General features: G+C 42.2%; 3 protein-coding genes and 1 pseudogene across 8 annotated transcripts in view; 2 read left to right on the top strand and 2 right to left on the bottom strand.

The window, feature by feature from the left end:
- The window catches only part of lpin1a (lipin 1a), a 55,800-nt gene extending 54,243 nt beyond the window's left edge, over nt 1–1,557 (top strand). For all 4 annotated transcript variants that reach the window (XM_080768384.1, XM_080768383.1, XM_080768385.1 and 1 more), the window contains one exon: nt 1–1,557. This exon is cut by the window's left edge and continues 2,624 nt beyond it. The gene's annotated coding sequence lies outside the window, so the exon portion shown is untranslated.
- Nucleotides 1,558–6,019: 4,462 nt separating this feature from the next.
- On the bottom strand, nt 6,020–12,773 carry LOC308321073 (plexin domain-containing protein 1-like; annotated as a pseudogene). Its single transcript has 15 exons — nt 12,761–12,773; nt 10,764–10,932; nt 10,303–10,459; nt 9,320–9,386; nt 9,164–9,208; nt 7,989–8,069; nt 7,767–7,885; nt 7,543–7,642; nt 7,362–7,457; nt 7,149–7,224; nt 6,891–6,951; nt 6,662–6,788; nt 6,523–6,558; nt 6,268–6,425; nt 6,020–6,146 (listed from the first exon to the last, which is right to left on the bottom strand). The product of its transcript is annotated as a plexin domain-containing protein 1-like (transcript).
- A 4,735-nt stretch (nt 12,774–17,508) lies between these two features.
- Nucleotides 17,509–26,427, bottom strand: LOC308321064 (aromatase-like; the record flags this gene model as incomplete). The annotated part of the gene is made up of 9 exons (XM_080771851.1): nt 17,509–17,763; nt 19,293–19,532; nt 20,183–20,341; nt 20,801–20,900; nt 21,228–21,342; nt 21,915–22,094; nt 24,422–24,576; nt 25,037–25,187; nt 26,334–26,427. The coding sequence occupies 9 exons, from the start codon at nt 26,425–26,427 to the stop codon at nt 17,509–17,511; spliced, it is 1,449 nt and encodes a 482-aa protein (XP_080627977.1).
- Nucleotides 26,428–32,410: 5,983 nt separating this feature from the next.
- Nucleotides 32,411–42,800, top strand: psma4 (proteasome 20S subunit alpha 4). Of its 2 annotated transcripts, none has more exons than XM_080764909.1 (9): nt 32,411–32,450; nt 32,877–32,905; nt 33,737–33,779; nt 34,700–34,862; nt 37,608–37,685; nt 37,926–38,014; nt 38,181–38,311; nt 39,549–39,672; nt 42,133–42,800. In XM_080764909.1, the coding sequence occupies exons 2-9, from the start codon at nt 32,903–32,905 to the stop codon at nt 42,285–42,287; spliced, it is 786 nt and encodes a 261-aa protein (XP_080621035.1). In that variant the 5' UTR covers nt 32,411–32,450; nt 32,877–32,902; the 3' UTR covers nt 42,288–42,800. The 2 variants fall into 2 exon arrangements, with proteins under 2 accessions (XP_080621035.1, XP_080621034.1); XM_080764908.1 differs by having other exon boundaries at nt 32,418–32,471.
- The last annotated feature ends 22,569 nt before the right edge of the window (nt 42,801–65,369 follow it).

Here is a 65,369-nt window from a genome sequence, read left to right as displayed (position 1 = left end):
CAAAATGGCCGCTGTCCTATACTCAACGTTGTTGTGTTAGCTTTCGGTGGCTATAACGATACAATCGGATCAAAACATGGATTAAAGAATGTATAAACCCTGGAACACGAGAGTCTCGTGTTTGGCGGGCTATAGGGTGCTAATTTAAGCTTCCGTGTTCCTCGTTTCTGGCGGGCTCCGTGTTTTAATCGAATGTCCCTATACCGTGATTTCTTATCAAAACTTTAACTCCGTTGGTGGCGTGTTGTCGTGCCCTTATATGGTCTGTGAGAGCCCATGTAACAGCTCCATACAGTACGTGACTGCACTGTTACGGGTCCATTTGTACACACTGTCAAAAGTGAGATTACGGTAATAACCACTTAAACGACCTATACTGTACATTGATTGTTGACTGGGGCCCACCAGGGCTCTATACTATAGGTCTATAGGCCTTTTTCTCACTGCCAAAGCTCTTCGGGCGAAAATAGCCGACTACCTATAGCTCACGACGCGACACGTCGCGAGCTTGTATAGATCTCCTATTGTCACCAAATGTTATAGTGAATAGATTTATGTGGATGACGGCAAACTGGTTTTTTTTGTATACACTTTAGTGCCCATTATGCTGCACAAGAGGGCCCACATAAATCCTCCTTTAATCGTCTGTGTCTCTCCCTTATGTATTTGAGATTGACATTTTCCTGCCCTGCTGAAAAGGAAAAGGAAAACACATGAACCCCTTTTGGTGTTAGCGTTATGTTATGCTTTAGCTATTGGAAATACGAGTGGCGCGCTACGAGCTCGTAGGTCTGCTATTTTTGAAAAATCGAAGAACCACTGACATAGAAACATAGCTTTTTTCAGAAGAACTGTCAGGATGTAGACGACATTTTTAGAATCTGATCTCAGGTCAGAATGGGTTAATACATTGTAATTTCTTAGAGGTTTGGTGTATGGATGATCTGCTCTCTAACGGTGTCTTTCCAGATTACGTTGACTTTCTTCTGGATCTGTAAATCTGTGAACATCCAGTAATACTGTGTGTGACATCTTGTGAACATTGGCATGGCAATGCCAGATGCTATTTATTAACGTAACACGGGCATTGCACTGATTATTGTTGTTACTGTGTTTTCTGCTTATGAAGAGATCATGGCCCAATGTTAGCACAAAGAAACAATAATAATAGATTATATACTGTGATATCGAATGAAATGTATTATACAGAGATGATTTATATTTGCTGGCACTGTGGAAATGTTAAATTGGAGATCGGTCTAAACAAGCTACCTGTTGTTATATCGCCATGATGAACAAACCATGTTGACTGTCGTTGATCTTATTCTTTCTATGAAAGATGCATCGAAGAGCATTGTTAATTTCAGCGATGCTCTCCTGACATGGACGCTAATACATTGAGTATGAATGTATATATGTACTTACTGCATGTATGCAAGTATGTACAGTATGTAGAATTGTGTTTTTGAAATCTTGCCGCCGCCTCCAACGCAGTATGCACTGCGAGCCATTAACTTTATTTGAACAAATTAAAAAAAAAAACTCTTTAAAGTCAAAGTTGATTGACATTCTTTTCTTTTTTTTTAAATGTCACGTATTGTATTCTGGGTTCCCACACATTTTCAAACTTTCAACTTTAGTTTTTTTCAACCAAGGTTCATGTTTTAGGTTCATTAGAGAAAGTAAAAGGTGAGTGTTAATTCTTTTTCATTTGCTGCTTTCTTTTGTTTTAGGGATTTTAGCTCTTTTTGACAGGGGGGCGGGGGCATTCGAGCATGGGGCTAAATATGTATTTTTTTACCAATATTTTGTAAAAAAATACATATTTAGCCCCATGCTCGAATGCCCCCGCCCCCCTGTCAAAAACGGCTAAAATGCCTAAAGCAACAATAAATCATAGAATTAGTGTTGTTTTCGTCGACTAAAGATTTTCTTCGACTACCTTTTTTCCACTGACAAAAACTAAGCTATGATGACTAAAACAAAGACTAAATATACTGACAATTTCGTCAACAAATAAAAACTAGACTAAAATGTATAGGAAGGGTCTAGTAGTGGACAAGAGATCCAGTAGAAGTAAAAGACACAATTAAGTCATCTCTCCATTTTACACTTGGTCGCATGCTGAAAATAGCCCCTGTCACGGCCCCTTGGCCTGGCCTGCAGGGCCCCTATGCATTATGGTGTACTGCCCTGTAGGGCTGTATTTTGCGTGTCTTAAGTACCAGGTCTTATTACCTAACTTGAGTAAACTAAAGACCTGGAGGCGTGATCAATGCCATTTGGCTATTCTGAGTGGCCAAAGAGCATTGATCACGCCTCCAGGTCTTTAGTTTACTCAAGTTAGGTAATAAGACCTGGTACTTAAGACACGCAAAATACAGCCCACATATGTGTGTGTTTCTCCCACAGATCATGTGGGCGTCGGCCCACTTGAGACTCCTCATTAGGTGCATTAGGAGCACCTGATCAGTGCTCCTGAAATCCTATAAAGAGGGCTTGCCAGCCGTTCTCGGTGTCCCACTCCAGATGACAGCGCCTTTCTGTTTGTTGCTCCTTACTGTTTGATTTGCACACTAAAACACAACACACCTTCACCAAGTTGCAACGCGTTGTGAGCTTGTAGATCAGCTATTTTCAGCAAGTGTAAAAATGCCATCAAGGCCTGCCAAAAAATATTTTAGTTGACTAAATCACCTGTACATTTAGTCGACTAAAATCATATGACTAACACTAGGACATTCCAGGTGACTAAAATGTGACTGAAACTATTCAAGAGACTAAAAATAAGACTAAAGACTAATAAGACTAAACTAAAACAAAAATGTGCTGCCAAAAACAACACTGCATACTGCATAGAATGCCATCATTCCAAAATTCCTGCCAAATGTTTTGCTATAGCCTACACCTATCCTAGGGCTGCAGCACGTTGTGAGCTTGTAGATCTGTTTTTGTCATGTACTGGTATACACGTTAGGTTGCAGTCATGCAACTAACCATTTGGCAAATAACGTGTTATTGTTGTGTGTTACATATTGTGTAATGTAATGTTTAGAAAGTTTACCAAAATCGATAGGCAAAAAACAATGCATGGCCACTATTATTCCGCAGGACCCTTGATAAATTCCAAACCTTTTCCAGGACTGGAATGTCTTCCAATTTAAAAAGAAATCCAGGAATTTCATGACCGCAGAAACCATACAGGGTTCTTGCGGTCTATATCGCAATATTTCTTTGGTGGAATGCAGGAAGTTGATCTTAAGGTTCCAAACATTGATTAAAAAAATATATATATATATATATATATATATATATATATATATATATATATATATACTGTATATTGCAGTTTATAAACGGATTAAGTGGTTAAGATTAATGTGACAACATTAACTACTTTTGCTGGGGACCCACTGGAAACAGACAGACACTTTTGTCTCCATTTTCTGCTTCTATACACCTGACTGCCATTGTACGTGTTTGTATTGTATATGAGGCTTAGTGATGTTTATCAGGCTACTGCAATGAGTCAAGAAGGTGCAAAAATAATGTAGCTACATGTACATATAATGAAATGTACAATTGGATGCCCTCTGCTGGCACATGTGTCACAATGTAGTTACGAGTTGCACTCAACACTCAAGTTTTATTGGGTCTCTACAGTAAAAATGCACACCGCACTTTAAAATATATAGTGCACCTTAATGATATGATTACTGTGTTGCTTATGTAGTTCCTTTGATGAGACAGTTTCTGTGACTTAATTAATTGGCCACTGCACTTGCACAATTAACCTGTCTTCAAGACCTGATACAGGAGCAGATAAAGCGTGGGCCTGCAATTAACCTCAGGTGAGGCTCCAGGTGCGCGTCACAGAAAGAATCAAGCCAGGCATACCTGGAAAAAGACGCAAGAGCCTTGTCCTTCCTCACAGGACAGACGTCACAAAGAATATCATGAGCCGATTGGTCTTGCTCTCATGCTCTTTTTTATTGTGGAGACTCTTTTATTTGTTGAATCACTACAATACATTCCACTCAACAACTAGAAGTGTCAATTTGCACGGAGCACGCACACAGAAGGATATTCAACCTGACACAAGTAGTCATACCATTGACCTCCACTGATATACACACAGTGATGACTGGCAGCATCTGGCTGACCGCTCTCCCACTGCGTGTACCTCACACTGGAGCCATCGGACCACATCCACCCGCCCTCCACAAAGTTGTCATTCAGTCCGATCCAGGTGGGTCCCTGTGGCGCCGACAGGGTTTCACTCCTCTGGACCAGGCTCAGGATGAAGTTGTGCTCCTCCAGGCTGTGGACGGACGCCAGGTTGCAGCTAAACTCCGGGTGGCTCCAGGTCTCGTAGCAGTTCATCTGCGCCTTGTTCCAGCTCAGGGGCATGGGTATGTACTTGTAGCAGAGGCCGCTGAAGCTGGCCCAGAATATTGGACAGCTGGTCCCTTGATCCAGCTTCACCTCCTCCTCCTCGGCCAAGGGGATGGCGTGCACGGTGCCTACGCATGCACGCACGCACGCACGCACGCACACGCACGCACACACATGTGACGGGGGTCAAGTGTTCTTTTTCTTTCTTTTTTTGTGGTTGCATGATGGCCTTATTTATCTGTTAATGCAATGTTGTTCTCCCTTTTTGTATTACTGTCTTAATGTGATGTTGTGTGTTACAATGGTTGTGTTCTTGAACGTCCCCTTTAAGCCACTGATTATCTGCTCAGTGCCAGCCCTGTCAATGAATGGGTGGAGCTCCACTGGCTATAAATGGGGCCAGAGGATTCGTTTCAGAGAGACTGCAAAGAGGACAGATACATACACAGACAGAGCCGGACTAACAATGGAACTAGGTGGAGCTTAAGCGCCAGGGCCCGAAGCTTGCAGGGCCTGGTACGAGACTATAGGTACAGATGTTGCTTCTTTCGAAAAATATAACGCAACATAGGAATCCCCGCTAGTGTTTTTGGTCTTCGTCTGACAGTTTCTGTTTCTGTAGCAGTTTTCTGGAGGGGGGGGGGGGCAGTCGGTTTGGGGGGTGTTCCCGACGGGCCACAGGGCCCCCTTCCTTCCATTTGTACACTATCCGGGCTTCCATTTAGTTAAATGTCTACATACTGTAACTGTAACACACTCTGACACCCAAATCATAATATGATCTTTATCTATTTTTCTTTTTTGCCAAGTTCGCCCTGTGTCTTACTTGAGATCCTAGCTATAGATGTATTTGGTTCGGGCGACACCTGCTGCCAGATGATGAGAACTACAACTGTGTGTTCCGTTTTGTAAAGGGCTCTCGTCCGAGTAGTCCAGTATTCCTCTCGTCTACTTGACGTTTGTCACATTTACGCATTTACAAACTACATAATAGTTTTCATCATGGCTAATCATTTTTTAAGGGTCTGAACTTCCTCGTTCACTCGCCCATTGAACTGAACACCAGATCACAAGTTGCATCATCATAACTGCCTCAACGTAGGCCCCCTTTTCTCCCTCAGGTCTGCATGGTGAAGCCAACCTGGTAACCCAGACGTTTTTATTTACCCCAAATGTAACTATAGTCGACTACAACCCATACTAGTACAAGTCCTTCTCTATTTTGCAATAGACCGGTTGAGCACAGTAAAAGATAACAGCCAGCATGTAAAAACAGATTTGAAAATATGAATGTTCAATGTTTAATGGCTTTTGGGAATGTCAATATTAAAGCCATATTATCCATATTATTCCCTCAGGTCTGCATGGTGGTCATGCCATTAACCTGGTGGTCACCCCAAATTTAACTAGCCTATAGTCTACATACAACAACCCATACTAGTACAATTCCTTCTCTATTTTGCAACTTTGAGCAAAGTAAAAGATAACAGCCAGAATGTAAAAACAGATTTGAAAATATGAATGTTTAATGGCTTTTGGGAACGTCCATAATAAAGTATTCAGTTCAAACATAATTTCTTTCATATCCCAGTATTTTTCTTTCCTCTGTAGCCTACATCTCTTCAAATCATTCAGCAAGGCCCAGCTTCAACAATGCTCTCCTTCTCAGTCGTCTCTCTCTCCACCTCTGTGTAACTGTTTTGGAATCCTTGCTTTCTGAACTTCAAGGATGGCCAGTAGCTCTTCCTTCCCTAAAAAAAAAAGACAAAGAGAGAATGTCTGTTAGATGAAATTTGGAGGTAATGGACAGATTCAAGCAATAGCTTTGTTATTTTTATTGACTCAGGGGGAATGAAAATATGCAGCGTTCACCTGGAGGAGGTAAAGAGGCGATGCAGTAGCAGGGTGGGAGTTAATGTAAAGAGCCAAGAGAACCAGAGCCAAGAGCAACACGAGAGCCACCACTATACCAGCTATGACAGCAGTATTAGCTGAACCGTCCCTCTGCTTGGGAGAACTTGTCTTCAGATCTGAGTGGGACAAAGGTACAAGAGACGTCCAGAATATTTACATGACTGAAAAAATATTCATGAAACAATGTTGATATCCATGAACACCTCAACTCACCATTACCATTCAAGAGGATGTGATGTTTGGTTTCATCTGGAGGCAGACAAACAATTACAATTAAATTAAATCATGTAAAGCAGCATACTCTGTAACTAACTAACTGCCAGGTAACACACAAGTGACGGCCTTGACTCACCATCAGTCTTACAGCCATTTTGTAGGGGACTCGAGGGGGTTGTGGCCTTAGAGTCAGGAGTCACAGAGGGACCAAAGGAACTGCCAGAACTTCCCCTGGAGTAATCTTCACATGTAATGTCTTTAATCTGTACACATATAATTATGTCAATAAACTAAATTGTGAGAAACATTTCAATCATTTCACAATTAATTCTGTAATTTCATAATAATTAATAATTTCCAACTACCTCCTCTGAACAGCCATAATCCAACCATTCTTGCCTGTGCCTGTCCATGCCATCTGAGCATCTGAACACACAATATACACAGCATATTCAAATAAAGCTTTAACAGTATAGGTGGGAGTTGTCCAGAGCAACTTGCAAAGTCCAATATACAGTATGTATAATACAGTATACAATAGATGGATAGATAGATAGATACTGTAGAATAGATTATACATGTGGATATGGATCTACAGACTCTGCAGTCCTACTCCTACTCACCTCTGGAGTACATTACACCAGCTACAGCTGGAGGTCTGGTTCACACACAGCTCACAGGTGTCATATTGCAGACAAGCTATCCCAGGAAGCCAAGGGAACAGAATGAGAGAAGCAAGAACATAGAGATTATTTTTTTAGAGGTGAATGAGGCCAATATTCATACACCCCTTTGCTCATCCCTCCGTGGATACAATTTAGAAAGACACCACTTACTAGGCAGAGAAGAGAATTCAAAAGCAGTGTTGTTGGTAATTTTGGTAGCATCTATCTCAACCCGATGGTATTCATAAACTGTCCTTCGTTGGCCATCTATATGAGAGAGATCTCGTTAGACATTTCGTCAAATTGATTATTTCCAAAGAAGAGGGCGTGAATTAGCACAAGGATTGCTGACCTGGTGATTCCGGAGAAGGTAAGCGTACCATGAAGGCGTCAGACAAACCTGCCTTCACTGGATGCTGAGCTGAACCAATCACCTCCATTGGCAGAGGTATCTGATTATGAGAGGCACAGAAAGAAGTTAAATAGATGCATTTTGAATTAGGCTACGAGAAACACATGTTAATACCAGTAGATGTAATGTACATAGTGGATGTGGGCTTGTGGGGTGAGACTCACATCTCGGTAGCTGAATGTGATGGTTCCTGTTCTGTACAGAGCAGCCTGAAAGGTGAAGGCCCCTTCTGCCTCTCTCCCATGGAGTCTGACCTTCTCCCACTGTACCACAAACGTATCACCTGTGGGAAGTACCGGTCAAGGAAGAGTCACAAACAAATAATCATGCAATTGATGGAACAAGATGCTTCGCAAAACAGCAACCACAAGATACCAACACCGTACCGTTGTCCAGGTACTGCACAGTGGATTCTTTTGAGTAGCTGGAGTCAAAGTTTGCCATTAGAGGGGCTATGTACTGTGTGGCTGTCAGCATACTTACTTACTTACGCCTATTACCCCTTCTGGGGTTTAGGCCGTCGACAAGAGTTCGCCAAGCATCCCGGTCCTCAGCCAACACTTCCAGCTGTCCCCAAGTGTGGCCCATAGCTTTTGCATCTGCCTCCGAGTCTCTGCGCCAGGTGTTCCGTGGCCGACCTCTCTTTCTTTTCCCTTGGGGATTCCACTTGAGGGACTGCCTTGTGGTGTTTGAGGCTGGTTTTCGGAGAGTATGGCCTATCCATCTCCAGCGCCTTTTGAGGATCTCTTCCTCTGAGGGCATTTGGTTGGTGCGTTGCCACAGCTCCTTGTTGCTGATGGTGTTTGGCCAGCGGATCTGGAGGATTCGTCGCAGACAGGTGTTGATGATCCTTTCCTTTTTTGTTCTGAAAGACGCTGCTATTGTTCTAGGCCCATGAGCCTCCCATCCCATGAGTGCTCTCTGTGCATAAATGCAACTCCCTGGGTATGGTGTGCGTTGTCCTCCTCATGGCCTGAGTACAGCAGCAGCTCTCCTGAGGCAAGCCTCTTCTGTCCGGAACCCGTCCATCTTGATTCGCTGATTCCGAGGATGGCAAGGTTGTACTTTTTCATCTCGGCGGCAACTTGTGCTGTCTTCCCAGCTTCGAACATGGTTCTTACGTTCCATGTGCCGAAGGTGGTGATAGCCCTGGTTGAAAGAATGGTATTCGGCAGAGTGGTTTCCAGATGCTTCCGGCTTTCACCACCCTGCGTCATAGTTCCTTCTGGTGGAGGACCATCTTCTCCTAGGGCCGTGATGTCTTGGTTTTCTCTTCTTGACGTATCTGTAACATGTGATTTTTTTACGGGGTGGGGTTGTTAGCCCCACGCCCAACCCCCAACCTGGAGGGCCAGGTGTTGCCTTTCGTCTGTCCTCTACCCTAAAACCTGCCCGGCTTGGTAGAACCTGCCAGGGGTATGACCCCTGCCGGTATAGCCCTCAGGGTCATGGAGGAACACAAGCCTCCCCACCACGGCAAGGTAGCAACACAGGGAAGAGGGGCTGTCAGCATACCATTTGCCCATATTCAGGATTCATTTTCATGGGGGACATTACTCACCGGCTGTCAGCATACGGTGAGTAATGTCCCCCATGAAAATGAGTCCTGAATATGGGCAAATGGGAGGAATGTTTCAAAACTAGCACAAATAGCATTACTTAGATTTAAAAAATAGAAAAGGTCAATGTAATCTTTCTGACAAATTAATACATGTACCTCCTGTTGCTATAATCTGCCTCAGGTAATGTCCATAGAATGGAAAGCCAAATGACAGGGCAACCCTCTGGAGTGGAAGAAGAAAGATCGACAGAGAGAGACATGCTTTTATTTATACACATGCCTGTTGCAATGTGCAGAATTAAAATATCTTATTTTTCAAAAGCAGTATAGATTATTAATGAACACATTTCTTGTTTTTGACATAATAGAGGGGACACCCGGATTTGAACCAGGGACCTCTTGATCTGCAGTCAAATGCTCTACCACTGAGCTATATCCCCATATGAAACAGGGGTCAATTCCATTCAAAGGATCTTTATTGGCATGAGAAAACGTACGTTTACATTGCCAAAGGAAGTGTCAAAATATAATAAAAATCGTTGAAAATGGGGAAAGTATATACAGTTGGAGGGGGTACAGCATTTTGTAAACAGCTATGTCACATTGTGTCGTTATATACATGTTATACAGGGTCGTTATATACATATAATATTTATACCTGTATAATAAAAAGCTGTCAGTGTACAGCAAGTTCCTTTGCTGAAGACTGTGTCAACAACAATAGCCTTTCACTCTGCCTTACACTATTTGCATATAAGTGTGTGTGTGTGTGTGTGTGTGTGTGTGTGTGTGTGTGTGTGTGTGTGTGTGTATTGGACAGAATGCTGTGCATTCTAACTTATATGATTTTGACATAATAGAGGGGACACCCGGATTTGAACCAGGGACCTCTTGATCTGCAGTCAAATGCTCTACCACTGAGCTATATCCCCATATGATACAGCAGACAGACTACACAACACATCTATGTTCCTTTGCTAAAGTATGTGTCAACAGTAAGTTCATTTCGTTTTATTTGCACACGGTATGTTTGTGCATGATAGGTGCATGCGTGCATATGGTATGTGCGTGCATATGTACATGCGTGCATATGGTATGTGCATACGACATGCGTGCATATGCGCATGAATATGACTTACCGCAGCCTGTCTGTGTGTATTGGACAGAATGCCGTGCATTCTGACTTGTCCATGCTGGAGGTCACTCATGTCTACCCAGAGTTCACGTGTGCGTACTGCGTATGTCCTCTGAGCCAAAACTACGCCATGTGTAATACTAATACCTGCCAGAATCCTCCTAGAAAACATAAAATAGAGAAATAGAGCGTCTATTTTTAGGGTTAAGTCTCTATATAAACTAATATATTTATCTAACAGACACAGTGAACTCTGAGAAAGAAGTTACATTCATGCACCCTCAGTGGGCAAAGTTAAATTGAGTATATTTCTTACTTCCAGCAGAGGGCAGTGCTTAATAAAGAACCTCGTCAAGGGTGTCAAGAAAAACTAATTGTTACTGGTATACTGTACTGTAACTTTATCTCTCTGACCAGAGACTACAGTCTGTCTCTGAACATTGCTGGGCATGTTACCTCCCTCACCACTAAGTGTGTCATGTTGTCTGGAAGAGTGTCAATGGTCATGTCAGTGCTCCTCCCTGGACCTCCCTGCTCATCCTAGCATGGCCTGAAGATGACCTCTGGGCTCTGTGGACAAGACGGTTGGCTCTAGAGCCGTCCTTATGTTGTGACCCCAAGCTGTACCAATTATCTGGAGAAAATACATGAATAAACATTAGGATTAGTATATTTTGCTCTGTAACACATAGTGTAGTATTATGCAAGCAAGATGGTATTGTTTGCAACAATGGTGAGCATTATACAGTCAGATTTCATTTATGCATTGTGCACAATTTTGAACATACATAGAAAACAACAAACACAATAGACTAATGTGAGAAAACTAGGGGCAAACTGTCAGTTAAAATTATTATTCAGATGAATGCGATTATGCTTTGCTTAATGTGGCTCAGTGTTATTTTAACGATATGGTTTTACATTTAATTAAATTTGATCACTCTATTACAATTAAGCAAGTTTCACATTTATTTTATTCAATCAATTCTACATTTTGTGAAATTTAGCAGTGAAATGTAGAAATGTCTTGTTCTCGGAAACCTGTATGTGAAAAATAACAATCATCATTCATAACAGTATTGTGAAAGTGACAAGTTTGGTATTCATCAGACTGATCTCACTGATTCGTATGTAAGATAAGTCCAATAGAAAGGCCAAAGTCAACAAAGTCTGTCCTAGCCTCCCACCTCCCACCCCATGGGGAAAACATGATGACCACTCCAATGACCACTGGATACATCAAAATGACTAATGTCTTTATTCGTAAACCTTCTCAACTGTAACAAACAGTCACTCTTCCACCCTACAGCTACACTTCCGTGGTCACTTTCTGCACTGTCCAGTGTCCAGTATTAAAATGCACCAGATTTTCTTTTCTTTTGGCTCTTCAAAGCCAACTTTTTAAAAATATCTTTATACTGATCTCAGAATAGCTTTCTGAATCTATTCTGAAGTGTGTTGTAGATGTAGTCTTTCATATTTGCCAGTGGTATTTTGTATTTTAAAAGGTGTACCTTCGTCAAAATGTACTGTAGTTAAAACTATTTTCTGATTAGAAATATAAATGCATTTGTTTTCGTGAAAATGTAACAGCTATAGCTACATTTTAAGTATTGTAGCCTATTGCATAATTATAAACACACACATGCTATGACTTTAGGATGATAATAAAAACACGTCCAAATTAATGCCAGATCATTCTCGCAAAAACCCCTTGTCATCATGTTTGCAGATTAAGTTGTCCTTGATTAATTTATTTTGCAGCCCTTTTAGAAATATTACGGGAGGAGGTGTTGACCAGTTGACGTCATGCCTCTAGCCTTTATAAAGTCTGGAGCCTCGCCCACTCCTGCACACGGGGTGTTCTTTCTAACCCTAAATGTGGTCTGGTTCCTGTACTTTTAAAGTTTACTGTTTTTATCTCTCGCTTTTCAGTAAACCACAGGAGCTTTTCGAATGGCAACCGAGTTATTGCAACAACAAAAAAAGCGTAGAGAATCACCCCGGAACCTCAATTTTCTCGTTAGAAACACCACTATGGCGTGGACAGCCTGGCTGCTGCGAAGAGTTTGTCTCTGTTCCTGGTGTCTTCTGCGCGATTGTCTCATTGAGCAGATTAAATTGAGCAGGGTACTCTGACTGATCTTCTCTATGATCTAGTCCGAAAGCCCACGCTCAAACATTTCAATTTACATGATCCATTACCAGTGTTTGCTGTTTTTTAATGTGTGGGCTGCTACTAGCTAGCCCTACAAAGTACGCATTACAACGCAGGGCAGCCCTATATTTGTTTGTTTTCTGATGGTGGGCGGCTCGCCACGCTGTATTGTTAAAAGTACGCATTATAACGCAGGGCAGCCCTATAATTTGTCTGTTTGCTGATGGTGCGCGGCTCGCCACGCTGTATTGTTAAAAGCGTGTAGTTACGTAGTACATCCAAGTTTTGATAGTTTGCGGCTCACCTGCCACATGCATTCGTCCAACGCTGTTGCAGGATTCAAATAGAAAACATTGCTTTAGTAATTGGATGGTTTCCTGTCATTAATTAAACCAGACCAGTGCATAACGGAATGCTGCATGTCAAACCATCGCAGCGGCCGGGATAACCCCGGCCGTGTGTGTGAGTACTGTTTAAGCAGCGTTCTGTAGATATACTATCCCTGTGCACTATAGCTGCCGTGGGCTTCTGTACAGAGATACTGGCGGCTCTGTTTTGTGTACTTGCAGATCCATGGGTGGATGGATTTCGATGATTTAGGACTGGATTGGGGTTGCTTCCTCTGCCCATGCCTGGCTATACCTTGTTGTTAGACTGACTTGCACACTGCGTAATTTGCACATTTTGTACTGGACAGTTTTTAAGAGTTGATATTGATGGCAAAGTTTTAGGATTGTTGGTAGAATAAAGTAATTGCATATTTTTAGCTTAGTATGATATTTTGTTTCATTGGCAATTAGAGGCCTTCATTTATTATATTTTAAACCTATTCTTTGTAATAAATATTGTAAGTTATATCTCCCTGATAGATGGCCTCCGCCTCAGTCTTTTTCCTGGGTTTCTTTATGCTGTATTGCTCTTTTACCTGGGTAAAACATGAACCTGAGTGTCCTTTGAAATTTAAGAATATAATTGAGGACTTGCACCTCCCCAAAGCAAGTGGCGTAGTGGGCTATATAAGACATTATTGGGTCTCACAGTATACATGCACACACACTTTAAACAGTGCACTTTAAATATATATTACTGTGTTGCTCATGATGTTATATTGATTGTTTCTTGTGACTTAATCGGCCACCGGTCACACACACACACACACACACACGACGTCAGATGAAAACTCATAAGTCCAAAACTGTTTCTTTTCACCATTAAGATTCTAATTCAGCAAAATTGCAGATCTGCAGTGTGACGCGCTTGCAGCTTGTATATATCTGCTATATCTTGTGTGACCGTGAAATATGATCAAGTATAGGGTGTTAAGTTATGGGAAAATATGGAGATATGATGAGGATTCTGTCCAACAGCAACGGGCAGATCCTCATTTGACCCACCTTTACACACACACACACATGCGCACACGCACGCACACAAGCGCACGCACACGTGCAAATAAAGGTGCCAAATTAGAATGATATGCCATCAAGAACAAATTGTTTCCAGAAATAATAATTGTCAGGTAAAAGTTCTCTAAAGAACCTTTTATTTTAATGGTTCTATATAGCGAGCCAATAGGGGTCTCTCTAGTGATTTGATTCAGAGATGAAAGCCTTAAATGTATGTCAAACTGGGGGTCCTTAAAACCATTATGGAAGCATTATGAAACAATAAAAGAACAATTACCTAGTGCCATGGTCGGGCCCAGCAAGCACAGGAGTTGAGGACTCAGCAACATGATCAGCCTGAATTGGTCTCAGCTGTGTCCGTGGAGATTGGTGGTCGGGGTCTTCTACAAGGTCTTTTTATGTGCTCCACACGAGGGTGTTTAGACGGCCGGCATCATTTCATTGGTCAAGATTCATGATGATACAGTAGCAGCCGGGGTGTTCACACACAGTTTAAAAAGCAGGTGGCATGCGCACATCCAGTTCCTGGCTGGTACTGGACTAAGGTAAATACAGTGAAGATAAGAAAGTATAGTCCGCACACAGGCTTGCTCCAAAAGGTGTTTTATTTTATTTAAAACACCATAAGTTTTAAGACACAACGTTTCGGCCGCGAACGGCCTTAGCACACCCTGGATAAGTGTTATGGCAACACATACCAGACGCCTACAAATCCACCTGCAGGCCTGCCCTGGGGAAGTCCCATACACCTATACTGCCACGCTACAGGGCTAAACTGAGACGGGAAAAAACTGGCTATTATCGTGACACCCCTCACGAACTGATTGACACCGTTTACATCCTATCTGTTGTTTAAAGTAAAATCATGCGAACTAAATCTGTCAAAAAATATTCCCTATAATAACAACTGTTAGCTAGCCTTTCCTGTATTAAGCTCAACTCGGCACCATGGGCCTGATGGGCTTAGAGTGTTGAAAGAAAATGTTCATGAACTTGTGTTGATGCTATTCCAGTATTTGCTTTTGTTTGACTCTCTAACAATGCCCAACTTATGGAAAATAAGTTCAGTGCCTCTCGAGCCACTGAACTAAAATAATTCAGGCCCATTGCTCTTACTTCCATTTTGGGAAAACAACGTTTTGAAAGAGTTATAAGCAGACAAACCACAGCGATGGTTTCTATAACAGCTTAGATCATCTCCAATGTGCTTATGAAAGTCAGAGAGGAACTGATGATGCAACTATCAGCCTGTTCATAGTTATAACAGTAATAGTACACGCAAATTGAAACCTGTTCAGTAACTGTTTCTGGCTCTGGAACTGAATGCTGATGTCGATGTGAATCTCAATCAGTGTGTACAGTATGTTGTGTTGAATCTGCCGTTGAAGGTGTGAGTTGTAACAGGGAACAGTATGTGTAGGCTACATGTATGTATGTGGCTCCTCTTGATCACTTCAATAATCCTATGAGTGAATTTGCTATTTCCTTTTGGTTCGAGCTAGAGGTTTTGGGCTTTATAACAGCCATCAAGTCCAAATGTTAATTTTCAATTGAAGAATGACTAGACCTGTACGTGCCTGTCGGCCACCGGCCTACTTGAGAACGATGCAACTTGGGATAATAAGCCCAAATTGTCAACTTGTCATAGCACCCGTTTTAACTTAACTATCTGTCTTTGTCCCACATGGAGATCTCTGTATCTGCCTGTGTCTGAAGAGTGCAAACTGACGTGAAAAGTGGAGTGGTTAAGTAATCAATTTGCAGGTGTGCGGGGAGGTTGCAGATCCTCATTTGACCCACCTTTACACACACACGCACGCACGCGCACACACGCACACACACACACACACACACACACACACACACACACACACACACACACACACACACACACACACACACACACACAATAATCTACAAGCACCCAATGCTTGTAGGAACATAATAACTCTATGAGACAGTGTTGTGTTCTGATGGAAATATCACAGACTACTTCTTAATGTCAACAGATGATTTTATTACAGACATTTATTTCACACAATGTCAAACATAGCTACGATTTAAAATAAAGAATTATGCTAAACGAGAAAAATCAGCAATGGTTTTCAGTGGAGTGCTAGACCCAAACTCCTGCAGTAGTGTGTGTGTGTGTGTGTGTGTGTGTGTGTGTGTGTGTGTGTGTGTGTGTGTGTGTGTGTATGTATGTGCACAAACTTTGTCCTATACACGAATATTAAATTCCCATTGACAATGAATGGAGAATTTAATGTCATAGTGTCTGAGCAAATAGACGACATGGTGTCTATTAAACGTCATGAACATGATGATGTACGATGATAAGAGCGCCCATCACTTCACAACGTATCCATCCAATGTAGTTATTATTATTCATATAATCACAACAATGTATCCAATGTCTTCTGTTTTCTGCCTCCATCTCACCCTTTCGTCTGCCTCTTCTTCTCTGCACACCAACTAACTTCATGTCCTCTTTCACTACATCCATAAATCTACTCTTTGGTCTTCCTCGTCTAGGCCTACTGTCTGATATACTCCACTATCCCTCCTCTGACGTACTTGTTCCTGATCCTATCCATCCTCCCCCAGAGAGAACCTCAACATTTTAGTCTCTGCTAACCTCCAGCTCTGCTTCCCATGTCTTTTCCTCAGTGCGACTGTCTCTAAACCACCATACAACATGGCTGTCTGTCTCTAAACCACCATACAACATGGCTGTCTGTCTCTAAACCACCATACAACATGGCTGTCTGTCTCTAAACCACCATACAACATAGCTGTCTGTCTCTAAACCACCATACAACATGGCTGTCTGTATCTAAACCACCATACAACATAGCTGTCTGTCTCTAAACCACCATACAACATAGCTGTCTGTCTCTAAACCACCATACAACATGGCTGTCTGTCTCTAAACCACCATACAACATGGCTGTCTCTCTCTAAACCACCATACAACATAGCTGTCTGTCTCTAAACCACCATACAACATGGCTGTCTGTATCTAAACCACCATACAACATAGCTGGTCTCACCACCGTCCTGCACACCTTCCCTTAAAAGTACTTGAAAGTCCTCCACCGTCTTTTCCCTGTAACCTCACTGTTCCCTCTTGGGCTCCTCTCATTCACAACACCTTATTCATAATCACAACAATTTATCCAATGTAGTTATTATTATTCATAATCACGACCTCTTGCTAGTAGTATTTAATCAAGTGTACTATATACTCTCGCAATTTTCAAACGCTTCCGTCATACAGTCTGGACTCAGCAATGGAAGCTATAAAGCGGAAGTGCCTCCCCACTTCCGTTTCGTCTTTACATTCCCGCACATAATATAAATAGAAAACATCCAAGCATTGTAAACTTGTTGCTTAGCAGAAAAGGAAATTAAAAAAAGAAAATGTACAGATACTTTAAAATATATTTCCGTTAACGGAAATGGCAGCTTCCTTACTCGGATTTCGGGAGGTGTAGTTCCAGAGAACCAGACTCTATACTGTAGCATTCGGAGATTGTGGAATAGTTGTCTGGCTATATACACCAGACTACTTTCCGCCACTGGATTTACAGTAGAAGGCATTTTGTAGTATCGACCTTCAAGGCCTTAATGGGTTAATTCGTTTTTACTCCTGGGTGCGTTGAGTGTTGACCTTTGGCCTGGGGTGAAAGGTCATGGTCAGGGCCCGTTGGCGGCTGTCGGGTTGCACGGTCATGTCGTGCGTGCGATTGATGCTGTTCATTGTGCAGCCGTCGGGGGGCGCCATCGTGTAGCGGTCCAGCATGGTGACCAGGATGGCCTTCATCATCACCATGGCGATGTGTTTACCGACGCACCCGCGAGGACCACACCCAAACGGCTGGAAGAACCGCTTGGGGACCTGGGAAATATGAAATATATTTATAAATATAAGAGAACCGACTGGGTGAGAGAGAGAGAGAGAGAGAGAGGGACCACTGGTCTATGGTGTATGGTCTATGCCGGCCTACGCAGACAAAAAAATAATAACTGAGTGGTGCAACTCCGTGTGGGGGTCCTCGGGTGGGTCCCCCGGAACTTCCAGAGCCACAGGAACACACCCCAGGGTGCCAGCCCGGTTCCGGCGAGCCGCCCCGCGTCCAAAACGGTCGAGAAATGACAGAGTTACTGTGAATTAGCAGACACCTCTCTCTCTCTCTCTCTTTCTCTCTCTGTAATTAGCAACAGTGCAACACTATCTCTCTCTCTCTCTCTCTCTCTGTTTCTAGCACAACAGCGCCACTTTTGCTCCTACTGGTCCTCTAAACATAGGGACACGCGTATACGTGAACATAGGGACATTGCTATTCCTTGGAATGGCTACACCGCTCAAAAAAGACCCAGGCAGGTTTAGGTCATGTATGCAGTATAGTGAGGAACCAACCAGATTTGTCTGACATGCAGGCTAGAGCCAATCACGTCCCAGTATGCAAATATGGAGCGGGCTTAATCACATCATGTGATGAATGTTGCAAGAATGGGCTGCGCTTACTCTGATTGGTTGTAGCCAGGTCTTATAGTGTTGTTCAAGTTACTTTTAAAAAGTAATGAGTTATAGTTATAAGTTACTAGTCTGAAAAAGTAACTAATTACTTTACTAGTTACTATATTATGAAAGTAACTATAGTTACTTTACTTTACTTTATAAAAAGAATTAAGGTTTTAAAATAATAGGCTATAAGATTTTCCAATTCAGACACATTGTTTTCAAGGAAAAAATATGTCACTGGTCCAGTTGTGGTGTGTTTTAAGCTCTACTCTTGTACACAATAGTACAATATCCAAAATCACAGACAATATCGAGTCTAATACTGATGCCCTTCCCATGCACGGTTCTTTTGGATTACATTACGCAACGTGGGTAACTACTAAGGGCCGATTCATACTCCTATTTTAGAGCCGGATAAAAGTCGGTTCGGCTCTGTAGAGCCTACAATGTGACGTCGTTTGAGGTTCGGGGGGGGGGGGCGGGTATCGTCCTAAAGTCGTCTCTTCGGTGCTACTCAAAATTTCTGACGAGCCGAAATCATTTCGGCGCTACAGCGCCGAAACAGCGGTAAAATAGGAGTATGAACCGGCCCTAACTCACCCATTGAAAACACAGTAACTATACTAACGTTACTGAATGGGAAAATGTAAAGAGTTACATTACAAGTTACAGCAAAGAGTAGTTTCGTTATGTAAAGTAACTTAATGCAAGGGCGTTAGTTCCAACACTGGACCGTCTCACCAATAGTGTCTTTGTTTGAATCTTTTTTTAAACCATTCCTTGGGAGAAATCCTAACACTGAGAAGGACGAGACTATAATATCCACACGGTGATATATTACCTGGCTATATAATATACGCAAGGCTAAACACATAAGAGTGACAACAGTTTAACAGACGTACGGTTTTGTCAAAGTTGTCCAGGCTGAACTGGTCCGGTTTGGGGAAGACGGACTCGGTCTGGTGCATCAGGCCGATGTTCAGGATGACGTTGGTCCCGCGGGCCACCGCGGTGCCGTCCACGACGTCGTCCTCCAGCGCCCGGCGCATGGTGAAGTCCACCACGGGGTGGAAGCGCAGGCACTCGTTGATGAACCTCTCCAGAACCGGGAGGTTCTTGTAGTCGACCCGGCTTTCCGCCGTCTGCTCACCCGCCGCTGTCACACAGTCACAGACTTTTGTCATTCATTGTACAGGTCTAGGTCTTGTATTTCTATGTATTGTTCCCTGGTCTAGTTTTCTTGGTTCTTGGTTTGTTTGCTCCAGCTGTGCCTCATTTTGTAATCAACCCTCATGTGTATATCAGTCTTGTTCCCCCAGTCAGTCCTTGTTGAGTCATTGTATCCTGTCACTTGTTTCAGTTTGTTTTAAGTTGTTCATGTTCACCTGTCTTCTGAATTAAAACACCAATTCATGGTTTTGAACACTACATGCCTGGCTGTCCTTGGGTCCTTACCTCACCTACACGTGACAGCCGCTATGACCACAAGATAAGTCCCGACATGAGATGGTTATAGATCTGCGGTTTTCAAGGCGTGCTATGAGCTTGTAGGTCTGCTATTTTTTATTTATTTTTGAAAATGTGGCACAAATCTTTGAATATAATGATATTCTTTCAGAAGACTTTATTTATTTCGACGTCAGGCCTATATAGGGGTCCATTTGGTTATACCAACTCCTAGCTGCATGGTGATGGGGACCACCTGTGACCTGGAAACCCCTCAAGGATAGTTTGCGTGTGATTGAGTGCAGAACAATAGGACGGTGGTGTCACAAAATAAGTCACCTGTCACGATATGGTCAATCTCCGCCAGGACTTTCTGCTCCACGTCGGGGTTCTGGTGGAGCAGCATGAGCATGAAGTACAGCGAGACGGACAGAGTGTCTGGAGCGGCGATGATCATCTCCAACACACACTGTCTGACGTCGTCCGCGCTCAGTTCACCATGACTCTGTTAATATAAAACACTATATCATCAGTATAATGCCATGATGATTCTGTCATTATAACAGACCACAAATAATTATGATCATCTCGAACACATGATGTTGTCTACAATCGGTTCACCGTGACTCTGTAATCTGTGTACACACGCACACACAGTCACACACACACACACACACACACACACACACACACACACACACACACACACACACACACACACACACACACACACACACACACACACACACACACACAATCAGCTTCGTTGCAGAATGCCCTATGCCTACATATGTAGTGAGTTGCATCATGATCCAAGGAATCCAGGGGGGACTCTTGGAAAAATGACCTACGGTTCTAGTTATAAACCCAAAATACTGTCACTGTACTGTACTGTACTGTAAGTAGCCTTGGGATCATAATTTACAAGTACACGCCCTGGATATGATGTACTGTACAAGTGGACCTGGGCTAAGATGAGTTCCGATGCAAAGTCCAGATCAGTTTTATCGATCATCTGCCTTTTCTTCTGGACCAGGCTCTCCATGGCGTCCTGGAGCTGTTGGCTGACCACGCACACAAGCAGAACATTCACAACATGGACATGGTGAGCCCATGCTGGCTTTAATGTCCAATGTAGGCGTTTAGCAGACGCTCTTTATTCAGTGACTTACAAAATGAAATACAAAAAAGTTAAACACATACATAGAATGCAGAGAGAGACAGTATAGTGCCTCAGTAAACTAGGATCACATGTAAACTATATAGAACCAATATAAAAAAATATCTGTAAATTGAAACTATAGATGGATCCACCGAGAGGAAATCCTAACTGGTGGAAAAGGGGCCTCAGTGTCCAGTTAAGTGTGTTGTTGTTGTTGTGTTGTTCTTACACTGCTGCCTGCTGCTTCCAGTAGAACCATCCCACCTTGAAGAACACGCCAGGTTTGATCAGAACGCTCTGCCAGGCGTCAAAGTAGTTCTGTATCTTCACCAGCAGGTCCTTCTCTGTGGTATATTATGGAGTAAAAAATGTGACTAAAACTAAATGAAAACTATTCAAGAGACTATGACTAAAACTAAAATCCAAAATGTGCTGCCAAAAACAACACTGCTGATTGGTCCAGACCAATCTCTTTTTTCCTGTGGTAGATTCGTCTGGTACTTTACTTCAGTATTTCCAATTTGCAATACTTTTATTTATTTAAAAATAACTATTCCGTTACATCTAAAAAAGAAAACCTTATAGTTACTTTGGTGATTTGGATGATTATTACAAAACAACATACATTAACGGTGATTAACCACTTCAGAGCTATTTGAAAATAGCCGAAATACACTACAAGCACACAATGCGTCGCTGTTTTCTGCTGTTTTCAAATGATTTTTAGACATTTTAGAAAACATGAAAGGAGACATTCTGACTAAACAGTACTTTCTACTTCTACTTTTGAATTCCGGACTTTTACTTGTAACGTAACGAGTATAGTTCTATAATGCAGTATTTTATTTATAAGTAAAACATTGAGTACTTTTTCCCCCCGTGCACTGGTCTGGTCTGGTCTGGTCATAGTACTGACCGTTGAAAGGCACCCGGAGGTACAGCCTGTTGGACACGTCCACCACGATGCAGCGCAGCAGCTTCACCACCTCCACGCGACCCCCGGGGTCGGCCCACTCGGACTGCAGGAGGTCCAGCTGTCTGCGGGTGCAGCTCACACACAGCTCCTTGGAGCGCTCCAGGCTGGGTCCTGAGAGGGCTATACGCATGCACGCACACACACGCGCACACGCACACGCACACACACGCACACGCACACACACACACACACACACACACACACACACACACACACACACACCGACCGACCGAGACAACAACAACCGGTCAAGACACCTGCACACACACACAGCAGTTTGTCATTGTAACATGCGGTTAAGGATATTTGGCTCTTCAAATTTAATTGTCACAGTCCCACGCAGCTAGGGCTGTGTTTTTCTTGTCTGTCTCTGTCTTGTCAGTGTCAGTGCTATATATGTGTGGGCGTGTGTGTGGGCATAGGCTTGGCTCCATTTACCTCTTGGCTCACCTGTTTCCAGTCCCATAATCATTCTCTCCAATCTACGCTCCTGCCTGCCAATCAGCTCATCACCTCCAGAGCCTATAAAGCCCCGGCCTTCCCACGTCACCGATCGCCAGATTGTTGAATCAACCCACAGTGGTAGTAGACACTTCTAGCCAGTACCAGTGTTTGAACTTCAGTTTCCTCATGCTTTCTCGTGATTCAGTTTGCATTCTGCCTGTACTCACCGCTCTCCTCTCCTCCTCCTCAGACCACACCTGCCTGCCTGCCAGCCCATGCACTGACCAGCCTGTTTGCACCTTGCTCTGCTCTGCCTGCCTGCTCAGTTTGTTTAAATAAACACCCTTGAACTTTCGAACTTTTGTCTGTGTCTGCATTTGGGTCCGCCAGTTCTTGGTACCGCGACACAAAGTAAGTGTCTATACGCGAGATAAAACCTTGGCAGTACGCTATCGAGGGATTAATTAATGCTCCATGGCGGAAATTGGGTGCTTTAAGTAGCATGTAACATGTCAAACTATATAGGGGGTTAACTTTTCATGATCCATTCCAAGCATTAGTTTTGCACAACCTTGAACCTTTTTGGGGGGTAAGCAGTGAAGATATAGGGATGACCCGCCAATGATGTCACTGGTAGGCAGGTTTCTGAACTGTCCACATCACTCCTCTGAGACACAGAGTGACATATTATAATGACTGCATTAGTGAGGAACAGTTATATGAACATTGGTTGAAAGTGCTCTCTAATCTGTTCTTTTCTAAAGGCCTTTCCACACAGGAAGCGACTTAGCTGACTCGCCTTGGTAAATACATTTTCGATGAGAGGCGCGCGGCTATTTTGGACGCACAAAGTTGAGGGGTGTTGTACTAGCCTGAGCAGCATTCCATTTCGGGTTTATGATCCGGTCGGGAGCAGGACGGTAACTTTCGTCATGTTGTAGTCAATGATTTGTAGGCCTATAGTCACCTGGCAGGAATCAGAATGATTGGGTACTTTCTTAGCTGCCTTGTGGTTTCCTGCCTGATGACTACAAATCAGTGACTACAACATGACGTAAATTATACCATCCACTCCAGACCGGTTCACACGGCGAATTTGGAACACAGACCAGGCTTTCCTCCGAGGTGGAAAGGCTGGTGACGCGAGGTTAGGCGTTGCGGTCCTGTGAGTATTGTCGCGCGCATGCTCGTTTCATGCACACGCCCGCCGTGGGAAACTAGACCTGGATTGTGATCAGCTTTTCTTTTTTAAGTCTCAGACGCGTACATTAGCTCAGTGGATCCCAAACTTTTTCGTGTCAAGGCCCCCCAAATCAGCATTTATTAGGCCATGGACCCCCCATTTGAAAACCAGTGACCCCGATAAGGGCTCTAGCAGTGATTCCGAAACATATTCATTTCATGGACCCCCAAATTCATACGCATTATGCTACGGACCCCCGATTTAATGGCATTTCTATATCTCTGCAGGTACCCCAATTAATATTGTAAAAACCACTGTTTAATTTAACTCAGAGAGTGTACAAATGGAACCAAATGGACCCGTACACTCTCTGAGTTTCAGACCCATATTAAGGGTCCATTTGGTTCCTTATATCTCTAATTGAGCTATTACCCCCTGGAACTCCCTCAAGTATCCCTAGGGGTCCCCGGCCCGGACCCCATGGAAAGGAGGTACTATGTTTACCCAGGGTAACTGGACTAAGCTCGAGAACTTGTTTACAGCCAGGCCCTGCTCATAGAACATTTCATGGTAGGGGTTCAATGCCTTGTCCAAGGGCACTTCAGCGGTGGTAATTTTAACGTGCCGGTCCAGAGATACGAACTATAGCGACCTTCCGATATCAAGACCGCTCCGCAAACCGTTTCGGCCACCGCTGCCCCTGTCCCATGCACTTTGGGAACCCCGTGCATTATAGCTGATCCAGGTCGAGAACGCCTGTGTCACTCGCCTCCCGTCTGAAACCTTTAGCACAGGAGGAGGATAGAGGGGTTTTCCCCACCATTGGCGAAATATGTCCTGACTTTGCTCCACAGCGGGTGGTCACTGTTGAAGATGACTCCTCTGTTGTGCATCCCCAGAAGCTTCAGGCCGGGTTCACTGCCAAAGCGGGCCGTGTAGTTCTCGCTCCTCAGTATGTGATAGACTGCAGCAGCCCTATATGCAAACAAACATTAGAAGTAAGACGCGCAAACGCAGCTCGTAAATTGCAATAACAATTAGAATAAATTACTTACTTTTTAAGTTTTTGTGTACGTTTTCTTTTTTTAATTGTCCTTATTTTATTTTTTTTAAGTTATGTTTTTTTTTAAAGTTACGGTTTTTTTAAGTTAAGTTTTGTGTGTGTGTGTGTGTGTGTGTGTGTGTGTGATGAAATAAACAGTAATGTAGTGACATCACTTTATCAGCCACTCCCCTAACCCCTCCCCCTTTATCATACAACTACAGCTGTGTGTGTGGCTTCAGTTCAGGTGGATCACCACCCACCAGGCAAACCAGGCATACTTACTGGTTGGCGTGCCCATGCCCACATAAAAACGACATTTTAACAAATACTGTACACTTCTTATATAACAACAAGACCTGATGATCATGTATCATCTTTAACGGGACTTACTTGCTGAAAATGATGGTCTCCTCGCCGTTGATCCACACGCGCACCACGCTTCCATATCTGTGGTTGTAGTAGCTGCACGCCGTTCCGATCCCGGTGAACAGGAACCTGGCGTACGAGAGGAGAGGGCCAATGCCTGCGTAGAACCCAGGCCCTGGGGGAGGAGCCATTTAGAACACTTCCTCTTAAGGATGTAATGCCGTGATTATTATTTGACTTTTTCTGTTTTTGTACATGTCTATGGAGTTAAAGGACCACTTCACCACTTTTCAACCTATCTTCATATACTAGGTCCTCACTAATAATCATGATAAAAAAAGTTCTACTCAGTCTGTGTCTCATATACAGAGCTGTGGGCAGTTCAGAAACCCGTCCACCAGTGACATCATCGATGGGCAATCCAAGCTAATATAGAAACGGCAGGCTTTCTAGTCCTGAAAAGTTGCACTGAGAAAATGGAAGCCATCGTTCTCACAATAAGAAACATTTTTGTAAAAAAAATATTGTTTATAAAAAATCTGCCTAACGATATGTCACTGGTGGACGGGTTTCTGAACTGCCCACAGCCCTCCTATGAGACACAGACAGAGTATAAAACATTGTACCATTTTATTACGATTATTAGTGAGGATCGACCTAGTACCTGTATATGAAGATAGGTTGAAAAGTGGTGACGTGGTCGTCCTTTAACATTACTTTAATAGACCCCCAGGTATGGTTATAAATAATATTCAAATATGTCTACCCTGTGTATTTTTGGTTTCTTCCTGAAAGCTTTGAGCCTTTGAGTCAAAAGGCCCAAATGAAATACACCACTTTAGTGACATCATAACCCTAATAGTGGTTAGAGTTAGTGGTGCTAAGGTGAAAACCAGGGAAGCTTAATGAACTGGTGGGTGTGGCCACATACAAACATATTTGAATATTTTCTGTACACTTTTTAGAAAAATATCTATAGTATAATCATAGTAGGCCTACCTGATGATCATGGCACAGTCCATGACTTGGCACAACTTGTTCACTTCTCAATTGTTGAATTGTAATAATAGATACATTTTTTGTAAGTAAAGTTTTTATATGTCAGGATTTAGAATCAGCCTCAGGTCTAAATGGGTAAAGATAAAGAACAAACGGAGCGAGGCAACATTGCAGGCAAACAGAACACAACACAATAAAGCAATACATAACAGTAGCCTACAGCAGGCAGAACACAGTGAGAGGCACAAAGCGAGAGGGATAATGTGAAGGCAACGCACGTGTGTGTGCGTGTGTTTGTGTGCGTGCGTGCGTCTTTCTTTACCTACTAGCTGCCTCCTGTTGGCGGGGCGACCGAGGATGATGAGCAGACACAGCAGTAACAGCACGGTGGCTGATGCTCCATACATTACATCCATGACTATTGACTATAGTGGAGAACAGATCCAGTAAAACTACAAGACATATTTACATCCATGACTGTTGACTAGTGGAGAACAGATCCAGTACAACTACAAGACATATTTACATCCATGACTATTGACTATAGTGGAGAACAGATCCAGTACAACTACAAGACATATTTACATCCATGACTGTTGACTAGTGGAGAACAGATCCAGTACAACTACAAGACATATTTACATCCATGACTATTGCCTATAGTGGAGAACAGATCCAGTAAAACTACAAGACATATTTACATCCATGACTATTGACTATAGTGGAGAACAGATCCAGTAAAACTACAAGACATATATATTTACATCCATGACTATTGACTATAGTGGAGAACAGATCCAGTACAACTACAAGACATATTTACATCCATGACTATTGACTAGTGGAGAACAGATCCAGTACAACTACAAGACATATTTACATCCATGACTATTGACTAGTGGAGAACAGATCCGCATGTAGAACTAAAAGGCATATTTACATCCATGACTATTGACTAGTGGAGAGAATATCCATGTAGAACTAAAATACATATTTACAACTATTGACTAGTGGAGAACAGATCCATGTAGAACTAAAAGTCATTTTGTTTGGTTGTGCTCGGGTGTTGCACTCTGAAAATAGCACATCTATACAAGCTCACAACGCGTCATATTTTGGCGAGTCATCAAGAAAATCAACTGCAGATTTAGTCGACTCAAATCTTATGATCTTTAGTCGACTGCACAACAGCCTCTACCCGGGCTCACCCCTATATCTCCATATGGAGCTGGCCTGTTCTGACATCACAACACTTCATGTTTGGGCATGCCTGACACAGAAGAGACGGATACAGCCATCTCCATATATGGGCATAAAAGGGACACAGACACATGGGTTGAACGGGTACAAGGGGCATTACATAGGGGGCATGGATCTCCAACTTCCATCGTTACTGACTCGGTGCTCTACAGCCGGGCACCGGCCTAGTTTCTACTAGCAAAGGATCACATTCACATGCTTACTGTCCTTTATTTTTTCTTTGTTTATTGATGACGTTTTTGCATAGTATTGTATAATCTGTCTATCATTAAATGTTTCGATGAATTCAGTACGAATGGACCCCAATGGAAACACAACATATAATATACCTATACACCTATACACCATAACCTATACACTGTATATAATAGGCACAATCAATCAATCAATCAATCAATCAATGATACTTACATTGCTGCTCTGGCCCTGACCTGTCCTGTCCTGTCCTGTGAGAGAGTCGCCGTTTCTCAGAGATCTGCTGCCTCACCACTCACTTATAAAGATGATGTGCTTCTTTTACTCAGTCCATCACAGTCCATTCTCCTCTTGTTGCTCTCAGTCTCATGGTTGCTCTGGAAACCCCTCATTCAAATACTGGCAAAATGGGAGCACGTTATAATGCAACAGGACATCTTGAAAGAAAATCCAATTAGTTTTGTGATTGAATGTAGAATGTAGTGGTTTGAAGAGGCGTGCGTGTGTGTGTGTGTGTGTGTGTGTGTGTGTGTGTGTGTGTGTGTGTGTGTGTGTGTGTGTGTGTGTGTGTGTGTGTGCGTGTGCGTGCGCGCGTGCGTGTATGCGTGCGTGCGCGTGATAGAGGTTGCTCCAGTTCAGCTGAGTCATTCTTTTAATCCAGGTCGTCATAGAAACGAAGTCTTGACATTCTTATCGTTTGATATGAGTACAAACTGTTCACATGTGAATTGAACCCCCGACTATAGGGATTGAGCTCGAAGCCCAATTCATTTACAAACTCGCTATAACAAATGTATTGAGAGTTTGAGACCCGGTAACAATAAGCTTTGGGCTTGTCGAGCCTGTTATCGGGCAGAGCGGCCCATGATGTCATGTCTAAACAACACAGACAAGAGGCCATCAAGAATTTCTTGAGCTATTTCTTGACAAGAAATAGGCTACATCTAATCACCAAAGGTGGCACTTAAACATGTCGGTCCAAAAGTGTATTGACAACTGCCAACCAGCGCTGCCTGGGGAAACAAAGTTATGCTTTTTAACACACATTAACCAGTTTACAGTTTGTTCGATATTATTTTCCCAACGTGAAAAGGTCACTTACTTGCCTTGCCTGCCAAAGATATTTGGTATGTATTTGCTTATATTCCTTATATTCCTTTATAAAGAGCTGAAGAAACATGAATATATATGTTATAGTAATTATTACAGTACTATTCATAATATAAATCCATTCAAAATGTATTGAACATCAATCAATCAATTCATGGTTGTTTTAATGACACAAATATCACTCACAACTGCAGGCCAATAAAAAAAGACATGGGTTGAAACCTTGTAAAAAACAGAGCCAACGAATCCAACACATTCATATTTAATCACAACCTCTTGTTGACACTTTTCATTGGTTCAATATTCATCAAACTTACAGACACGCTTAACCACTTTAGCCCATTCTGGGCGGGAACCCCTTTTGGTGTTTTAAGCATTATGTTAGTTTAGCTATTGAAAAATATACAAGCTCATAGCGCAGCACCGAGTGTCACGCTACGAGCCTACCTGTCTAAATACTTCCTTAATGTTAACGAAGTCCACACCAGAGGGAGTGCAACCCAGATTCGGCACAAACAAGGGACTAATTTATTTTCGTTCCTATGCCACCAAAATGTGGAACGCCCTACCAACAGTCATTAAGACATGCAAATCCCTTGACTCCTTCAAAACCTCTCTCAAAGGGCACCTACGGACGGCTGCAATTCGAAACTGGCCCCCGTGAAATCTGATCCATTTAGTATGGGAATAGAAAGTTTCTGCAGAGTAATATAGTAAGTGAGTACTAGCTCCCATTGTAACAAAGGAATGCGGAAGTGCTCATTCTATCTCAATGGGATAGTTCCAAAGTTTGGAACTATAGGCACCCGCTTTGCAGCGAGATCAAAGCATGTCGCCACTCTTATTATTCTTTTCTGGAGAACTTTAATAATTACTGAAATATGTCACATACAGGGTCAGGCCATATGAGAAGGGACCCTCATCAACTCAGACCACTAGTGGGGGTGGGTTTTGTAAATAGTAGACAGCAAAAATAATTTGTACAGTAGGTGGCGGTATGACACCCAAAAGGTGGAAATCTGCCATTAAACCGAGTGAGGAAGAAGACTCCTCCTAGACGCTAGGGGGCACTGTGGAGTGGTTGTAGTCTGTGTGTGTGTTTAACAGTGGTGGTGAAGTATACAGGCAGCCAGTGTTGCCATGTCCGCTTATTATAAGCGAATTTGTACTTCTTTTTCTGTAAAGTTGCCTTCTAAAGTCTAAAATGTAAGTGTAATCAATCAGTGATGCTCACACATTTCCACACCAAGAACCCCCAGCCTAGATGAATGCATTTTGTCCAAGCAGTCAAGGACCCTACAAATATTGTGTGCCTGCTGCAGTGTTGTTTTTGGCAGCAATTATTTATTTTTGTTTTAGTCACAGTCTCTTCAATAGTTTTCATTTAGTTTCAGTCACATTTTAGTCACCTGGAATTTATGTTTTAGTTTTAGTCTATTATTATTATACGTTTTAGTAACCCATTTTTCACAGTCTAGTTTTAGTCGAGTAAATATCATAATATTTTAGTCGACTATTTTCTATACAGTTGATTCAGTCGACTAAAATTTATTTTGGCGGGCCTTGATGCCTGGCTGATTTTACACACGCGCTGTGACGCATTGTGAGCTTGTAGATCGGCTATTTTCAGCATGCAACCATTGAAGTGTAAAATGAGTTATACTGATCTCTTGTCCACTAGTTGACAAAATTGTCAGTATATTTAGTCTTAGTTTTAGTCATCATAGCTTAGTTTTTATTTAGTTTACATGTAGTTTTCGTCAGTGAAAAAAGGTAGTCGAAGATCATTTTTCGTCACAGTTTTAGTCGATGAAAACAACACTGGCCTGCTGTGCCTTGGTCATGGGACCCCCGGCCATGCCATACCATACCATTAGGGTGGCCAGACGTCCGGTTTCACGCCGGACAGTCCGGTTTTAGACCCACCTGTCCTCCTCCCACCTCAACCTCTGGCCGGACACATAATTGTCCGGTTTTTTGTGATATACAGTGCTTGTGCCATAACTGTCATTTACGTCGTCTGCCTGGGTATTAAAATCTCTGCAGCGCTGCTCAGCTCCGAAGCGAGTGGAGACGTTCGGAGTGTTGCCATGTCCGCTTAATTATAAGCGACTTTGGGCTTGTTTTATATAATAGGCTACTAAGCCTAGTCAGGCTTCTTTTGGGCTTGTTTTCATAGACATGGTTGCTTGGTTCTCTTCCAAAACCTGGCAACACTGCCAGTGGGATGGTCGGTTTGTTACTTTGTTGAGCTCTCACAATCAATTTAGTATAGTTAATGCAGAGATAAATAAACCAAATATGCCGAAATGAAAAACTACATTTAATGAGCAATATGGAGCTCGACATCATAAAGAAAGGGAGGCTAAAGCACTGTGAACATACATATAGGCTACTGGCTTCATTCTATTTCTATGTCCTACACCGATGACCATAAGACTGTATAAAAAACCCCACAAGAAAGAGATTAAACATAAAACATACCGGTATCTAAACATGAAATAAAATTAATTGATTATAAAATGAATGGCCTTTGTGGTACCCTATAGCCTAATTTAAAAAGGTTAATTTAATTAGCAAATATATGTTCTCTGTGGACATAATGCTGGAGAGGATGGTGGTGAAAATCAGGTGCAATAGTAGTAGTAATAATATTAATATCTGGAATCTGGGGGGGGGGGGGGGGGGGGGTCGGGGGAGCGAGCCCCGCAAAAAGTGTCCTCCTTTCTGAGGTCTTGCAGGTGGCCACCCTACATACCATACCGTACCGTACCGTACTGTACCATACCATATGGCACAAGCACAAACAAGGGACTAAATTCTATCCGCTCCTATGACACCAAAATGTGGAACGCCCTTAAGACATGCAAATCCCTTGACTCCTTAACCAAAACCGCTCTCAAAGGGCACGAAACTGGCCCCCGTAAAATCTGAATCCCCCACCCATGCACCCGGCCACCCCTTTTCCCCCCTCACTAGGCTATATGTTTTTTTCCCCTTTTTATACCTCCTCTGTGATGATTTCCTGTTTATTCATACTTCTCTAAATGTTATGATGAATTGAAAATGGTGGGCCCCTATTGTAAACAAGTGTAATGCTTTAAATGGTGTCGTGTAGTCCATTCACAGTTAACAGTTTTTGTATTAAGTTGTGCTTGAAAGGTACTGTAAAAAAACTCTTCAAACTAAATAAATGCCGTACTTAAGTTACAATCAATACAATTTTCACCAGTGAGGGGGATAACTTTGTAATATGCTATTGGCTGTTTGTATTCTTTTTGGAAAAATATAAAAAGATACTCCTGTGGAAAGGCTATATTATTTTACTTATATTGACCCTATAAACAATTTAGTAGCCTATTATTCAGTATAATATTATGTAAGGTTTTGCCTACTCAAATGGTACCTCGTCAGATAATCCCCACATATCCTACAACAACTTCTTTGAACAGACTTCACTGTAGTAGCTTTTCATAAATTATATTTGTACTCAGGCTGTCTGCTGTCATGAAAGTTTATAGTTAGAGAAATTCAACGTCCAGCCGTCTGCTGTCCAGCCTCTCCCACCCCTCACTGGGAAGAATTCTGGGAGGAAAACAGAAACAGGCCAGGGTGAGTTGTCTTATACCATTTGTGTTGTTAAAAAAAATCTAAATGAGTCACTTTTTTTCCAAAAGATTTTGTTGTTGTTGAAAATAGCAGATCTACAATCTCTCACAACACGTCGTGATAAAGGTTGTAGATCGCTGGCTATTTTGCCTAATATAATAGTCACTTATTTTGGGCTTGTTTTTATAGATCTGGCTGCTTGTTTCTCTCACACAATCTGGCAACACATCAGCATCAGCAGCAGTAGCACCAAACAGATCAGAAAGTAAGTGGACTACTTGTCAAGGTATGCTAACGATGCTAACGCGTGTTCAGTTTAATTAATGTGTTCATTAACAGTCTTGGTATGAATTAAACTCGCATCGGAGTTCTAGAAACGCACGAGTCATAATTGGTCGCCGTTGGAACACAAATCTGTCGTTATTTTCATTCAGTTCAATGAGATGCTAACATGTTAGCATTCATGTGCAGATATTGCAGATTCATTCTGCTAGCCTCGGTGTGTTAGCTGTTGTTAGCTCTCAAGATATTAATGTGTCTATTGATCTGATCTGCTTCCTAGTGTATGATTAAACAATCTGTTCTTAAATCGTGAGTGTTAATGTAACAATATATAAAAGTGGACAGTCATGGTCCCTTCAGGTTCATTTGTAGCTCTTGTCAATAACTTGTGTTTTGGTTTTTTTGACAGGATTGAGACTCGGCACTGAAGACAAAATGGTTCGTTTATACATTCATTAATATCAAATATTATTTATTCATAACAATTACAATCTTACCGCTGTTTGCTTTCAATGTGAATTATTTTGCCATTGTTAGTTATTTTACTCAAGTAGTAGCTATAGCTACTGTACTCGAGTACAGTGTCGAGGTGTTTTTGAGACAATAACTTGTTTAATAAAACACTTGACTGAAATTAAGCATTTACAGGCAAATCTTGTACTTTTTGACTATACTGCGATTATTTGACAGCTTCAGTTTCTAGTTACTTTGCAGATTTAGGTGCATAAAGTGATAAATATTATTTCTATCTGGCAGCACTTAAGTCAAAATCAATAAAGTGATGAACACATTAATGCATAATAACGAGTACTTTTGCTACTGTAAGTATATTTTGACAAATTGGACAATACTTACTTGATTCTAATGTTGAACACAGGACCATAGAGTGGTAAAATGGGGTGCATTTTGCATCCAAAAACGCAGTTTATAGTTAAGGGACGCAATAAAACAACGACCTCTGCATCCACGGGATGCACTACTGTACTGTACTGTTTTTTTTTATTCTAGTTTATTTTGCTAGCTTTAGTTATAATAATCATTTCGTCTTCCGTTTTCTACATGAATATAACCACATTATAACCATATAAAATGAAATGGAAGTTAAATGCTGCAATTTGTAAAAAAAAAAAAAAAAAAAAAAAAAAAAGTGGGACTCATTTCTAAAAGACCATCCCTGCATCCCGGAACTCATTACATTGAAAACCTATTTACATCACTGGTACTCCTTTTAATCACCGTTGCTAGTAACTAACTGATGGTTCCTTTTAGTCTCGCAGATATGATTCCAGAACAACCATTTTCTCCCCTGAAGGTAAGCGCTTTACTGATCCCAGTGAGATGACCAGGATTTAAACGCTCATACATAGTCTGGATTTCCGGTGGTGAGGTGACCACCGCTCCGGTGGTGAGCTGACCACCCGGAGCTGAAATAACGTTGAGCGGTGGTGTAAAAAGTAAACAGTAGTGAGTAAAAACAGAGAGAAGGGCTGGAGCGGTGGTTTACTCTTCACCGCGGCTCGCGACGTCATGTTGTAGTTCGGTGGTCATCACCCCACCATCTTAAATCCAGACTATGTATGAGCCTTTAGTCTAATGACAGCAACACATGATCAGAATGAGATGACATAAACTATAGGGCTATATATATATATAAACTATATCATGATAATGACATTTTATTTAATAAATGTATGATCGTTTTAACTTTTTCCAGTGAACGCTGGGACATGCACATTACATTTCTGTTTGTCTTTTTAGGCTTTGTAAGCAAATTCAATTGCACGTCATATCATTCACATAATGACAAATAACTTAAAAATACAAAAATGATTGACAATGACAGAAACCATGAATCAAAAATAAGTACTATGTACTATTATTTTGTAATTAAAATAGTGGAAATAGAATCTACGCGCTCATAATGCAACGTGTTGTGAGCTGAGCTTGTAGATCAGCTATTGTCCACTTTCTTTGCCTGATGTTATAAATTGTATGAATTTTTTTAATACTTATATAAATAGCGACGTGGGGTGCCCAATCTAATTTCGCCCCAAAAAAAGGACTGTTTCGAAATAATTATTTATTTATTTTTTCCCAAGACGTGTACAGACGTCCTGGGCACAAATTGTGTTACCGTGGACACGATTATGAATGATACAAGATAATCACGATTATGTACTAATTGTCGGCAGGCCTAATGATCACGTCGTCCTATGCTTGTTAATCCCCCAGGGCGTTTATACCAGGTGGAATATGCCATGGAGGCCATCGGTCACGCTGGGACATGTCTGGGGATCCTGGCCAACGACGGCGTCCTCTTAGCCGCGGAGAGACGCAACATCCACAAACTCCTGGACGAAGTGTTCTTCTCTGAAAAGATCTACAAGCTGAATGAGTAAGAGCCGAACCTCCAACCCTTTATACCCAGCAGGTATATAGATCTACAAGCTGAATGAGTAAGACCTGGACCTCCACCCTTTATACCCAGCAGGCCCTGTGGCACCAGTCCCATCTATGTTGTTTGACGCCTGGAAAATAGAACTGGTTCTATCGGCGCGTCAGGCGAGGCGCCAGCGCGCGTCGGACGCCGCCGGTGTGCGATAGGTAGTCGCAGACGGTGTGGGAGGCCCTTCAGTCGACTAAAAGTAAAACTAGACTAAGGGCCGATTCATACTCCTATTTTAGAGCCGAATAAAAGTCGGTTCGGCTCTGTAGAGCCTACAATGTGACGTCATTTGAGGTTCGGGGGGGGGGGGGGGGGGGGTACCGTCCTAAAGTCGGCTCTTCGGTGCTACTGAAAATTTCTGACAAGCCGAAATCATTTCGGCACTACAGCGCCGAAACAGCGGTAAAATAGGAGTATGAACCGGCCCTTACACTAAGACATTACTACTGGTGACTGAAACTATTCGAAACACTAAGACTAAAATTGCTGCCAAAAACGACACTGCTGTCCATTCAGTCACTTTATACCCAGCGTGTATGTGGGACGTGTAAACATAGACATCAAATGGGGCTTCAGCCCCTGCCCTTTTACCCGTCTGTAAAACAACTGCCCTCTCCAGACCACGAATGCAGCGTTTACTACATGGTGAAAGAAATGCAAATGCCAATCCTTTAGTTTCCATGCCATGCCGGAAGGCAGCATTCAGGAGAATTGCTTCCCCCCCCCCCCCCCCCCCCGAACTCGAACGCAGCATTTTGCGTTGAACTAATTGGTTTTCTAAATCCACGTCGCACACCGCATCTCCAGTAGATATAGACTGCCGGGTTGCGCCCTGAAAATAGCTGATCTACAAGCTCTCAACGTGTCGCAGCACGACACGTTGAGAGCTTGTAGATCTGCTGTTTTTGTCTAAAAGTGCCCTCTTACAGGATTTACTGTCCATTCAGTCACGTTATACCTGGAGGCACAATGTTTGAGCATGTCATTCTTTTAGTTTTTTTTGCTCGCACCATGTCACAACACATTGATCAGCTGTTTTAGCTATTTGATGTAAAATGAGTATAAAAGAGCTTGAGATTTTTTACAAACTTAATTCTTACAACTAAATAGTAAGACTAAAATGCCATCAGTGAAAAAAATCATTTTTTATTTCATAGTACATAACACAAAGGTTATGTAAAGCAAAATTGTGATACTGTCATTGGCCATATTATATTTGCAGGGCCATTAAAAGTACATTTGTAGTTAGTAGATCATATTATCCACACTGTGGCAAAAGACCAGTGTTGGGACCGTTACTTTTAAAAAGTAACTAGTTACAGTTACTGTTACATCATTTCAAAAGTAACTTAGTTACTTTACTGTTACTTAAACCAAAAAGTAAAGCGTTACTTCGAAAAGTAACTTTTTCGTTACTTTTCGGTTCGGCTCGCCGGTGCCGGTTCCGGCGAGCCGCCCCACATCCAAAACACTTGGTGGAGAAAATATGCTATTTCCGTGCTCAGACCCAGGGGCACGGGGACACAGCCAGCCAACCAGGGACACACATAGTTGTCTATAATAGAGTGGTTGCACCACTCAAAAAGAAAAACGGGCTCCCACTTCCAGGCCATTCATTCATGCCTTCAGTTCAGTACAGTGATAATAATATACCAATAGCAGGGGGGACTGGTGGTGATTTTGATGATGCTATGTAGGCCTATCAATACATATTTATAGCAAACAACTAAATACAAGTAGGCTACAACCAACAACATGAGGGTTCCAGTTCCACTGCTTGTATGTTGTATACTGTGCAGATAGGCTGAGATAGCTCATAGCTGCTCTTATTGGTGGTGGTGGCAATACTAATTTGAGTCTGGAATTTTAAACAAAGTAAGACCAAAACCAGAATTCATATTTGATAATCAAACACACGCGCAAAGTCTCTTTCAGTATCTGTCCGTCTCTCTCGCTCAAAAGTAGCTAGGCTACGCACACTGTCTCACACACACACACACACGAACGCGCAGCCTCTTTCAGTCTCTCTCTCTCTATCTCTCTCTCTCTCTCTCTCTCTTTTTCTCTCGCTCGCTCGCTCACATGATGTGCATACACGGCACACACACACACACACACACACGCGACCGACATAAACAAACACACGGTGGTATAGCCGGTGGGAATGGGATCGTCATAATTTGCTGGGACTCAACAACTTACTTTGACTGTACTTTGTGCTGGATTGGAGCAGCTGAAGGAAATAAGGAGGAATATAGCCATTTGCGATATGGGCGCCGCCATGACACTAGTCAGAGTAAACAAACTTGCGCATCACCACGTGTAGCACACACACACACACACACACAAACGCACACACACTCCTCCTCCTCCCCCTTCTCTCCCGCAAGGCAAGCATGACAGTTCTTCTCATTCTCCCCCGATCGAGACTACATGAAAAATAACAGAAGAGTAACGGAATAACGCACCATGTAGTAACGGTAACAAGTTACTGAATTAAAAAAAATAATGTGTTACAGCAACCGTTACTGCCGAACGTAACGGCGTTACTGTAACGCGTTATTTACGTTACGTTACGTCCCAACACTGCAAAAGACTACTACTTCAACATGGCTTGTGAAGTTATCCTCTTGTCAGATCTGAATATTGTCACTCATACTTTATCTTTATCTCCTTGTGCTTATTTCAATTCAGAGACATGGCTTGCAGCGTTGCTGGAATTACATCAGATGCCAACGTGCTCACAAACGAGCTACGACTAATTGCACAGAGGTAAGACTTAACCCATTTTGGGGGCGGGAACCCCTTTTGGTGTTGGCATTATGCTATGCTTTAGCTATTGGAAAATAGCAGATCTACAAGCTCACTACGAGCTTGTAGGTCTGCTATTGCACCATGGATGGACACATTAAGTTTGCTGAACCACTGGGATAAGCATTTGCATCTCTATCCATATCACCTTGTCAGAAAACCTGAACAATTAACCAATCACTTAAATTGTCTGTTTGACAGATATTTGTTGCAGTATGAGGAACCAATCCCCTGTGAGCAGTTGGTAACGGCTCTGTGTGACATCAAGCAAGCCTACACACAGTTTGGAGGTAACCTCTGACCAGTGTTTGGGGTGTCTTTTATGTCCAAAGACCCCCAGTTTGATATGCATTAGGCCACAAACCCTCATTTGACACAAAATGTTTTTAATGTCCGGGACTCCAGTCTTAAGGTCCCGCCGTTTTAAAGTATACTCTGTGTTTTTTGTGTTGCCAGGTAAGCGGCCGTTCGGTGTGTCTCTGCTGTACATGGGTTGGGACAAACATTACGGATTCCAGCTTTACCAGAGCGACCCCAGTGGGAACTATGGAGGCTGGAAGGCCACCTGCATCGGCAACAACAGTGCTGTGAGTTCTGCTGAGATGCACCTGCCGTGTCCATGCTGAAGCAGGACTTCAAAGAATAATAATATTAATAGTTGTGCGTCAGGCTACAGTGTCCATGCTGAAGCAGGACTTCAAAGAATAATAATATTAATAGTTGTGCGTCAGACTACAGTGTCCATGCTGAACCAGGACTTCAATAAATAATGACAATATTAATTGTTGTGCGTCGGACTGCCGTGTCCATGCTGAAGCAGGACTTCAAAGAATAATAATAATATTAATAGTTGTGCGTCAGACTACAGTGTCCATGCTGAAGCAGGACTTCAAAGAATAATATTAATAGTTGTGCGTCAGACTACAGTGTCCATGCTGAAGCAGGACTTCAAAGAATAATATTAATAGTTGTGCGTCAGACTACAGTGTCCATGCTGAAGCAGGACTTCAATAAATAATAAGAATTTTAATTGTTGTGCGTCGGACTGCAGTGTCCATGCTGAAGCAGGACTTCAAAGAATAATAACAATATTAATTGTTGTGCGTCGGACTGCCGTGTCCATGCTGAAGCAGGACTTCAATAAATAATAATAATATTAATTGTTGTGCGTCGGACTGCCGTGTCCATGCTGAAGCAGGACTTAAATAAATAATAACAATATTAATTGTTGTGCGTCGGACTGCCGTGTCCATGCTGAAGCAGGACTTCAATAAATAATAATAATATTAATTGTTGTGCGTCGGACTGCCGTGTCCATGCTGAAGCAGGACTTCAATAAATAATAATAATATTAATTGTTGTGCGTCGGACTGCCGTGTCCATGCTGAAGCAGGACTTAAATAAATAATAACAATATTAATTGTTGTGCGTCGGACTGCCGTGTCCATGCTGAAGCAGGACTTCAATAAATAATAATAATATTAATTGTTGTGCGTCAGGCTGCCGTGTCCATGCTGAAGCAGGACTTCAATAAATAATACTAATATTAATTGTTGTGCGTCAGGCTGCCGTGTCCATGCTGAAGCAGGACTTCAATAAATAATACTAATATTAATTGTTGTGCGTCAGGCTGCCGTGTCCATGCTGAACCAGGACTTCAATAAATAATAACAATATTAATTGTTGTGCGTCAGGCTGCCGTGTCCATGCTGAAGCAGGACTTCAATAAATAATACTAATATTAATTGTTGTGCGTCAGGCTGCCGTGTCCATGCCGAAGCAGGACTTCAATAAATAATACTAATATTAATTGTTGTGCGTCAGGCTGCCGTGTCCATGCTGAAGCAGGACTTCAAAGAAGGGGAGATGACGTTGTCGTCAGCGTTGGCCCTGGCTGTCAAAGTCCTCAACAAGACCATGGACGTCAGCAAGCTGTCGGCAGAGAAAGGTGAGCATGGGTTTATGTTTTTAATATATTTAGTGAGCATGGTTTAATGTTCTCAGTCGCCGGACATTTGGATTTGGAATGTCTTCTATGGAAGCATTGAGAGCTAGACCATAGGCTGTTTACGGTTATTCCTTTTAAGCATTTGTGGTGGTCGAACGAGCAATAATGTGTTCAGAAGCCTTTTCCGTTCAATGTTAATAGTCTCGGTTATTTCATACTTTTGTAGAAAAGCAAAGGTTAAAGCCCCTCACTATGTGATTTATTTTTCACCTGGTTGGCAGTATGTAGAATTATTACATATTGTGTTAATTTTGTAGGAATTTGCGCTAGAGTGGGGGATTCAAAAAATGTCTTCTACATCCTGACAGTTTTCTACGTCATTTAAAAAAAAATAGCAGACCTATGAGCTAGTAGATCTGCTATTTTTCAATAGCTAAAGCATAACATAATGCTAACACCAAAAAGGGGTTCTCGCCCAAAATTGGTTAAGTAACTAATTACGCAGTTGCGTAGAAATTGAATCATACATTCTGTGGTCTTGTCTGGGGGAAAGAACAGAATGATGTATAACCAGCAGTAAAATCTATTGACTGAGAGTCTTTTACAAGTAGGCACCGGCTAAGGGCCGATTCATACTCATATTTTACCTCTGTTTTGGCGCTGTAGTGCCGAAATGATTTCGGCTCGTCAGAAATTTTCAGTAGCACCGAAGAGACGACTTTAGGACGGTACCCGCCCCCCCGAACCTCAAATGACGTCACATTGTAGGCTCTACAAAGCCGAACCGACTTTTATACGGCTCTAAAATAGGAGTATGAATCGGCCCTAAGATGCCGAATATTTCACAGATTCCATGGACGACACACAGCAGGACATTACATGAACAGAAAGACAGTGGCGCCTTGTGGTTAGAGTGTCCGCCCTGAAACTGGGTCATACCAAAGACTGTAAAAATGGGAGCCAATGCCTCCCTGCTTGGCACTCGGCATCAAAGGGTTGGATTGGGGGCGGTCAAATCAACTACCGTAATCAAATGATTCCTGAGCGCGGCACGGCTGCAGCTCACCGCTCCTTGGCTGCGGCTCACCGCTCCAAGAGATGGGTCAAATGTGGAGAACAAATTTCACTGCGGTAACGTGTGTGACAAATTATACGACTTTGACTTTTGAGTGTAATCATAACTTCACATTGTACACTTAGTAAATACAAATAGACCACTGAGGCACAAATCAGTCAAAGAGACATAAGACCAGGAGCAGCTATTGATAATATATAAGATATATAAAATATGAGCAAATCCTTTCAAGAATCCTCAGTGAGGGGCACTGAGGGCAGTGTAACTTTGCTTTGGAGATCATTCCAACAAGCCCACATATGCCACGATTGTTTAGTGTTTTAGTCTGAGATGAAAGAGGGTTGAAAGGATGATATTTATTTAAAGGTGGAGTAAGTGATTTCACTTAATTCAAATATCACTTATTTTGTTGTGATAATTACTATATATATAATAAAGGATTGGCATATAATACTATAGAGTGTGCTGACCATATAAGGAGTTCCTCCCTGTCCCCAGTTAACCCCTGGGGGTCAAAAAACCTTAGGTTTCGTTTTTGACTCTCTATCCTGATTGGACGAAGGCTTAGGTCCCACAGCCAAAAACGAAGCCTATGGTTTTTTGAGTGAAATCTCTTACTCTACCTTTAAGTATTTTATTTAGTGCGCTCTGTGTGGAACATTGACGTGTACTGCGCTGTCCTCAGCAGTTGAACACGATGAAACAGTGAGTTAATGCACTTACCATCAGTGTTGAGACAAATTCATCTTGATGCCGACCGGCCTTGGTAGTCATGGCTTTGTGGATACAAAGTGCTATATATTGCATTCATGTGCGTGCGCTATTAGCGTGGAGGCTGATAAATGAAAATGCCGGCGGCCAATTTCATATATTTTTGAGGGTCCTTGACATGAAAATGTTAAAAAACCACTGAAGTGAGGAACGCACGGGTGCAGGTCTTTTTTCCGACAGCATATTGATCCGAAACCTGCTGCGGATCGGACCGTTGCCCTGTCGGCTAGAATGCTGTCGGAAAAAAAGGCCGCCTCCCGGAACGCCACACGTTGTTGCCTGGATAGAAACATAGGGTTTTCAGAAAACTGTCAAGACATTTTGTAGAATCGTCCTCGGGTCTAAATGGGTTTATAAAACACCGAAAGGCGTTCGGGTGCAGGCTTTAGTTCCGACATACTATTGATCCGAAACCTCAATCCTAACCTAACCCTAACCGCAAGCACGGGAGCAGCGCATGTTGGACCATGGCTTTTTCGCATCGCATCGCATGTCCCCCCCCTGCTTTGGATCTTCGGTGTGTCGGAAAGGCGTTCCCCGTCCAGAATAGGGTTTAAAGCTAAAAAACAAACGCCAAAAACAACACTTGCTTTGTGTCACCATGTCGTGTCCAGTGGAGATCGCCACGCTGACCAGGGAAGACGGAAAGACCAAGATCAAGGTGCTGAAACAGAAGGAGGTGGAGGAGCTGATCAAGAAGCACGAGGCGGAGGAGGCCAAGAGTGAGAAGGAGAAGAAGGAGAAGGAGCAGAAGGAGAAGGACAAATGAGGAGGAGCACATGTGTATTTATGGGCTCCATTTGAGTCGCCGCTAAACCCTCTTTATGCCTAAACTTCTTTGCCTTTTTTTTTTTTTTTTTTACTATTTCGCTAAACATTTTTGAATCGTTAAAATGGCCAGTCTAAAAAGCTCACAACGTGTCGATGTAGATTGGCTTAGTTGAACTATTCAAAAATGTTTTTCAAAATGGTAAAAAAAAAAAAAAAAAAAAGGCAAAGAAGTTTAGGGATAAAAAGGGGGTTTAGCGGTGACTCAAATGGAGCCCATAGTCTTCAACTTCTTCTACTTTTGGTTTGTTGCAGTTCAGTTCGTTCAACCAAACCTCGGCTCCACAAACTTTTTGGATTTTGTCCTTCATTTGAAAATGGGTGAATGTTTTGTCGAAGCGGATGGATGTGGTCTCTGCCGTTTTTACTTTTCATCCATCGGGATTCACCAAACCCTGTAATAAATAAATATGTCGTTTTTGTTCTTTTTCATTAAAATATCGGAATGAATTCATATTGTTTTTGCTATCCTTTTATTCCCGGGATCAGAGTCCACATAAGCTCAAAGTCATGAGGACAGAATATCGAGGGGCTTTATCCTCTAGTCTGGTGACATTTAAAAATGAATTAACCCATTTTGGGCAGGAACCCCTTTTGGTGTGAGCATTATATTATGCTTTTATCTATTGAAAAATAGATCTACAAGCTCGTAGCGCGCCACCGAGTGGCTTGTAGGTCTTCTATTTTTGAAAAAAGAAGAAACATAGCTTTTTCAGAAAACTGTCTAGAATCTGATCTCAGGTCAAAATGGGTTAATACATTGTATAACGTGTGTGTGTGTGTGTGTGTGTGTGTGTGTGTGTGTGTGTGTGTGTTGCAAAGTAGGGGTTCTCAACGTTTTTAGGCTGGGGACCCCCGGAAATGCTTTGGACATGTCTCACGATGCGAAATGATTTCTGTACAGTATGTTCTGTGCACTGTACAGGACCCACCCTGAGTTCATGTGCTTTTCTCATGCTAGGGCCATTTTTATATTGGATGGATGCGTTTGATAGCAGTATGGACAGTTGGATCACGCTCAACAAAGGGAGGAATATATATCTTATCTATATCCAGAGTGTACATTTAACACGGACGGCCTACATTAATCAATAAGGGTTAAATGAATATACTCGGATGTTACTATTTATCATTCTCGAATATGTATAGATTCTTGTATACTGTGGGAGCGTCTATTATTTCCCACGGAGGTCCAGAGACTGGGCAGATCTTGTAATTAAATCCACTGTAGTGTAGTCTATTTAGATTTCTTTTTTTTAAAGTAGTTAAACAAGTTGAACAGTACAGTATTATTTTGAGAGCGCAGTGTGCCTCAGTTTGGAAATAATGTGGATACACCTGTGTCATTTTGTCACTCGCCACTAGGTGGTGACATTGTGTAACGCATCACAATGAGACTGTTTGCTCTAAGAGGGGAAAATCTGACACTTTTAAGACTGTGGTTCCCAAATGTTCATGTCAAGAACCCCCAAAATGACACTCATTAGCCTGCGGAACCCCATTTGAAAAGATATACCAGGGACCCCCTTGTAAGAGGAGATTTTTACCGCTCTAGTAGTGATTCTCAACACGTTTCATTTCAAGGACCCCCCCCAGTGTGACATGCATTAGTCTACGGACCCCCATTTAATGGCATTTCTATCTTGGACACCCCGATTTATTTTGTAAAATGAATGTTAATTTAACTGGACCAAACCAAACCTGGATTGATTCCACAATCATACAGTACCAGTGCATTCCCAATGTCCAGAGACATCACAAATTCACAACATACATTTTAGTGTCACAGATAATACTATAGATTATCCACATAATATGATTAACGAGTTCTCTAAAAACAAACCCTCCCACTGTTGGCATGTTCCCCAATCCCCATACCCCACAGTAGTTGCTCCTTTCAATGGAGTAAACAACCAATAATAGAGGGTATGCGCATGCATGCTTAAAGCGAATGGCACATCAAGTGGAAAATCGGGCGGCAAAGCAACATGCAAAGTGAGTTTATCATTGTTTAACATTGTTTAATGCAATCAGATAGGACTTTTCTATTTGGATGTATGGGCTGTTGTGGCAGTTCACCCTGCCACTGAGACTGAAGTTAACCAACAGAGTTTGAATTAGCAGAAAATACATTATTTATTGTGTATTGTTGATTGATAATTGATTGTTGACTTCATTGAAGGGAGCAGCAACTACTGTGGGGTATGGGGAACATGCCAACAGTGGGAGGGTTTGTTTAGAGAACTCTTTAATCATATTATGTGGATAATTTATAGTATTATGTGACACTAAAATATGTTATGAATTGTGATGTCTCTGGACATTGGGAATGCACTGGTGTACTGGTATGATTGTGGAATCAATCCAGGGTTGGTTTGGTCCATGGGAGGGGCCTAGCCTTTATAAGGAGCACCTGCCACTGCCCGGGCAATCAAGGTAGGATTGCACAGAGCTGACCTAGATAGAGCCAACCTGGCCAGTGGGCTGTATATAGTACTTCTTTGTTGTATGCCGTTTGTTGGAACGACTCTTTCATGTGAACTCTGCAAGGTGAATAAAAAAAGTATTGATTGCATTGTGCATTGTGTGTTTTCAGTACTTTTCACTATTTTTGAGCTGGTTCAGTGCCATTTTTGGGCCCACACTACCGTCACACTAGGACAAAGTGTGACAGCTGTCAAGGCCAGAAAGTAGTTATTGCCACTCGGTAGGCATTCCTGCATAACTTTCGGCAAGTTCCGGGTTTGATGATGATGTCACGCACATCCCCTCTATTATCAATAAAGAAATACACAATAAATAATGTCAAACAAATCTCATATATAAAATATATATATAAAAGATATGTGGCATTTATCAAAATGTGTCTGTTGTGATTCAAGGGTGAATAACCTGTTTATAACGTATAAAATGATACAGGCGTGAACCTTTTAATAACAGAAGGTCATCTAATGGTCGATATGTATACATGGTTGACGATACGATACATGATAGTGGTTCATTCATGGCGATACGATTCATTGATTTAAAATCGATACAGTAACTATTTTAGCAAAGAAGTTATATCTGTGAAACATTTGGATAGTGCAAGGTTTTTTTACGGAAAACATGTTATTGTGGGTATACAGTAAACAGTGATTCTCTGGCAAATACTTGGACATTATATTTGAACGCATATGGAGAAAACCCATACCTTGACATGACCACAGAGAATACACACATTTAGGCTATTGATAGACCAAATGTAGCGATATAATTAAACCTGTATTTTTATGTTTTCTTCTTACAATTGCTAAATACAACGCATAACGCATGGGGCGACAGTGGCTCAGGGAACCACAAGGTTCCCAGTTCGAACCCGGGCTTCCCCAGAGTTAGTGTCGAAGTGTCCTTGAGCAAGACTCTGAACCCCTAATTGCTCCCGATGTGCAGGTTGGTGCCTTGCACGGTTTCCTCCGGCATCGGTGTGTGTGTGTGTGTGTGTGTGTGTGTGTGTGAATGTGTGTGTGAATGGGTGAATGTAATGCACAATCTCTGTAAAGCGCCTTGGATAAAGGAGCTACTGCATATAAATGCACCATTTACCAATGATACAATCGATTATTTGCATTACAAAACGATTCAATGCCGATCAAACGATATTGCTGTTTTCATATCGATGTACTTTGATTATTGGAATTAAAAGTTACTATATCGTTACACCCCAAGTGTAGTATAGGCTTATAATAGTAGCAGTAGTAGTAGTACCATAGTCTTTGACTTTGTGTCAGGGATGAAATAAATCCAGATCATGTTTAGAGACCTAACCTAAGCATTCAGTGGTTGTGTCTTTATGTTCCAAAAACTAAGAAAACTATTGCTGAATTTCTCAATGAATCATTTAACTGTATAGGCCTACACTTTACCAACAATATTAGTTGAATAGTTCAGTGTGGAAAGCATGAGCTACAATATAGGTTTTTAAAACCATAGTGTACAGGTTTGGAATCACTTAGTCAACTACCTTTTTTCACTGACAAAAACTAAATAAAAACTAAGCCATGACGACTAAAACTATATGACTAAATATACTGACAATTTCGTCAACAAATAAAAAAAATTGAATAAAATATTAGGAAGGGACTAGTGGACAAGAGATCCAGTATTTTACACTTGGTTGCACTTGCATGCTGAAAATAGCAGATCTACAAGCTCAACGCGGCGAGCTGCGACGCGTTGTGAGCTTGTACTGTAGATCGGCTATTTTCAGCAAGTGTAATTATTTATTTTTTTAAAGTCATTACGATGGCATCAACGCCCTTGTAGATCGGCTATTTTCAGCAAGTGTATATAAAAGAAAAGTCATTACGATGGCATCAATGCCCTCAACAACACTGGAATCACTGCTCTACTCTATAACAGTAGTAGTCCAAACACTTTTGTACCGTTGAATTGAATGAATTTGAATGTTTACAGAAATGGCAGCGTTTTGTTGCTCACACGTGTGGTTTAGTGACAACAGCACAGAGGTGTTTAGTTTCCACGCCTCCCAATGTGACACATAACATATCTTGAGTTGCACGCAGAGCCACAGAACATCACACATTCATCATGACAAACTGAGGTGGTGGTAAGAGACTTTACAGACTATAATCTGAGGTACTGTACTCGAATGAAATACACAAGGAAGACATTAATCATTTGTCTTTGTCGTCTGCTTCGGTTTTACCACCCATCCAACTTTGATTTAGACTCTTAAAATGGAAGCAAATCTTCCCTGCTGTCGGGGCAGGAAACCTTGGCAAACATTTATCTCCATATTTCAGCGTGTTATGTTTTTGTGTTTTTGGTTTTTAAATTCCCTATAGTGTTGTGTAAAAGTAGTGAAAAAAGTGGCAGATCTTCAAGCTCGACAAGTTTCAAGTTTGTCCATCTGCTACTTTTGCAGTTTTTGAATTTGAATCGTTTAGAGTTTTTGGACACCCGACAGAGACGAAATATTTAATCCATTGGAACCATTGGAATGAAATTCAGAAAACTGTTACTTCAATCAATATCAATCAATCAACAACACTTCTCTTTCCCATTCTAGTTCCCATTTTCCCAGATTTTTATTTCATTTTTGAGTGGTGCAACCACTCCCTTACGGAGCTATGTGTGTGTGTGGGTTGGTGGCTGGCTGGGTGCGTCTGAGCACGAAAACAGCATGGTTGTTTTTCACCACCTGTTTGCAACCTAACACACACACAAACACACACGCACATATTAACTGTATATATGGTCATTTCAGGTGTACCAGTACAGTACAGTGACAGTACAGTACAGTAGAGGGTACAAGGGACCCCCACACGGTAACTCTATCATATCATTCCTCTACCGTTTCACAATAGGGGCGTAACGCAGACGTTATACTGAGCTCGGGTGGGAAAATGGAAGGTCTGCTCCAGCCATAATATGTCTGCTCATGATTAATCTCTCAAGAGCAGATTCCGAGCTGCGTTACTGAATCTGTCGGCAGGGGCATTGGAGATTAGTGGAATGAAAACATAAGCAAAAAAAACTATGGAACGTATTTACCCATTGCAATTAGAACTGCAGACTCACTCCCAATCTTCCCGCCGCAGTCTGAAAACCCACCTCTTCAGACTCCATTTTAGCCCGTAGCGCTTGTCCTATATAGACCTTACAGGCGTATATAAGGCTCAACTTATGAATATATTGAAATGTATTTAAAGGAAAGCTCCTTGGGTTGCGTCGTCTCGTTTTAGAGAGGGGGTCCTAGTCGGGCACAACACAATGAATACAATACATAGACAAAACAGCACATGTCAGCACACAACGATACACTTACATCAAAAACATAGAGGCTCTGCAATCCAATCAAAACACTACATCAATGGCCTGGGCCGTGGCTCAGCGGTCCAGGCACCTTGGCCGGCAGGCCGAGTCTGGCAGCGGTGCCGCGGGTTCGACTCCCGATCCCGACGGCCTTTACTGCATGTCACTCCCCCATCTCTCTCCCCCATTCCCGGTCAGCCTACTGTCTGTCCTTCTTAATAAGGGGAAAGCTGAAAAAAAAAACATAAAAATAAATAAACACTACATCAAAGACCAGTAGCATCTGCACTGCAACAACTTACAAAATAGTGATAATAATAATAATGTGATTTATGCATAGTTTCATTAGATAGATATTCCACTGTTCTTGATTCTTGATGATTATGTATTTCATGTATTACCATGCTCTGGATTAAGAGCGTCTGCTAAATGCCTAAATTGTAAATAAGTGCCCCGCCAATTACCCCCCCCCCCCCCCAGAGGCAAATTCAAAGAAAACAAACAGCAGAGGGCGCTGTTTTTAGCAACTGCTGGGCTTGTTTTTCTCTGAAAGTTGCTTGTAAAATATTGGTAAATTTGTGGGGGCTTGCTTCCAATTTTCTTAAATTATTCTTTTAACCAGTGCGGCTCTTAAACACCCCCCAAATGAATACATTCCTCTGCAGACCCGAGTACTTCTTTTCTCCCAGCATTGGAAACAGAGATGCCTCCCGGCCGTAACGTCCCGTCTACAGAGGAGACCATCTCTTGACTTAAACCATGTGACTCATGGGTCTGACAAGCCTCCATGGAGAGCACACATACTGTAACGTGTTTCATTTCCTCTTCAGCACTTCCACAACTGTTCCGGAAAGTTGTTACAGTGAATGTTGCAGGACATGCATATACTGTATAGCTCTACATGAAGACAACAACACCGGTGGTGTACGGTATACTAAAGTACATTTATTTGAGTACTGTAGTTTAAGTATAGCCTACACTTATATTTTCGTTTTTTGCAAGCTGTTTTCCGCACGATATACATTTTAAATGGAAATGTACTTTTGACTCCACTACATTTCTAGGAAGGGGTCGAACCCTTTCAAAACAATGTTGACAGATCTTCTCTTAATATCACAGTCCCCGGGCCGTGACACACGTCTTTTCAATTGAGCGCGTCCACGGTCAAAATGCACATATATACAGCACATCCGAGGGCTCCTTAAAAAAACATGACAATGTTTGAGAACAACCACTGTCCTATATATACTGTCACTATTAAGCCAAAACATCTTCTTTATTCCAGATCTGCAATAACTTTACGGACAAACGTTGTGAAGCAGAGCGGGTCTGGCTGTTAGTGGGTGGGGGGGGGGGGGGGGGGGGGGGCAGACGGGCAGACGGGTGGAGGCTTGACGGGGGGTGGGGGGGAGGCGAGGCAGGGTATAATCTGTCGGAGTATAAACACAGCCCCCCAGAAAAAAGCACTGGAATGTCTCTGCAGTGGGAGTCGGGAGGACCGGGGTCAGCCGGAGGCCAAGGCAGGTGGTATACATCAGAACCAACAGGGCTGACGTCTGCAGCACTAACTTATCCAAACAAGAGACAGGCAGCGCTGCGATTAGGGATAGTATAGCCTGCTAGACCTAGCAGGAGGAGGAGGAGGAGGAGGAGGTGGACAGAGAGGCATGTAGGCTAATAAGGGGAGGGAGAAATGAGGAAACTTGGGAGGGTCGGTGAGAGAAATGGTTCTCAAAAGCTAAATATATCGTTAATTGGTAACCGAATGGACACTTAACAGAGTCTGTAAACTCCGAGAGTTAAATGAACACCAGCCAGCCCCATGGGGCAAGCATTCCTTTTCGGGTTCATGATCCGGTCGGAACTGGAGTGGACGATGATATTGTTACATCATTATTATGTAGTCTTTGGTTTGTAGTCATCAAGGCCACCCGGAACCCCTCAATCTGGAACGTTATCCCTCAAGCCCACTTTTTCCCAATAAAAAGCCTGCTGGCTGAACAAGAACGAGTCACGCTTTTATTGTTATTCTTCGAAGGGAAAGGAAGTTCCAGATTGAGGGTTCCAGGCCCGATGACTGTATACAAAACAATGACGTAACGATATCGTCCGCTCTCGAACCGGATCACACGGCAATTTTATAACACAGACCCGGGCTTTCCTCGATCCGATGGTGACGCGAGATTGAATTAACACTGCAGGTGGGAGGCATACTATTATGGTCCGATGGAGCATTGGTTGGAAGGAGCATTGGTCCGAGGTGCACTGGGGGTCGGGAGAGGGTTGGGGTTAGGTTTAGGTGTGCTGCCCCGGGGGAGGTTAGGGTTAGGGTGAGGGTTTGAGGGTTAGGTTTAGGTGTGCTGCCCCCGGGGGGAGGTTATAGGGTTAGGGTGAGGGTTTCGAGGTAGGTTGTCGTTCGGACCAATATGCTCCGCCGGAACCAAACACATGAACCCCACGGAGGTTGTTACGGGAATTAGAAGCTCAAACCGCCGCCTATAGGGTCCCGGTATTGTGTTTGTTCTCGTTTTGTCTGTGAATGCCGTGTGTCCGCTGCTCCGTGTAGGTCTTGTATCTCTGTGAATGTCGTGTGTCCGCTTGTCTGTCCGTGTATATTCTCGGGCCATGCAGCGGAATGCAATCACGGAATGGGAAACCGCGGAGCTGGGTTGAACACGCAGGGGTTATTAGGGCAGTATTTTGGTTTAGTCTTTGGAATTAAACTTCATTTAGTTTTAGTCACATTGGAACGATGTTAGCCGACTAAATCTGCGGGTGATTCAGTCGACTAAAATGTGTTTCGGCGGGCCTCGATGCCGTCGCGATGACTGATTTTACACTTGCTGAAAATAGCCGATCTACAAGCTGTATTTAGTCTTAGTTTTAGTGATCATAGCTTATAGTTTTCATGTAGTTTCCATGCAGTTTTCATCAGTGAAAAAAAGGTAGTCGACGAACATTTTTCGTCAGAGTTTTAGTCGACGAAATCAACACTGCGGGGTTAGGGTTGGTGACCTATCGCGGAGCACGGGCGTACTAGGCGGCACTTCCGGGGTCTATGACTCGCCCAACTGAAGCGTTGAAGCTCACAACTTCTTATATATATGTCTCGAATTAGATCCAATATCTTTGGATCCACTTAAACCCCATCTGGCTGAGCGGTGTCCCTCAGGGCTTAAATACTAGTGTAGATTATTGTGGGGAAAGCGGTCGCCTGAAAAAGCTGAGCGACAAGCTCACAACGATACGGATGCTGGGTTTTTTTGTGGTTTTCGCCTTTATTTTTTTATGGAGGGACAGACAGTAGGCTGACAGGAAATGGGGAGAGAGATGGGGGGGGGGGGGGGAGACATGCAGTAAAGGCCGTCGGGATCGGGAGTCGAACCCGCGGCACACACTGCCATAGCAGACTGGATTTCCAGCCAAGGTGCCTGGACCGCTGAGCCATGGCCCAGGCCCGGATGCTGGCGTTTAAGGTGGTTATACATGAAGGGGAAAACAAGGTTAGGAATGGCCGTCGTAGAAGAGGAAAAGCATGCAGGCAGGGTGGAAGGGAACCGGGTTGTCCCTCCCACCGTCCCTCCGTGTGTAGTCATCTTTGCCGTATCCCTCCATCATCCCGGGGGGGGATGCATGTGAGGTTTTAACAACAAGACAGGGACGGGTGCCATCTCAATGTCCTTGATGGTGATTCCTGATCCCCTCACTGATCTGCAGGGCTTTGCAGCACACAGCCCTCTCAAACATGGCTGAGAGCAAGGAGAGATATCGGTGATCTTTATTTATACAGCACATTTTTTCTTTCCAAACAACAAGGCGTTCCAATCGAGGATGACCAGCGACAACGCGATAGCTATAATAAGCCATAATAATAAACCTTGATAGCGTGTTATTTGGACAGATACTGCATGTATGCCAGGTTCATTTGTTGACCTGCGGCATCCTATAGTTTGTATAATATTAATATTATATATATTTTTTATATTATACAGTTTAAGACTGATGATATGTTCTTGGTTTGCCTATGATCCTATATAGATTACTATCTGCATGTGATGTATTACCTCGTGTTTACCTTGCTTACTGTAAATCGCTCTGGATTAAGAACATCCGCCGCAGTGTGCCGTCTGCTAAATGCCTACATTGCAAATTTTAAACCACAATCCACAAAAGCAAGTTGAAAACATATATTAATACGAATCTCTGTAAAATTATAAAGTGTGTGTGTGTGTGTGTGTGTGTGTGTGTGTGTGGGGGGGGGGGGTTAATTTAATAGAAGCAAACTAAAAGACATGCAATGCTGTAAAAGGTATTAAAAAAGTAAACTTATCCATCCATGCAGTGCGGCCTTGGCAGACACATAAACCATGATGTAGACAGACTCACGGGAGTGAAAAGTATCATCCCCTCCTCCCACCCCCGAAATATCTTTATTTAGCTTTTACAATTTCCATGTATGGACCCAGCTGGACAGATTGGAAAGCACTTTATGTACAATAATAAGATTCCAAACCCAAATACGGTCGGTTTGTTTTGTAGTGGAAAAACCACAGTATAGACAGGGTTTCAGAAAAGAGAATCATCATAATAATAATGCATGTGATGTACTTACCCTACTTGGACAGTAAGGAATCAAGGGACTTCTTTCATTGTGTCCTTAAACCCATTCTGACCTGAGATCAGATTCTAAAAATGTCTTCTACATCCTGACAGTTTTCCATTCTGACCTGAGATCAGATTCTAAAAATGTCTTCTATGTCAGTCGCTCTTCGATTTAAAAAAAATAGCAGACCTACAAGCTCGTAGGCCACTCGGTGGAGCGCTATGAGCTTGTAGATCTGCTATTTTTCAATAGCTAAAGCACGACATGATGCTAACACCAAAATGGGTTCCCAAACCTAAAGCACCATGAGTCAGTCCCCAACATGTGGGCCAGAGCCCCCAAATAATTGGCAAACCATATTTAACACATTTTGTTAACAACATTTTAACAATTCAATACGAAAAATAAATGTCATTGTTTTCTTTACCGTACCTTGAAAATGTTTTCTTGTTAGTTCCATCGACCCAAGCCAAAGCACAATCAAGTATAGGTTGAAGTGGTCCGAGTACGGACCCCTGGCAAACTCCGTTCAACGGAGTATATATTTTAATAATCAACTAATCACCAGACATGGAGCACAAGTACTTCCAAACGTTAATTACAAGCCTCCCTGAAATTGCTGGCATGCTGATGTATGAAGCTATTGTTTCTACTGACACAATAATGGCACGTTTTGTATTATTATATCATCACGGGGTTTCGGCTACAGTACACAGAGCTGTTCAATTCTGAATTGGTCTTTTAAAATGCGGTGAACAGAATATCCATTGTACCTTTGAACAGCTGTGTTCTGTTTTCACATCAAACAACAGCAGCCATGCAGGTTAATTTCATGAATATGATCAAATTTATACTGCGGGAATCTCTGGTACACTGTAGGTGGAATGTTGTGTTTACTATAATAAGGGCCTTTCTTGGCCCCCCACCCCTCTCCCACTGTTTATATTGTGTTTAGTTTCGCAGCAGCAGGAGGTGAGCGGGCGGGGTCGACATATGCCCTTACTGGGCTGCATTCAAGACACTTGCCTTGTGTCTGACACCTGACTTGTGTCTGACACCTGACTTGTGTCTGAACACAGCTTTGATGGATGTGTTCTGCCCCCCCTCCCTCCCATCAAACAAAATGTTTGGTCAAACCATTATGGGCTTCCATTGGGAATGCATTGGAGCGGCCATTAAACAGACACAAAACAGAACAAAGACAGGTGTCTTGAATGTGTGAACGCAGCCCAGTAAGGGCATTATGTCAACCCCACCCGCTCACCTCCGCCCCACCCCCTCCTGGTGCTGCGGCCATCTTGGAAACTTATTTAAAATTTATATTTTATTATATTTTATTGACAAATGGGATTTCATATACATGGTGAGTTCTACAGCAAGTGTCAATGTTTTTTTTCTTCTTTTTTCCTCCACAAGACGACACAAATACAAGTTACTCATAAGCGTAAAAAAGTACTGGTAAGTGTACACAACAAAACAACAAAAAACGACAAACAGAAAACAGGAAAGAAAGAAGTATAATAATAAAAATATAAAAAGACAACAAAAGGTATTCTATAAAAATACATAAAAAAAAAAAAAACTAATATCGCACATGAAAAAGATTAATATACAAAAAGAAAAGAAAAGAAAAAGAGAGTGTAGGTCCTCCTAGTCTGCCAGGCGACCACCCCCCAGTGCCCCCGTTGAACAGATAACTTCTGAGGAGGGTGAGAGGGGATGTGTACTAATTTTACTAAACAGGGTTTACATTTTTTATAGGGGATGTGACAGTGTCAGATTGAATCTAAGTTGTTAAAGTAAGTGATGAATGGCTGCCAATAATTGAAAAATGTATCGGTTGAGCCCCTGGTTGTAAATTAGATTTCTTTCCAATTTCCAATAAATACTTTTTGAAATGTCTATGGGGAAAATGCATGGGGAATTATTTCCTGGGCCTGTCGTCGTCGTCATGAAAGGGGGCGGGACTGCGACGCTCTATAAGTGTCCAATAAATGAATGACGCTGGGTATACAGATGACGAGCAGGCTCGTCTTAAAGGGTAAGACCACTTTTTTTGAGGTTTGGGTTGTGTAGTTATACCTTGCCATGATGTAACTCCAAATGTGGACAAGAAATAAAAAATAATTCCTCCAGTGATTAGAAATTTATAATTCAAAATATACTCAAAGTCACTCTTTTAGTACGTAAACAAACACAAACAAAGTTGACTCAGACAATATAACATAAAAGTTAACATAAAAAGAAGAAAACCCGGACTGGACCTGTGGATCCGGATCCAGATCTTCAAATAGTAAAATCAACAGGAAGTTATTTATTTTTTATGAAAAAATAAAACCATATCATATATGATATCGCTATAGCCAGGGCTGAACACAACTTTTTTGGTCTAGTACTCAGAGGAGCACCTGGAGGAGTTTCTTGGTGCTCCTAAAATGCAGCGACCCGTCTCGCCGGATGGATAAAAGAGGGATGAATAACTTATAGCAAAACAATATTTATTGGATGAGTGGGGAGTCAATGGAGGGTATTGCAACTCTAGATTTAGCCCTAGAATGGCTCTTGTTGTAGATTCATCCCATTACTTAAAAAAGCTAAATTAGTTTACTAGATTACACACACGACACATCCCTCAGAACCCACGCAGTAAAAATGACGCAGGATTTCACAATCGCTTGCGCAAGCAGAGACAGCACAGCATTATGCAGGTAAGGTACAGTATAGGCCTATACTTTATACAAGTATCCGGCAGCAGATTAAAATCAGCATCTCTTGTGCAAGTAAGTGAGAGACTTGCATATTGTCCACGCATGACTAGTTTTTTTAAATAAACTTCTGAAAGAAAGTCTCTCTATACTTTCAGGACTACGCCCACAAGCATCCATTGTCTCATCTGGCACATTCGCCATGCATGCCCTCCCCCCCCCCCCACCCCCCCATTAAATAAAAAATCCCCCCAGAAACCCCACTTTTCTGTTACATTTTTGATAAGAGACAGGGAGGGCGGCTCTGCCAGCGAAAGCAGCGGGGCAGGATTATCTAAATTATGCAACTGCCTCTTAAGGGGCCAAAAGTGGAGTTGGGTTGAGTTGTGGAAGGGAACAGGCCGTGACAGCCCCCCCCCCCCCCCCCCCATGTGAGGGCGGGGGTGGGAGGGAGGCGGGCGGTGAGTCGGTGACCATGCATTATGGATGCTGATGATAAGTACAGTACAGCCTGGGTGGGTGGGTGTAGGGAGTGAGTGGAGGCGACGAGGAGCAATGCCAGGGTGGTGCCCAGCAGGCAGCAGCCATGCATTGGCCTCCCGCATGGTTAATGCACTGCACTTTATTATACCTCTCTGGAACATTCTCTGTCTCCGTCATCAACCCCACTAACACCACCTGGGCAGCGGTGGGCAGCGGTGGCCGAACGGTTTGCGGAGCGGTCTTGATATCGGAAGGTCGCTAGTTCGTATCCCCGGACCGGCACGTTAAAACTACCACCGCTGAAGTGCCCTTGGACAAGGCATTGAACCCCTACCATTAAATGTTCTATGAGCAGGGCCTGGCGGTAAACAAGTTCTTGAGCTTAGTCCAGTTACCCTGCAGGGTAAACATAGTACCTTTCCTTTCCTTACCCGGTTTAAAGACGTTTACGCCGCGGACAAAGCCAACTCTTGTCGTGACAAATCATGACAACAAACACAATTTTTCGGGCCAAACAAAGAATTTTTTAGTTGTTGTTTTTCTTCTTTGTAATTATTTGTTTGGTCCAAAATATTGTGTGTGTTGTCATGATTTGTCACGACAAGAGTTGGCTTCGTACGACGCTTAAAAGGTCTTTAAATAAATACGTTTTGAAATGTCTATGGGGAAAATGCATTGGGATTAATGTCCTGGGCCTGTCGTCGTCATGAAAGGGGGCGGGACTGCGACGCTCAATAGAGGGTATGCGCGTGACATCATCATCAAACCAGGAAGTTATGCAGGAACGCCTACTGAGTGTCAAAAAACGACTTTCTGGCCTTTGACAGCCCATACATCCACACAGAAAAGTCATATCTGATTGCATTAAACAACATTAAACAATGTTAAACTCACTCTGCATGTTGCTTTGCCACTCGATGTGCCATTCACTTTAAGCATGCGCATATACCCTCTATCTATAGTGATCCTATCAAAACAGCTCATCTGAAAGTTCTGTAATGCGTGCGTCACATGCATGATCGCTTGTAGATTGGGCTATTTTCGCAATGCGAAACCTTTTCATGACAAAGTATAATGGTATATATATATACGGTACGTAGGCCTATGTCACATGCTGGCGATGGCAGAGGAACGGTCAACGCATGCCAAGGCGAGGCGGCAAATGTATCGACGTTCGACAAAGATGAAGTCCACAACGCACGTAGCCTACGGCGCGCCATCGTGGGGATGCCAGTGTTGATTTTGGCAGCAATGTTTCATTTTAGTCCTAGTCTCTTGAATAGTTTTCATTTTGTTTTAGTCACATTGATTTGAGTCACCTGGGACGTTTTAGTGTTAGTCTAGTTTTAGTCGACTAAATATAAGATTTTAGTCAGTTTTATGTTGATTTAGTCGACTAAAATGTATTTTGGCGGGCCTTGATACCGTTGTAATGGCTGATTTTTGACTTGCTGAAAATAGCAGATCTACAAGCTCACGACGTGGATCGGCTATTTTCAGCATGCAACCAAGTGTAAAGTGACTTATACTGGATCTCTTGTCCACTTTTTATTTGTTGAAGAAATTGTCACTATATTTAGCCTCAGTTTTAGTCATCGCTTTAATTTGGTTTCAATTTAGTTTTCGTCAGTGAAAAAACGAAGAACATTTTTCATCTTAGTTTTAGTCGACGAAATCAACACTGCAGTACACCTTCTTAGAGTATATATGAATAGAGATGACATCCGAGTTCTCCTTCCATCCACTTGCATTAAGTTGCTCAAAAGCGCACGAGGCGATTTCACTCCTCCTTCCGGGTAGGAACAGAGTGCATTCTGGGATGGATTGCAATAGTGAGTGGCCCCAAACACATGAACGCGCTGCCGGTGAACGCGCACGAACGCGCACAAGCGTGCGTCCGTCGTGAACGTGCACATGTCAATGATAGTCAATGGACCAGCGTGTTCATGTGTTTGCAGGGGCCAACTGCAATACCTTCATTCGGCCACTATGTCCATTTCGCCTCAGTGTTTCCTCTGGGTGCCTTCTCTATTCATATATCACTCATTCTTGAGATGAGGGACAAAAGTGGAAAAAACATGTCCCACACATAAGAGCCTTATTTTATGTAAAAAATAAATTAATTCATAAAAATAAAAGCACTTGCAAAGTTAAGTGTAATACAGTTGTGTATTATTATGCCCTTAATTTCATTATAATTGTTTTCATATTCCATCTGAATTAGTTAAAAGCAGGCCCTGTACCCAAAAAGGCCTGTATTAAGCCTGTCCCCAGCAAGTGGCCACAATTTCAAACTGCCAAAAAAGTGTCTAATACTGTCACAATCACATAAATATACATACTAAATTAAAGTAGATTGTCAACAACATAGCAAATAATATACACAGTTAATTTTAATTTATATTTTCTATTAAATATCTCATATCAAATGTTCGTCCCACGTCTCCGTCAACTCCGTCAGGTTTTTTTAAAAGTCTTAAATTAATCAGAAAATATTGTCGACAGATTTAGCCTGAAGACTCCTTTTCCAAGTCCCATTTATATTTGTTGCAACAGTGGAGTACCTGGTCTGACAAGCATTCAATTGTTTGATATTTTAAACAAACAATGTTGATAACAATGTGGTCACAGCTTTTACATGTCAACTCCGTCAGGACATTATTATGATCTTTGTTAAGAATTCCAAAATAATGTTTATTATTTTAGTTTAGGGGTTAGGTTTAGCTAACAAAATGAAGCAAAAACAAAATGGCTACATTGTACTAAAGAGGGTTAAGATGAAAACAAATGCCATTTTGTCAACTCCGTCAGACGTCAACTCCGTCAGATTTTGTGTCTGACGGAGTTGACGTGTATCTGACGGAGTTGACAAAAGTGTTCCTAAAACAATAAAATTATTGTTTTTGAATAATGGGCAGTATTCTAATTTGGCACACAGTTAGAGCATGCCTTAAGGAACATTTTTGGCTATGGGGCCATCACAGATTTGTCTCGTGGTGACCATGGCAGCCATATTATAAAAGAGCCGCCACCTGATGTTATTTTACAATAACTCAAGTTCTACACCACCTAGGATCTTGATTCTGGTGACTAAGACCTCATTTTCAAGGATGAGGGATACAGTGGTACAATTTAGACTTTCCCTGTGACCATGGCAGCCATTTTTCAAAATGGCCGCCACCTGCTGTTATTTTACAATAACTCAAGTTCTACACCACCTAGGATCTTGATTCTGGTGACTAATCATACATTTTCAAGGATGTGGGGTACATTGGTAATATTTATATTTGTCCTGTGACCATAGCAGCCATTTTTTTTTCAAAATGGCCGCCACCTGCTGTTATTTTACAATAACTCAAGTTTTAGACCACCTAAGATCTTGATTTTGGCGACTAATCATACATTTTAAAAGATGAGAAATACAGTGGTACTATTTAGATTTGTCCTGTGACCATGGCAGCCATTGTTTTTCAAAATGACCACCAACCTGCTGTTATTTTACCAATAACTCAAGTTTTAGACCACCAAGGATCTTGATTCTGGCGACTAATCATTACATTTTCAAGGATGAACTTTCTCTGGGAGAGGTAAGGGCTTATTTCAGGTGCAGGTTGAGTTTCTACTGACAGGACATTAAAAGGAGGTGGGCTTTCTGGCCTTTGACTTGCCCCTTTCAGGTACAGATGCACAGTTTGACTTCACTGGCCACTGCAGGGAACTGTGGGGGAGAAACTTTGGTCTCTTGACACCCCGATTAGGTTCAGGGTTTTTTTTGGTGGAGACTTGCCTTTCATGACATCTTTGCTGCAGCAGTTGATCTCCTTACTGCCAGTGGTGGCACACTCTGGGTCTCTGGGGCATTGTATCTTGGTGGCCTCCTGCCAGTGTTTCTCCATCCTTCTCCTGAGCTCTGTGTTCTGGGGCTCTGTTATAGTCAACTTACATTGTCTTGGCTGGAGATTGCATTCCTGCAGGGTCCAGCCCAGTCTTTGTGCAGATGGCTGCTGGCCCACCTGGAGGCCCCAACCTCACTTCTTCGGTTGGTGTGATTAGGTGGGGTGGTCTTCCCCAATCAGGATGAGGGGTTTGACCCTTTCAAACGGCAGTCTGGCCAAGTGTCTGTATTTAGTTGTGAGTTTAGATACAGGATACGATTGCTCACCCAGCCCCAGGTGACATGAGGTGAAGGCTCCTTTGATTTGGTAACATTGCTTTGGTTGACATGCTGGGGACACAGAGAAAGACACTGATGCCTTCAGTGTCTGCACATCCTGCCTGATGGTCCTGAAGCCAAATCTTCTGTCTTCAGTCTTTCCCTCACTGTTCACTGCTCACTGTTCACCTCACCGAATTTAGCCCAAGGAGTTTGACCCCTAGTTTGGCCATAGACCCCCTAGTTTGGCCATAGCCACTTGCCCAAATGTGCCGACATGTGCTGACCTCATCACATCTGTGATGATGGCTATGGCCGTTTTTAGCCAACGTAGTGTTTTTTGTTTCAGCAGCTGTCAAACATGCCCCTAGGGTGGTCAAATAGAAACCAATGTGGGATATGTTAGTAGACACCTTTACAAACATTGGTGAAGAAAATTCTTGGTAAGAAATGTATTCACAGATTTTATATTATTCTGATAATATTCCCTGAGTAAATTGGTAAAATAATAGCAGGTCCACCATTTTTGAAAATGTCTACCATCCATGGTCACAGGATAAATCTAAATAGTACAACTGTATTCCTCACCCTTGAAAATGTATGATTAGTCACCAGAATCAAGATCCTAGGTGGTGTAGAACTTGAGTTATTGGGAAATAACAGAAAGTTGGCGGCCATTTTGAAAAATGTCTACCATGGTCAGTGGTCACAGGACAAATCTAAATAGTACCAATGTATCCCACATCCTTGAAAATGTATGATTAGTCACCAGAATCAAGATCCTAGGTGGTGTAGAACTTGAGTTATTGGGAAATAACAGAAAGTTGGCGGCCATTTTGAAAAATGGCTGCCATGTTCACAGGGCAAATCTAAATAGTACCACTGTATTCCTCATCCTTGAAAATGTGGGATTAGTCACCAGAATCAAGATCCTAGGTGGTCTAGAACCTAAATCAGTTAAACTTGTCAACTCCGTCAGATGTTCGTCAACTCCGTCAGACGTTCGTCCCGTGATGTTTTTGTTAATTTCCAAAGAAATAGAAAATTTGCTGTCAAATCTTTTGTGCTTATGTATTGAAACACCAACTGAAATGATACGTAATGATGATTTTTTCTTTTTTTTACATGGTTTTCATGTTATAATATTGAAAATAAAGGTTGAAATGACGGTTTTGAGAAATTGGATATTTCATAATAGTGTGATATTGGAACAAAATAATATTAAAAGATTTGTATTACTTAACTTGATTACTGAAAGCCATTATAAGATAACTGAGGACTTTATATTATTGTTGAAATGATAAAATTCAATTAAAAGGGATTTTAGTGTGTCTGACGGAGTTGACATGAATCAGGTATTAAGTGCATAAATGTCCCATTTTAGAAAGAAATGTTATGCGAAAAACCTGTTCCTTCTCAAGATTGGTAGTTGAGACCTGTGTCTACAAATACATCTATTTGATTTGAATGTATCTTAAAAAAAAGAAAAATCCAGTTTGAAAAAGGTTTTGTCCCTTATCTCAAGAATGGGTGATATACTCTAAGCAGTACACACAGTCACGTTCTGTTTACGTTATTTTCAAAATGGCTGCCTCCACGGTATGCACTGCTGCTTCCTGTACACAGTGTCCCATGATGCTTCGGTGCTCCACATTGTGTCTGACTGCAGTGAGTCCCATGAGGAGTGGTGGTGCCACACTGCCACTCCAAGCAGCAGGTTTAATATTTGATGACGTTAGTTCTGCTCACATGCTTCTGACTGTTACTTCTGCTCACTGACTCTCCCATGCAGCCTCCAAAGAGACTTTCCACAAACCACATTACACATTATTATTACTACACAGTATACACATACTGATTTTATGTGTTTTAATTTTGAATAAGTGGCAACTAACTATAGTCTCATGGTCCCAGAGGTCCTTTCTTTAAATAGTTAGTCTTTAAAAAGTTCACAACACATATCGCAATCAATGGAATGTGTTTGGAGCTGGTATTGTTGCTGTCGGGCAGAAAACTCTTCTTCTGTTTTTTTCCCGTAAATTAACGTCCCTCTTGATCATACTACTTTTAATACTTTGAGTCCTGAAAAGTAACACTTTTGAACATATAGGCCTATATTTCCTGACAGAGATGAAATGCTATTTCACCGTTTTTTAAGTAGGGGTAGGCGGTGAAACATTCAAAGCTAGACGTAGTACACTTATACACTTAAAATGTATAAACAGAAATGTATGCATGTTCAGCATGCAGTGGTACCTGAGCTGGAGCGACAATCAGCAACGATGCACTGGAGAAAACTACTTTAGAAAATAATGGACCTAAGTACTTTGAACCAGCTGGTGTCCCTATTTTGAGCACACGCCATGAGCAAAAGTTGTCAAACATTTTCAGACATAAAAATAACAGCGAAAATAACTACGAGACCTACCAGGTCACAGCGAATTGTAATGCAATGCGGTGTGAGCTTATATAAGCTATACTTTTTTCTATTTGTTGTCAAATGAAATATGGCTTAATTGTGGTTACAAACCAAAACATGCGCACACGAAACCTAAATGAATTATACTCTAGTCTTTGCTATGTTTTTGGCAAGCGACAGACAGCCTGACACGATGTAGTAAAGAGTATAATAAATTAACCACTTGAAACCCACCATCCCCATTCTGGGGAGAACATTAGCCAAAGATATAAGGTTGTATTTGAGTCCAGAATGGATAGGTAGGTCTCCCTGTGGTGTGTATTTACACACAACTTGGCACTCTAGATAATTTAATTGATTGACACATATGTCCAGCCGATGACAGAATTGGTCATGATATGAATGTTTTTAAGTTTGCTGTTTGGACAGAAATATATCCTGCATTGACAGTAAGTGAAAGCAGTCTATCTAATTTTTAGAGAACATTGTTTATGAAAACAATCATACAGGCTACAAACACACAAAGAAATCACCTGGAAAGCTTGCCCTGACGCTTGCTCAGAAAGTAGGAACGAAAAGACACGTTGCAGTCCCTCCCCTTTTCAGAACAACGAGTGGCCCAGGAAATAAATTCCAATGCATTTTTCCCATAGGCATTTCTTAAAGTGTTTATTTAAAGACGGTTACGCCGCGGACAAAGCCAACTCGGATTGTGACAAATCATGACAATGAACACAATGTTTTGGGCCGATCAAATAAGAAGAAAAACAAAACAAATAGTGTTGTCTCCTGCCTTTATTTTCTTCTTTCTAATGATTTGATCGGCCCACAATATTGTGTTCATTGTCATGATTCCGAGTTGGCTTTGTCCGCGGCGTAACCGTCTTTAAATAAATACTTTAAGAAATGCCTATGAGGAAAATGAACGGCGATTTCTTTTCCGGCTCTCTCGAGGGGGCGGGACTGCGACGCTCTATAGCAGCTCATAACAAAGGCTTTTACGTTGTTCTATTGTAGCTCGCTTCACTAGAGCCACTTAAACCCCATACTTAGTTGACTCCCTCCAGGACTCTGCATGTAGTCTGTTCTAGGGCCCTTCCAGTTTTCGATCTAAAATAAAATATCTTAGCCGGAAAATAGCTGATCTATACAAATGCTCACAACGCAACAAGACGCAAGCTAATAGATAAGGCTGTTTTCCTCCAAATGTACTGTCTGTATACGTCCCCATAACAGGGACACACGCCAGAGTTCAGGTGGTTTAAATAAGAGATCTGCTCCTCGTGCATGTTTATAAGTCGGCTCCTCTGTCGGGTGGAAACCTCATATTACTTTTCAGGATTCGAATTCAAAAACGGCAAAAGTAGCAGATCTTTACAAGCTCAAACTGCATTGATTTTGATACTTTTGTGTGACGCTGTGTAGAGTATGACAAAGTATAGGGCGTTAATTTTTTATGTATAAAAATAAATAAAAGCTAGAACATGGAGATGAGAGGTTTCAGCCTGACAGCGACGTATAGTGCTCGCAGGGTCTGTGTTAGTGTTGTACGTAGGTATACGTCTCGCAGCACATCAATCACGCAGGGCTCCAATCCAAACACACGTTGGAGGCACAGTGTCCTGTTACCTATCTAGCTGCACCAGACCCTGGGTTATAATGGACCATAACAACATGGTTAATAGCAGCGAGACGTCGCTCTGTTCCACTTAGAGACACTAAATCAATCTGCTTCACATAAACACCGAGGCTCTTCTTCTTCCCCCTGCGGACTGTCTCGTCCTGGAACTTTTGTACGTTGAAAGTGTGTGACCGGCCGCTGTCCTGCCTATTTTTTTTTTATCAGCCTGCGGCAGCCTACTAGTGGAGACTATTGTACACTTCATAATCAGGTCTGCTTTGGGCTTGTTTTTGTAACAAGCCCATTTTTGTTATTGCGGGACGGGTTGTGATTTTTTTCATGGGCTTGTTTTCTGAAGTGTAGTTACTTAGTTTGGACTTCATGCTGTCTAATGTTGTTTGAAGCAGTGGCCCTCAAACATACTTCTCATGTCACGGGCCCCCCAAAATGAATGTCAAAGCCCTCATCTGAAAACATGTTGTGCCAGCGACCTCCATACAAGATTTGGGAATTTAAAACATATTCCAAATATTTTAAATCTATACGGTTGGACCCTTATTACCATCTGGTTCCATTTGTACACTCAGAGTTATACAGACTCGTAAAGTAAGGGTCCATTTGGTTCCTATATAACTATCTCTGCCTGGAACACCTTCAGTGTACTCTGGGGTCCTCCGAACCAGCTGTCCTGTACTTCATATTACTTATATTGCTATAACATATAGATATATGTGTCATCTGACCACTTCTTTATTCCTTGAGATATGAACTTCACTACAGGTTAATTTGTTGATACTTTGTTGAAGTGTAGAGCACGGAAGTCTGACGTCAATATCGGTAGATAGAGGACGCAAATCCACAGGTTCATGTACTTTTTATTTGCATTGTAATCCCCATAGGGGGATTTTAGATCGCCTCATATAATAACTGTGTTTGAAAAATAAACAAATCATCCAGGCCGCTTCACTCATATATGGATATGAAGAATCAACTGACTGTCGCTAGAAACAGACTGTATCACATATGAGTGACTGACGCTCACAAACGATACAAAGATACCTCCCTGACAATAACAGACAGAGATAGTTTGTTTATTTTTGGACCACAATGCTTATATGAAACGATTTTAAGATGAGCCCCATGTTATTCTCCATAGAGAAATGACTTCCGTGAACCAGGGGAATCGAGGGGACGAGCGAGTGACGTCAGGATTCGGCGCTCT

Source organism: Protomyctophum bolini (genome assembly GCF_963924005.1).
Source record: "Protomyctophum bolini genome assembly, chromosome: 1".
NCBI lineage: Eukaryota > Metazoa > Chordata > Actinopteri > Myctophiformes > Myctophidae > Protomyctophum > Protomyctophum bolini.
This window is presented reverse-complemented; position numbering and strand designations above follow the sequence as displayed.

Coding starts and splice junctions, on each gene's coding strand:
- psma4 (XM_080764909.1), top strand. Junction 37,686..37,925: donor CTACGACTAATTGCACAGAG/GTAAGACTTAAC, acceptor TCTGTTTGACAG/ATATTTGTTGCAGTATGAGG. Junction 39,673..42,132: donor CAAGCTGTCGGCAGAGAAAG/GTGAGCATGGGT, acceptor TGTCGTGTCCAG/TGGAGATCGCCACGCTGACC.